This window comes from Vipera berus, assembly GCF_964194415.1.
Source record: "Vipera berus genome assembly, chromosome: 3".
NCBI lineage: Eukaryota > Metazoa > Chordata > Lepidosauria > Squamata > Viperidae > Vipera > Vipera berus.
In genome coordinates, this window is record NC_138204.1 from 44309810 (window position 1) to 44369715 (window position 59906).

At 38.7% G+C, this 59906-nt stretch overlaps 1 protein-coding gene across 1 annotated transcript; it reads left to right on the forward strand.

Annotated features, from left to right (window-relative positions):
• Positions 1 to 13754: 13754 nt before the first annotated feature.
• Positions 13755 to 57788, forward strand: SLC26A9 (solute carrier family 26 member 9; the record flags this gene model as incomplete). Its single annotated transcript, XM_081323667.1, has 20 exons — positions 13755 to 13894; positions 18280 to 18419; positions 19293 to 19403; positions 19822 to 19997; positions 21891 to 22055; positions 24165 to 24317; positions 31813 to 31895; positions 35413 to 35560; positions 37866 to 37979; positions 40243 to 40320; positions 42721 to 42816; positions 45578 to 45684; positions 47431 to 47500; positions 48526 to 48618; positions 49252 to 49371; positions 49542 to 49859; positions 50509 to 50563; positions 53906 to 54051; positions 56725 to 56802; positions 57741 to 57788. Exons 1-20 carry the CDS (start codon positions 13770 to 13772, stop codon positions 57786 to 57788), a joined length of 2424 nt encoding a protein of 807 aa, XP_081179793.1. The 5' UTR covers positions 13755 to 13769.
• Positions 57789 to 59906: the final 2118 nt, after the last annotated feature.

The following is a 59906-nucleotide window of genomic DNA, read 5'->3' on the forward strand; positions in this document are numbered from 1 at the left end:
CAAACAAAACACAACCCCACCCCACCCCCTTCCCACTCCCCAACCCTCCCCAACCCCTCCCTCCCTTCCCCCTCCCCCCTCCCCGACTTCCCAGAGCTAAGTACAGGGTATAAGAATACAATCATAATCTACCTTATGCAAACAATCATAAACTATTAAAACTATCGCACTTTAACTCTTATAAATTAACTCCAAACAGTATAAATATCACATCAATAATTATTCAAATGCTGGATAACACTCTTTAGTCCCATATTTACTCCACAGTATTTCTCTGTTGCAAATAGTCTTTCAAATACGCTAAAATCTTTGCCATATCCTCTAAGTTGGGAACTTTTACAATCCATTCTTCTATAATCGGCAGTTCTTCCTTCTTCCAATATTGCCCTACTAAATGTCTTACTGCCGTAGTCAAATTCAACATCCGGATATCCATGACAGTAGTATCAATAAAAATACCCAATAAGAACAATTACAGACAAAACAAATTTACATCAATCATTAAAAAACCAATTTTCTAATCTTCTTTCCACCTGGTCTGTAATTTTCCATACTAAAACCAAGTTTATACAATCTTTCCTTCTCTTAAGATATTATACAGCTTCAAATACCATACATTCCTTTCCAAACTTAAAATTTTCTTATATGTAATCACATCATTTTTATATTTCTATTACGTGTTTCATTATTGCCCATAAAAGTAGCTTACAAGTTAGCTTGCATCTATACTTTTTCCCAAACTCGCAACAGAGCATGTCTTAAAATATATACCTTAAACACATTATCCACCTTCTTATCACACAATAGATATACATACCAACCAAATAACAAATCATGACCTTCAAAATTCCAGTAAGCACTACTACAATTCTTCCCAATTAAGTTTTCATAATTATTTTAAAATTAAAACAACATAAAATATTACAAAACATAATTATTTTATATAACTCTACATTTGAGGGTGAAAAATATATCCCCAAATATTTAACCCTTTTAACAATTTCAATTCCCGTTTACTCTTCTAAAACCGCCTTTTATGATCCTTATTACATTATTATCTCCTTCAGTTCTACAACTAAATCTTCAAGCTCGTCTCATTCGTCTAGAAGCAGCACGCCTCCTCCAATTTCTGGCCTCCTCCAATGATACTGAAATTTGATCCACTCCTGTAACTTTCTCATCTGTCTGCATTGTTCCTTCAGCACCTTGTAAATTCTCTCTGTGTCGTTGAGACTCTCCCTCACCTTTCTTCTTTGTAGATTCCAAAAGTGGTATGGGGGCTGCTTTTAAAACATTACTATAAAAATCACGTGCCTGAATCACCGTAGTAAGACGATGTCTCATACCTTCATAGGTCACCACCATACCCACTGGTATCTCCCATCTGTACTTGATATCACGTCGTCTTAATTCTTGTGCCAAAAAAGCAAATTTCTTCCTTCTACTTAAAATTCTTGGAGGGATCTCTTTTAAAATCAAGACTTCTTGCTCAGCAATTGCAAATTCAGTATTGTAGGAGGCTTGAATAACCTCATTTCTAATCGCTCTCTTTGTAAAATAAACCACCACATCTCTGGGTAATTTCCTTTGTCTTGCAATCCACGAATTAACACGGAAACTTTTATCTATATCTTCCATTATTTCATCTGCTGATCGCCCCAGCGCCCCTTCCAGAGCCTCAGAAACTATTTTCTTCAGATTTTCTTTAGGATCTTCTTTTAAGCCTCTGATTCTCACGGCAAACTCCATCTGATGATACTGTACCAAGATCAAATCACAATCAATTTTCTCCACCACATTTTTGGTTTCTGTCATTTTTACTTCTAATCTAGTATTATTTTGACTGAGATCTTCCACTCTTTCGTCCAAATGCTCAATACATATAGCCATGCCTTGAAATGCAGATAAGATGTCTGCCCTTATTTCTGTTAATTTCTCTGTGATGTTTTCATCCATAACCTCAGCTAGTTTTTCTGTTAACTTCTCATCCAACTTTTCATCCATTATCTCAGCTAATTGTTGCAATTGCTTTTCCATAATCTCTTGCATCACATTCTGCAAATCTTTAACTGTAAGGGCTGATGCAGGTACAGGTGCAGGGGGCAATAAAGCTTGCAACGAAGACTGCTGCACCGGAGAAACCCCGGCACTTCTAGAAACTTTAAAAGATGTAGCCGCCATTTTCACCCACTATTGTCTGCTACGCACTTTCACTTTCAAGCTCAGCAAAATCCATTGAGTTAAAGATCAAAAGTCCACTTTCACCTGAATCTCCTGCATCGCTCTGCCTGCGTCCAAGTTCTCCAAAGTTCTTTCTTGCTAGCAGGGATGGTTGCAGACGCCCTGTTCTGCTCCAAAAAGCCCGGAGCAGAAGCGCCTCGCAGTCCGGAGCATACCCAGGCTTCGGGGGGGCTCAATCCTTCAGCTGCCAAAACTTTAAGTTCTGGCAGCACTGGAGAGCTCTAGCCCTACCTGGGCGCTCACCTACTCTTCTCCCAAGGAGGGGGCTTCTGAGCCGCCGAAACAGCTGATTGGCGCTGTTTTCGGCGGCTCTACGGAGCCGCGGGGCTGACAGCCTAAGAATGGCTGCCTCCGGCGACGCCTTGCCATCCGGAAGTCCAGCTCCACCCAATTTGTATGTATGTACATATATGAGATGTACACACACATGCACGCATGCACACACATGCACACACACACACTCATGAGATGTACATATAAAGGGAGCAGTGCTTGCATCAAAAAATGCAATGTTGCTTTCATTATTTGCTTTCAAGATGAGCACCTCTGAAAGTAGGACTGATGGTTTAAAATGGATTCTTCTGTTTGCTTCTATATCTTCCTTTCTTATACACTTCTCTGCTACTTATTTCTCTTTCTTTTCATCCCCACCTATCTCTGCCTCATCCTTTGCCCCGGCACATCATTATTCATATCCTGTATTTTGCTTCAGTCCCAACACTTGGGATATTAAAAAGAAAGCTTCATGTCCACAAGGAAGATATAATCTAAAATTGTTTTTGTAACTTGGCAGCTTGGCAAATGTATAGACATCTAATCCCAGAACTTCCCAGCTAGCATGCTGGCTAGGAAATTCTGGGAGTTGTCAACTTTAAGATGTATGGGTTTCAAGTTAGAAAAACACTGATATAAATGGAAATATCAATATCAATATCACTTGGATTTTATCTAGATCAAGACCATGCTGACTAGTGCTGACCCAGATTTCAAATAGCATGAACTGTTTATCTAAAACTGAAGTGAATAGAAGATACAAGAATATAGAAGGAAAAAGAAGAGATGGAGACAAAAATGTGCAAAAATAAAAAACTGAGCCCACGTTTTTAAAGATATTCTTCCTCAGGAAAAAATAGATGCATAATTTCATCTGGTGGAACAAAATCTTGTTTTTTTTCACTTCCTTCCTCTTTTATCTTTTTGTTTTTTTCTGTTATGAAATATCATATACAATTCCAGATATTTGGGGCTACACTAAACTCAGGCATCGTATTCAATACTAAGTAGTTATGGAAGTTGTAGTCCAACATCTGGATGGGATCCGGCTTATTGTATTTTTATTGCCAGGAAGCAAATCTGAGTTTCCCGCCTCTGAGGCCAAAATAATTTGATTGGTCTAAAATTTAATTCATTTTGACTCTGGCAAAACAAGTCCTGGCTTTATGCATTATGCCTTTATCTATTTGCTTAATTTCATTTCCTGGCTTTGGGTGCAAGATGGAAGAAGAAAAATGTGCACATCCATTTTAACTCAATTGCTCCAGCTGTGTCTCTCTCTCTGTGTGTATGTGTGTGTGTGTGTGTTTGTAGTTGCCAGGTGTCTGGAATCCTCATTCTCATTGCCAAGCCCATTGTTAGTTTGATTTGAAACTCATGTGAAGTGGTACATCAAACATTGGCACAGGCTCAGCAAGTGTGAAAGCCCTGAACCTATGAATGACTCTGGCTATTTTATTTTTTTTACACTTTAAAAGACCATCTGCCTGTAAAAATCATCTATAAATGCTCCAAATATTTAATGTAAGCAAAGAAAAACATTGACATTTGGCTTAACTAGTGGAGGCTCAAGAGGGCTGGTGAGAATCAGAGAGCTTTATGCTGACATCCTGCTTTGGGAAAATGAATTTAAGAGCATTTTAAAACGGTGAACAGAAAGGAAAATGAAAAAGGACACCAAAATACATCTGCTTTCAACATCAATTGTACTTGCTGCTGAGTGTGTGTATGCCTATAGTGTGTATAAATAATGATTGCTGCTATTTTAAACCACTATTTTAGATTCTTTTAATGCTGCCTTCTGGCTTCCACCTTTGACCCTGCTCCCTGCCTTTCATTCCTCCACTCAGATGGTCTTTTAAACTGTAACTGTCAGGCTCCCCAAAACATGATATGACTCCATTTTTATAAATTCTGAAAAAGGAGGAAAAAGAGTCTAAAAGAGAAAGCAGCCACTTCAAAATCAGCCATTGAACTTCATGGCTGACTGGAATCAAAACCAAACCCATAATCACCTTCCCACCTGCCCAATAATGGCACTAGTAGGGTCTAGGACATGGGTAGGCAACCTCGGCTCTTTTATGACTCATGGACTTCAACTCCCAGAATTCCTGAGTCAGCTCAGGAATTCTGGGAGTTGAAGTCCATGAGTCATAAAAGAGCCGAGGTTGCCTACCCCTGGTCTAGGACAACTCACCTTGGCCAACTCACCACAGCCAATTCACTGCAGCTAACCTGCCAGAGGACAACTCACGCAGGACAATTCAATGCTGCATTAATCATTTCATTCAGTTGCTTTTAATATTGGTGACCATGTTTTCATAGAAATTATTTTAAACCTTGTATTATTATTATTAGCTATGGTTCCATTAAAATCAATCTAACTTTCGAATTTGTTGAATTGTCCTGTGGCGAGTTGGCCCACAGCCAGCTGGCCATGGCGAGTTGGCCGTGGCCATTTATCCCATTCTGCACTAATATGCCAGTGTCACTGAGCATTCTTTGTGCCAATAAAAGACTGATTATATGAGACAAAGTGCTAAATGAAGGACCTGACTGTTGATGTACTAGTTCTTTAGGGAGGAAAAGACCTCTGCTTTTCATACCAATGGTTCACAAGGGATAGATTTTTCAGATATTGAATTGAATCAGTGATAATTTCACAAAAGTCAAAATATAAACCATGCATGCCAATGGATTTGCATTCTCATTTTCAATAATGACACACTAAAGCAGAGGCAAAGAAAATTTGGCTTTTTAATTTGCTGGCTTTCCTCTTGTTCTTTAACAAGCAACAAATAATTCAGTCATTTAGTTAGTGATTGTGTGTGTGTGTGTGTGTGAGAGAGAGAGAGAGAGAGAGTGAGTGAGAGAGAGAGAGAGAGAGGGAGAGAAAGAGAGAGAAAGAGAAAGAGAAAGAGACATGAAGATGTGATGAAAGGCAATATTCCATTTCTCAATTTCTATATAATATGTTGCACTTGCATATCAGGAAAAGAGCATCCAAAACTTGATTGCCATGTAGCTGATTCAGGTTACCATTTAAAATGGAAAAAATGGATTCAGAATGTTGAACAAGCAATTCTGGTCAAAAGTGAAATGAGGCTTACCGGTTTTTAATGTACTGTACCTACATGATTCCTCAAAGGTTAGACCTACCCTGAAAATAAGCCCTACCTTGATTTTTGGGGGTGATCCTAATATAAGCCCCACCCCCCAAAATAAGCCCTGGTTTTGGGGCGAGGCACACCACCTAAAAACAATCTAGGACGGGTGTGGGGGGTGGAGCACCATTGCAGCCTCCCATGAATTGACACCTGCCTCACCTTGCCAGCCCACTTCTTCTGCAGTGCCCCCCGGCCTGTATTTCACCATCAGAGGCCTTTCTGGAAGGTCTCTGTAGCCAAGAACCAAGCTATGGATTCAATCTGTAGTTTGGTTCTCAGCTACAGAGGCCTTTCCGTAAGGCCTCTGATGGTGAAATGCAGGGGGCACTGCACACATCAATCTGGAGCTCCATTCTCAGCTGCAGAGGCATTTCCTTCACCCACAGAAGAAGTGGGCCAGCTCGGCAGGGCTATTGGTGCCGCTGCCACCATGAGGTAAGACTGTGGAAAAGACATTCCCCGAAAATGAGATCTGGTGCCTCTTTTGGAGGCAAAAAAATATAAGACTGGGTCTTATTTTCGGGGAAACACAGTACCACCATAATGTTGGTCAAGGCCTCCAGATGGCACTATGAAGCAATAGTTTGAAGGTATAGCATGGCTGTTTGCTGCTTTGGGTAGAATTTACACTATTTTTGTATATAAAATCATTTTAAGGTGATTGTATTGCTCTAAATTAATACAAAAATGTTAGGAGTTCTCATCAGCTGAATAACTATCTTTTATTGGGTTCCTTGACCTGAGTGCCACACAACAGGGTGAATTCCTGTTACTTGCCACAGCTCCTGCCTGCATAGAAGTTCAAAAGCATGCAAATGTGAATAGACAAATAGGTACCACTTTGATGGGAAGATAACAGTATTCTGTGCGCCTCAGCGTATAGTCATGCTGGCCATATGATCATGGAAATATCGTCAGACAACACTGGCTCCTTAGACTAAGAAGAGATGAGCACCGCCCTTAGAGTCAGACATGACTAAACAGGGGAAACGTTTACCACAGCATAAGAGGTTTTGTCCTGTAAGCATGAGAACTTCTATAATATACCTTGCCTTCATTACACCTAAAACTGTATTTACCTCTTCCAATGTTAAAGTAGGTTTTCTCTTTTCTCCCAACAAATATTCATGTTTCTGAACACATGGGTTGGTGTCTCTATCTCAGTTTGTGGATTTGAAGCTCAAAGACTGCCAAGGAATAGTTAAAATAATCCATAGTAATTCCATTCTCAAACCTAGACACTTGGATAAAAGCAGGAAGAAGCAGAATATGATCTATTACAGGAAAAACAATCCATACTGCTCCCCCCCCCCGAAATAGATCATATTCTGGGATTATATAATTCTTCATACTACATGCAGCATGTACTGCATACTAGATTTTTTAAAAACTATCATTGGCCACCCTGGCTAGGAATTCTGGATGCCCTAGTCCAGGGGTAGGCAACCTTGGCTCTTTTATGACTTGTGGACTTCAATACCCAGAGTTCCTGAACTAGTCATGAAAGAGCCAAGGTGGCCTATCCCAGCCCTAGTCTGAAAATACAATACTTCACTGGAAGCAGCTACCATACTCAACAATGTTGTGTTGCTGAAGCTTCTTAAAAGGACTAACTTTCCCAAGATATGGCTAATTCACATCACGCGGGAAACTTTCCTGCTTGATGTGAATTAGAGTTATCTCAAAGGGTTCAATAATAACATTAGCAATGGTAAGATGGGGACAAAGAAAAACTTGAGGAAAAATAAAGCAGTTCTATACATGTTTTAAAGGGACGCGGTGGCTCAGTGGGTTAGGACGCTGAGCTTGTCGATCAGAAGGTCGGCAGTTTGGCGGGTCAAATCCCGAGTGCCGCATAACAGAGTGAGCGCCTGTTACTCTTCCCAGCTTCTGCCAACCTAGCAGTTCAAAAGCATGTAAAAAATGCAAGTAGAAAAATATGGACCACTACGGTGGGAAGGTAACAGCATTCTGTGCGCCTTTGGCGTCTAGTCATGCCGGCCACATGACCACGGAGACGTCCTCGGACAAGCGCTGGCTCTTCGGCTTTGAAACTGAGATGAGCACCGGCCCCTAGAGTCGGAAACGACTAGCACGCATGTGCGGGGGAACCTTTACCTTATACATGTTTATCAAGTCCCTCCAAAATGAAGATTTTCCATGGCCAAACTTCCTTCAAGATAGTTTCCATGTACTCTTACAATCTTGTCTTCCACCTTGTCATGAATAACAGGGATCAGCAATGATCTCTCAGATAATAAGTACATGACAGATCATTCCTCTATTTTCAAGGAATCAGATGGCTCAGTTTTCATACCTAAAGCTAAATCTGTGTTATACAAGATATACTATATTTTAGGAAATCAGTTGCATATAGTAACTATGACTTCAGGATCTGCATCATAAAATGCACGAAGATTCATCCAGTCAAGTCACTAGAATCAGGTTCAACATCCACGAGCATTTTCCATGTAGTCTTGTTCTAATAGCAACAAGGAAAACAAAATAAAAACGCCCTGTTCTTGTGAAAACATGTCTTCCTCTAGTGGAATTCGGACAATTATACAGTGCAAAGCAAGGTAAAATAGGAAGCAAATCAGGTCTATACAGATGACTCTTATGAGGAATATATAGGTCAACTACCCAATAATTAGCCCAATGGGAATACAGCCAAGAAATCAAAACAACAATCAAATGCAACTCTGTGATGGAAACTTTAATAATCCATGCAGCTAGGCCACCAAATGTTCATAATCCAATTCATGTACACAATTGGTCTGAAAACTGGGCTGAACATTTTCTGAACATCCTAAATATTAAATTCCAGGAAATAATCACACTTAATAACTACTCACATATTTACATACATACGTACTTACAACTACTACATTCATACCAATAAACTGTGCCAATAACCGGCAATATTCTGCTGGACGTTATATTTTTGTAGTATACTTGAGTACCAAGAGATTCTAATAGAGAGATAATAACATAAACAAGTACAATACAACCATAGAAAACCTGAAGCATTCAAGATGTTTTGAATCAATCATACAATCTGCACCAACAGTCATATAATTTTGGAAGCTGTCTATAACATCTGGAGCAAATCAGCTTGCCAGTTTCTACTTTATGAGATCTAAATTTTATCTTTCTAAATGAAAGGGGATGACTGCTATTCATTAGCCATAGCATCTAGGTTTCATTTAATATGACCAGATTCAGCATAAACAAAATGCAGTAGAGAACTTCACATTCCTTTCAAACAGTATTCTTATTTTGTAATATTTTAATACTTAAATCTGTATTTGCCACAAGTACATTCCTTAGATTCTTTAGTAGCCTGATCATCCATTTAACCATAAACTACTGTTACTGAAATGAATGCAATTTCTTCCCATGTAAGCGTGCATGGTTTTAGCTGTAAATTCCTAGGACACTTTGGAACAAAAGCCTGATAGTATCACCAATCATAAACTATTATGCACTAAAAAGTGATAGAAGAGGTGGGGGAAATTGGAAGATTATAGAAAACAAATTATTTGGAGATTCCATATAATTTTTGAGCAAGAGAGATGTATTAAAATGTATTCCAGAAGTTCCATCACTCCCAAAATACTTCAGTTTCTTACTTCCCAGAAGTGTCAATAAAATACATCCCTAAGCATTTTTATGCATTTTTATGCTTAGATAAAGCTTATAAATTTGGCTGAACCTTGTCTTCATGAGCACAATATAACTCTTTAAAACCATCTATACTTATTTCACGTCCCCCAATAGAGCTTGTGTTATATAAGTTCAAATGTAGAACATTTAAAGACTTTCCTTCCAATCAAAGTGATACCAGATGCTCTTGACAATAAAGAACAAAGCCAAAATAATGGAAGAAAGGCAAGCAACAGAATGATAACAAAGTCCCATGGTTAAAACTCCCGCTAAAACAAACAGGCCAACGATATCAACATCACTAACAGTCAGGATTTGAGTTGATCTTATCAATGGCCTTTCCCTAGATTAAACACAAGTTGAAACTTTACAGATTTCAGAATGAATTAGGAACCATGCGATAGAGGACACTGAAGTTGAAATAGAAAACAAGGCAGGCTCCAGAGAAAATTGAGGATACATTTTTATTTATTCAAGCTGACCATCAGAATCTATTCTGATTCTAGAATCTCTGCAAAATGTTGCTGCCAACCTTTATTCTGCACTCCACTGTTCTACAGATAGTTGCAAACAAAGCAAATCAGGCAGGAAAGGAATGATTGGGAATTAATATTTGGAAATATTAGGAATCCTGAAGAAAATTGGATGCAGTGGTTGCAAGATTTGTCTTCATTTTATGAACAGATTACCATTGTCCCCTATACCAGTCGCAGGCTTTCAGATAGTTGGCAAGTTCATCAAAAGGGAGTATTTAGGTTCTGATGGCAAACAACACAAGGAACCAAACATGAGGATTAACAGGGGTGGGTGTCAATCAAATTCCACTTGCCTATAATTACTGGAATCTTTTGGAATACTGCAACTGTAATAGTAAAAAGGTAAAGAACAAAAATACTAGGGTTGTGTAGTGCTTCAATTCAGTTCCAAAAAGGTGCTGGAAGTGATGGAAGCAAACTTAGTGCCCAACTGTAACTGCTTAGAGCAAATATATCTTTTCCTGGGATTACATGGCAACAGTGGACGGCGGCCATTTGATCCTAGGGCAAGATTGGCTGGTTTTAAAGAACTGAAGACAGGTGTTAAATTTGCACTCCCATTAACTCCAAATGATCTTTCATAATCAAATCCACTCTGCACAGGCCTACGGTGAGAAACAAATGATGCATAAGGCAAAGAACTGTGTCTTGGGATGAGTGATACCAAGAAATGGTGAGAAGAATGTTATCCTTCTCTCAAGCTTGTTCTTCCAGCTTTCTCCAAATCTGAAGAAGAATTTGGCTAGTTTCATGCTGGAAGCAGTTTCGATATATCAGGCTTCAGCCTACCTATCAGCCTAGTTCCTCTAGAGAAATTCTGAAGAGTTGGCTGGGAGGCAGAGGGGAGAGATGAAAAAGTGATCTGAATATATTGTTGTGGCTGAACTTTGACAATGTGATCAGATAAAGAACAGGAAAGAAAGATCCATTTCAAAATATTGTTTTATAAAAAGAAAATGATACAAGCGGAATAATCCTTCCACAAGAATTTTACCAAATTATATTCAACATCCAGGAACTGAAGCAGGTCTGGCAAACTCAAAGAAATTCTATTTTATAATTAAAAATCAGCAGGATTACATTTGATTTATCAGCATGCCCTTCTGCAGTCCATTATCTTACACTACAAGTAGAATAGAATAATAGAATAGAGTAATAATTTTATTTTCACTCTGAATGTACACTAATTGGCATACATTAAAATGAAATTTTGTTGCATACAACTCTCAAAGGGTCACCACCTCCAAAATACACTACATAAAATGCAACTTCTTCTAGATATTTTCATGAATCTAAATGGTTGCATCATTCTCTAAGAGATGGACCCAATCCATGGGCATCTCTTCCCTACCATCTCATGAGAAATCACTCAGTGTGAATTCCAAAATGAGTGACAAAGAGCTAAATTCCTTTAGTGACAGCATGATTAGTTGGCCATTTCAGAAACTTCTAGCAGAAACTTGCCTGTCCCCTGGCAATCTTTTCTGCCCCTTTCTTATCCTCTCCTTCCCCTAGGCAGTCTCAGGGTGGGATGCAGGAGGCCATTTGTTATGAACGCCTAATAGATATTGGAAACTTCAATATACTTGGCAGCTAGTAAAAAATAATAATTTTGAAAGGGGTCACAAGGTGAATTCTTTCATTTGAGTGCTTCCAAAGTTTTGCAAAGACAAATAAGTGTTCTCAGCTGAAGAGAGTCATGCAGCACCACTGAATAATGCTTCTTCAGATTAGTAGGTTCCCCTGTGTCCTATGGAGTCTACTTTTCATTAAGGGTTTAGGATTTCAGTTTGACAAAACAGAAAGCAGCCCAAATTCCCCATTTCAAAAATGATCAAGGCGATCTCTACTCTCAGTTCCAACAACCTTCCATGTTCAGATTATTTATTGCCAGTTAGTCACTGGACAGAATCAAATCCAAGTGTCCAGTTTTGCCAAGCAGATATCCCCCAATTTTTTTCTATCAAGATCTGATATTTGAAAATTATATATCAAGTTGACATTAGTTAATATTTTTATTTTTCCCCAACCTTTTTCAGAAGCTTGACATTTTGTGATGAATTCTATTTCACAGTGATTTTTTTAAAATTGTGTTATGTATTGGCAAATGATTGTTATACAGGGCATTTGTTAAGCAAGTCTACCTGTGCTGAATTATCAGAACCAAGGAATTTTAGCTTGATATCCTAGCAATAAAAAAAATCACCTTTAAAATAAGAGTTTATCTAACTTTGTTGCCATTAAAGGCCATCTTCTTCTGCTTAAAGAATGTATGATGTCAATCTCCATCTACTCCCAGCCTGTTGCAAATTCAAAACTTGTTTTCTGCTTCAAAATTGCCATCTTCCATCTAAGCAATGTTAGACCTTTTCAAGTGAATTCCTTGCACACTGCCTTCTCATCTAATGACAACTCTGATTGGCTACAGAAACCAGCATATCCCTCCCTGGTCACTACTCTGTGCAACCATTTCAATTGGGTGCCAGGTTCCTATGTTATCCACTGCTCAGCAGCTGCCATTTTTAATTATCTTGTGGGATGATCCAACAATGCACTTTCCTTGTCCCATGTTTTCCCAACCTGTTTAAAAGTGTATTTCTCCTTTCAATCCATACATTTGCCTTTTGTGGGCACCAATTTGGTGTCTACTCAGGTTAGATAAACCATGGAGTAAAACCTATGAATTGGTAAAGAAGAAACAATCCCTAAAAGGTAAAGACAGGCAGACACTGATTATTGCCTTCCCTGCTTGGATGGGAAAGACACAAATAAAAAAAAATGTGTGGTAGACCTAACATGGACTGACTGATTCCACTGCCAACCCAATGTCTAATAACTGTGGCCCAGTTGCCAAGCACCCAATGTGTAGTCATGTGACCATGTGTGGGGCAACCATCAGACCAAATCTGGGTGGCAGGTATCTTCTAGGTAGGTCCATCAGAACTTCAAACGGTGGCTAAGTTGAGGACTACCTACAATGCAGAAGTGCTCTCTGAATTTAACTATGTGAACTGTTTCTCCAGTTACTTCATAATTCTTTTCCTAATTGTTTGCCCATTTACAAGACACCTAAATACCTAAGCATAATACTAAAATAATCACCTATATCCTTGTTCTATTTTTGAACATTTTCTCTTCCAACTCCAGCTTATCATTATGCAAAAGTGTTCTTTTCCCCTCCTTTGATCCTTTTGTTTGTATTAAGGCCTATACCTCAAGGAGTTTATTTATTATGTGCCACTGGTAACACCTTGATACTGACACAGGACTGGTTGAGCTGGATTGATTGGCATTATTATCATTTAAATAGGTCAAATTGTTGCACTTCTGTGTTGTCCTTCATTCCAAAGCATATTTACTGAATGGAAGCTCACATACTAAAGTTCTTGGAATGGCTGCTCTGAATATAACCAGAATCATCAAGGCACTGCTTTAGAAACTTTGGAAGTTTCTAGTTTATGTGTGAAACATGAGTACAGCAAACACTAATCCCATTTTCTTCATGATAAAACCATGGTAGAGAAAACTAAGAGACTGACCCAAGACTAGCAATAGAACATCAGTGTCATCACAGCAATATCATCACTGTGATGCTCAGCAATTGGCCATGTGTGTGTTTTTTGAACCTGCTCTTCCTCCCACACCCTTTAAATTCCAGGAGGCCTTCCTTAAGGCAGTGATTTCTCAAGAGAGGCCCAATCCCTGGCTTCTGCAGAAAGGGCAAGGACAAGGGGCGGGACTTGGAAAAGAAAATCTAAAACCCAAGTTAATGGAGATAAGGGTAAGAGAAGAAAGCTACCCATTTTACTAACAGATCTTCTTTTGATGATGCTCACTTCCTTCTACAGTTGACTTCTTTGGGGGTAAAAGTTTTCATGAAGCAAAAATGATTGAAACTCGGCCACGCTACATCATCAACCGTCCAGCTTATTCTAGCAACTACTTTGATGAAGAATTTGACAGGAAAAGTAGAAGTTATCCCCTTGGAGAGAAAATAAAGAATCTTTTCAGGTAAGTGAGATATTATAGATTGTAAAACAAACATGCTCTCCAGATTTTTGGATCTCCTAGCCCTTGATGGTAAATGCATTAGTCCTCTAGAATTTTTTCAACAGATATTGTAAAATTTAGCATCAGATTTTGGTTTGTACAATCCAAAAGCAAAGACATCAACTCTCATCCCAGCAATCTTTTCCAGTAAATTTAATCGCAGATATTTTTCCCCAATCAATTCATTCAGAATTTGCAGTCAAAGGAATAATGCAGACTTACCATCACAGGTACCCAATCTTAAAGGCATTGGAAAGATGTGGGAAATAGTCCCAGTTTTCTTCTTTTTTGATAAGACATTGTTCAGTAAAGGACAAGTAGAGTATGTTTCCATTGCCAAGGCCAAGTAAGATTAGACTAGGCAAACTATGCAAAGAGGAAAATACAAAATTACTTTTCCAACTTTCATCAACAGAACGTCATAAAGGTTGTAGATAAGGGAACTGGCTGTACTAATTCAGTGTCAACATACCTTCCATTTACCTTTATTTGTTATTGAGTAAATGATGCTTCTTATTAGAAAGAACAAAAATATTGTTTAGTAGCTCCTAAGAAATTTTTCATATATATGTATGTATGTATGTATCTTGCATATACAGACATGTACAGACACACCCAATACATTACAGGAATACTTTTAAAAAGTAAGCGATATTGATGAACAAAAAGACATTTGTGCAAACTACAAAGCCCTTTAAAATATTTTTAAAAATCTCCTGCCCTTTATTATTTCAAAGCAAGTTTTAAATTATTTTTCCCCAAAAATGCTTTGTGTTTCAGGGCATGGACATTTTTACATTTAGTTCTTTTCAAAAAATGTGGGTCAAAATACATAAGAAAATTTCCAAGCTGTATTACAGTTTCTTAGTGTGGTATTATTTCTAGTTCACCTGAAGAAATGAGGTGTGGTACACATAACAAAATAAATGACCTCCTGTCTTTGCCCTGAAGCCTACAGTCTAAAAGGCTATAAGGAAAAGAGGAGTCTCAGGCAAAAACAGAGGTCAGAGCAAAAGGTGAGTTTTGATCAGTCCATCACCAAAATTAGCCATGCAGCCTTCTGCTATGTGACATCTATCCCACCATCCATCTTCATTAACCCAGCCTTTCAAATAAGAAAAAAAAATCCTTTCCATTAACCCTAATTCCTGGTAATACAAACTTGGCTTGATCCCTATTTTACAACCAGGCATAGACAAATAAATGTTTACATTTGTCCTTCATACTTAATAAAATATTTTATATTGGGGATATCATATGCATGCCTAGTTATCCTCTGAGTTTTCAGCTTTGTTTTAAAGGGAAGAAAGAAAATACCCATTTTAATGCAGAATAAAAGTACAGAATATCGATAATAGTATAATTCAGGTGCGAGAAATATGAAAGTAACAACCAGATTCTGTAGCAAGAGCATTTTTTATTATTATTTGAATAGTATGCTTCTACTGTTGTGACTTGTGTGCATGTCATTGATGTAAGCTTTTGCTAGATGTCAGTTAAATATAGGCATAACCGAACTAGCTTTACTTAAGTAAACTAGATGCATTACTTTAAACTACACAGCAATTCTCATGTTGACTTTAGATTTGGGTGGCACCCAATGTGATTGAATGGTCTCTTAAGTGGACAGCGATGGAATTATGCCAAATAAATAATTGCTTTCTGAATGATCTCATAGATACATGATCAGAGCTACTTTAGATTCTTAGTCGAAAAGAACCCATTTTGATAGCAAATGTACAACACACCTCTTACGTTTGTTACATTAATGCTTAACCAAAAGAATCAGTAGCTTAATTATTGCCACTTATTACCAATGTTATAGAAAATTAAAAGCCTGACAGCTTTCATGTTTAACCAGGAAACCTAGTTCAGGTTGAAGGACTTCTTTAGCTGTGATTAACTCCTTATGCTTTCAGAATTAACTGTTTTTTGTTCAGCTTTTTTTCTGAGGATATTTATTCATCGCTGGAGTGATTTGTGCATAATGGTTTCTATGCAAGTTTGGCATTTGTTTAGTATAGAAACTGATTTACTTCTCTTAGTTCTCTAACAATAGGATCACATTGGTGGAAATAGACTTATATTGTGTGTATCTTATCTGTGAGTTGTAATACTCTGATCAGCTCTGCTGAAGTGCCATGTTGGACTGCTGAGTCAATAAGAAGCCTATCTTGCATACAGATGAGATTAAAGAGAAGGAGAAAACAATCATCTTGAATTCATCACTGATTTATTAAAGCAGCTGGATTGAGATTAGTATTTTATAGTGTGGAATTTAATCCTGGAGAATAATAGACTTCCTCCACCACTACTCCCTTATTCTAATTTATACCATAACCATTATATTAATGCAGCACTTACACTGAATTAAGAGTTACAACAGCTATCATTAACATTGCTGTTACAATATCACTGTTTCTTTACACCTTAAATTTAAATACTATACAGTAAAGGATTTTGTAATGATCCTATCTGTGTGCAATTAATGTAGTAGAGCAGTAAGCTATTACTGGAATAAGTTATAATCCTATGCATACTAACACTAACTATGTAATGGAGACCTGTACTTATTACTGTTCTGACTCAGTCCAACAAATTCTGGGAAGAAGGCTGTACTAAAGTAACTGAGTTTCCTTTGAAGTAAACATTGACAGAACTAGGCTGTTAAGTGCTGTTATATCCAATTGATTTTGTCTGGTCCATTTCTGAAGAAGGCCATTTAAGACTATTTTGTACTCTTAGCTAATTTGCTGAACATGTTGTACTATGCTTCCTTGAATTGATAATATAGGAGTTTATTAGAACAATTGATCTTTTATTTCCCAGTAATAATATAGGAGCTTATTAGAACAATTGATCTTTTATTTCTCAGTAATATCTTAGATATAACTGTTTTGCTAAATTTTGATTTGGTTTGAAATTTTAGTATGGAAAAACAATTCAAAACTTAGCCCAGATATGATATTCTCTGGAATCTGATGAAACATGGATTCAGGGCAATATATATAATGTAATGATAATTATGAATGAGGTTGAAGGTTCATTCTCCAAGCTTGTGGATCGATTTCAGAATGTTTTGTTATCAGGCTAGGTAACATCTTCAGCGGAGTTTAGGGGATGTCAATGTCAGTGTTCTGTTTATAAGGGCTTCAGATGTGGGTGTATCGAGTGAGGGTCTTGTCATTTGACACACCCAGACCTGAAGCACTTATAAACAGAACACTGACACTGACATCCTCTAAACCAGGGCTTTTCAACCAGTGGTGCGGGTACCACCTATGGTACATTGGCACCTAGCAGGTGGTATGCAACCATCCTAGAAAAGTGGTAGCAGGGGAGGGGAATGAGCTCAACCAGTGGTAGCACCACATAAGCCTTAGCGAGAGACAGCTGGAGCTGCAGGGCTCAGCAGAAGCACCAGGATCAATGCTTCTTTGGGGCTGTCATGACTCAGTGGAAGTGCCAGGATCAGTGCCAGGCTCCAGCTGGAGCTCAGTGCTGATCCTGGCGCTTCTGTTGAGCCCAGAAGAAGCGCTGATCAGCTGGCATGTTGCAACATCTCCAGGGTCTTGTGATTTACATTCAGATGCTTGGCAACTGATTCATATTTATGACGGTCACAGTGTCCCAGGGTCATGTGAAGTGACCAAAACTTGCTGCAACCACCCAGCAGACAGGGGGAATAAAAACCAAACGCCCCCACCCCACCCCCACTGCCAATCCTCAACAGAAATGCTCACAACAATGAAAACTTCGGGCAGGAGGAAGAGCGCCACCAGGCGGGCAGGCAGGTGTCTTGCTCGGCTGTGGCTTGGGGGGCACTTTTTTCAGTGCTATTGTAACTTCGAACAGTCACTAAGTGAACTGTTGTAAATCGAGGACTACCTGTACTTCATCACTTTTTTCCTTTCTTTTTTTTTTTTGGTTAAGTTTTTGATACCTTGCTAAGCAACTGGTGGTACTTGGATGTTGCCATATCCTAAAAGTGGTACAATGGGTGAAAAGGTTGAAAAGCCCTGCTCTAATCTCCATTGAAGATGTTACCTAGCCTGGTAATGAAACATTTGGAAACCAACCTACAAGCTCGGAGAACGAACCTTCACCCTCATCCGACACCCTAGCTACAGATATTCACCACTATTGCATAATTATGAATAATAGGAGAGAGGCAGTTTTTCCATTGTGCCTTCTATGATTTATGCCAGTGCTGTGTGGGTGGTGAAAACAAACCTGAAATGGTAGCTCTTTGTTCTAGCTGCATGTTTTGATAATGAATAAATATCTGCCTTCCCATGTTACAGAACAAACATCATAGTAAATATTTCCTATTAATGTCTTTTCAGATGTTCACCATCTAGACTCAAGCTCATCCTTTACAGTCTATTTCCCATACTTGTATGGCTTCCAAAATACAAAATCAAAGATTACATTGTGCCTGATGTCCTTGGTGGAGTAAGTGCTGGAACTATTCAAGTACCTCAAGGTGAAAAAAACTTGCCTTTCCCATATTATTCAAACATTACTGGGTAGATTCATGTAGGTAATATGGATGGATCTATATGAATTGTTTTGTAATGTCAAATATATTCACTTCTAATTTTTTTGTAATTTCACCCTTATCCTGGTTTTTGTAGAATTCATCCCCAACATCTATCACTGTTCTGTTATTTTGCCTCACCAATAATTAAGGTTGGGCAACATACAGATTTGCAATCACATACCGTCTATACCAGACAAGTCAAACACAAGGCCCGGGGGCCAGATCCGGCCCGCGAAGTGGTTTCATGTGGCCCGTGAAGCCATCCTGGAAACAGTGAGGGAACGGCCCCCACTGCCTTGGCCCTGGCCCAGAGACCCTCCTTCTGCCAGAGACCCTCAGATCTGTCCCACTCCTGCCCAGGCCCCCATAGGCACCCTTGATGCGAACGATGTAGAGCTGGCCACGCCCACCAAGTAGGCCATATGCACTCTAGCCATGCCCACCCAGTAGGCCACACCCACCCAGGCCATATCCACCCAGCCCCCTGAGGGCAACTGCAATGCTGATGTGGCCCTCAATGAAATTGAGTTTGACACCGCTGGTCTATACGCTAATTTTCATTGAAACTCTGTAACAAGCACCAAGTAGATAAACACCAAGCAGACAAATTATCCCAAAAGACTAATAGTGGCACGTAGTATCATGTTATAATTCATTTCTGAATAGATCTATAGCTCCTTCCATAAAATATTCATCACAAGATGAGCCCTGGAAAGCAGATCTTTTCATGCTGAGAGTGTCATATTTTTGCATTATGTGATCTTGAGTGTAATTGTAGGAAGGAAGATTTGATATGTTCTTCATGTTTGTTTTCAGGCATGGCTTTTGCTTTGCTGGCCAACCTACCTCCAGTCAATGGGCTCTATTCTTCTTTCTTCCCTTTGATTACCTATTTTTTGCTAGGAGGTGTTCCTCAGATGGTCCCAGGTAAGGTTTCATTTTCCAGTTTAATATTTATTTATATATATTACATGTATGTAATCCTAGTGAATGAAATTATATTGTCTGGGTGTTTTTTCTCAGTTTGCTATCTCAAATGCTTTCATGAAACAACTGTAAATTATTGGTTTCTTAATTATGATTAAAGCCAGAGTTGAGTCAAAGAACTTCCTTTAGAGTGTAATCAATTACCAATTCACTACTAACTTATAAGCAATCCAGATATATTCAAAGGACATTTGGTTGTTAATTAAGGGTTTTAAATCTAATGTACATTGATGGCATCAGGTTGAAGAAGATTGATCTATACAAACCTGGAATTGCCAGTTATTTACAGACTAGTTATAATATGAGAAGGTACTCAGCTCAAAAATGTAAGATAAGTTTCATATGTGTTTCCAAACAGGTACATTTGCAGTCATCAGTATTATCGTAGGAACCGTCTGCCATGAACTGGCTCCGGATTCTGAATTTCAATATTTTAACCACACAGCCAATGAAATTATGGTTAACAATACAGCCATGGAAGCAGCCAGACTGGAGATCTCTGCCACCTTGGCTTGTCTGACAGCTTTAATACAAGTAAGAGTTCTTTGCATACAAAACTATAGGAAATGTCCGTGTGACCTACAATTCCAGTGACTGAATGTCCAATAGGATTTGCAACCAGAGTGGGATGCATATGGATCTCAAGTTTATGCTAAATTACAATTCCCAATAGCCCTCAAAAACATGGCTAATATTAAATAATACAAGGAATTGTAATTTATCAACAACTGGAAATCTACATGTTCCCCATCACTAGTTTTATTGTCCTTATCTGTATTCCTTCACTGCATACTTTTATGTACTCTATGCAATGTGCTTCGTCTTACGAGAATTAAGGAAGTATTGAAATCTGAATTCTTCCCTATCTTGACTGAAATATAGTTTTAATATTTGTTGCATAGTGGGAGATCTATCTATCTATATGTCATAGATAGATAGGCAGATGATAAAAATAATGAGGAGTAGGAGGAAGAGTAGGAGGAAGAAGAAGAAGAAAGAGAAGGAGGAGATGGAGAAGAAGAATAGAACAGAACAGAACAGAGCAGAACAGAACAGAATAGAGCTGGAAGGACCTTGGAGGACTTCTAGTCCAGCTCCGTGTTCAAGCAGGAGAACCTATACCATCTCAGACAGGTGAATGTCTAGTCTTTTCTTAAAAATCTCCAGTGATGGAGCGCCCACAAATTCTGGGGGTAAGCTGTTCAACTGGTTGATTGTCCTTACTGTCAGGAATTTTCTCCTTAATTCCAGGTTGCTTCTCTCTTTGATCAGTTTCCAACCATTGTTTCTCGTCCTTCGTTCTGTTGCTTTGGTGAACAGCCAGACCCCCTCTGCCTTGTGGCAGTCCCTCTATCACTGCTATCATGTCTCTCCTATTTCTTCTTTTCTTTAGACTAGCCAAACCCAAGTCCTGTAGCCGTTCTTTGTATGTTTTAGTCTCCAGGCCTTTGATCATTTGGTTGCTGTTCTCTGAATTTTTTTCAAACTCTCAACATCTTTTTTGTGATATGGTGACCAAAATTGGCTGCAGTATTCCAGGTGTTGTCTTACTAGGGTTTTATAAAGCGGTACTAATACTTCACGTGATCTTGATTCTATGCCACTGTTTATACCCAGGATTGTATTAACTTTTTGAGTTGCTGCTGCACACTGCTGGCTCGTGGTCAAGTGATTGTCCACTAGGACTCCAAGGTCCCTCTCACAGCTATTCTTTTAAAGCGAGGTCTTGCCCAATCTGTATTTTTACCTTTGGTTTTTCCTGCCTATATGTAAGACTTTGCTTTTCTCCACACTGAAACTCATTTTATTGGATAAGACCCATTGTTCAAGTTTGTCAAGATTTTTTTGGAACCTGAGCTTGTCTTCTGGGGTTTTGGCTACTCCTGTCAGTTTGGTGTCATCTGAAACTTTGATGAGTTCCCCTTCTATTCCCTCATCTAAGTCATTTATGAAGATATTGAAGAGTACTGGGCCTAAGACAGAACCTTATGGTACCCCACTGCTTACTTCTCTCCATGTGGATACAGTGCCATTGAGGACTATTCGTTAAGTATGGTTTGTCATCCAGCTACAGATCCATCTGGTGGTGATGTTCTCTATTCCATTTTTCTCAGCTTACCAAGGAGTAGGTAATAGGTAGTAGGAGTAAGAGAAGAAGACAATACATCAAAGGTTTTTACATTAGAACAGTAGACATGGAACACAAATTAATGGGGATGTTCTTTCCCATGTTTCATAGCACTTAAAGATTGTGTGACCCAGGAATCCTGTCTTCCATATGTTCAAAAAGTCATTCAAGGACTATCTGTAGCATATCTTTCCACATATCAGTGGTTATGCCATTTTTTTATTATCTGCAGTCTCTTTCTCTGAACAATTCTATTTATTATTGTAATCTGACATGCCTGACCATCTGTCTGTCCATAGATATGCCTGGGATTTGTGCAGTTTGGCTTTGTAGCCATCTACCTTTCAGAATCCTTCATTAGGGGTTTCATGACAGCAGCTGGTCTACAGATCCTCGTCTCGGTTCTCAAATATATCTTTGGTCTGAAGATTGAAGCCTACACAGGACCCTTTGCCATTGTCTATGTAAGTGAGGCTGATACTATGATTACTGTTGTATTGGGTGTACAATCACTGGGATCCAGAGTAGCACACAGATAGCTGGCATTTGTCAGGGGCTACATATGATTGAGGTAAGAAAGAAAGAAAGTAAGTAGAACCAGAGCAAGATAGAGATTTATTGAGGAAAAATAAAGGCATTTTCCTTACATTCTATTTATCTTTGATTCTCCACAATTATCTTCTCTAACTTTCACCAGTTTAAAAATATTCAAGTGAAATTTTGACTCAATTACAAAAATTGGGAGTTTCACTTATTTCCATATAAAAGTAAAGGAAAAGGTTTCCCTTGTCCAGTTGTGTTCAGTTCTAGTGGGTGGTGCTCATGTCCATTTCTTAGCCAAGGTTGCTGGCATTGTCCGAAGACACTTCCGTGGTCATGTGGCCAGCATGACTAGAGGCCAAGGTACATGGAATACAAAATGGGGAATTATAGTCAGGGATTATTCCCCAAAGATAAATGCCCACTGGATGGACCCAGAAAGAACCAACTTATCAGTGTCCTCTGTAGGAGCAGCAGGCTAGAGGGCAGGATGGTTTCAGAGTGATTCAGTCTGTATCATGACACAAGCTCCTCCCCTTTTCTATATGTACCCCTATGTTGCACTCATAACCCAAAGGGCAGAGCTTGCTACGTGATATTGTGACACTGCTGCCACCATTCTGATGAAAGCAGCAAGAGCTTATGGAGACTGCTGCAACTCCCTCTACAAAGAGAGGAATTAACGAAAGTATAATACAAAATCATTAATAATGGCGATGAAATAGTTTCTTCTTACTTCAAAACCCAAGTAACTAAACTATATGAGAATCAAATATTTATGAAAGAAAATATTATTGCTTTTAACCAATAGGATGGTTAAGGGGGCTGTAATTAAATTAAATTAAATTGATACATATTCATTTCCAAGGTAGCAAGTTATTTAAATTTCTCGTGTTGACTGAAAGCTACCCAAGAGGTTGGACACAGTGGTCTGTAATAACTAATACTAATGCAGTTTTATTGTCCATTTTCCAAGAAAGTATAATTATTTGTTTATATTTCTTCCTTATGAAAAAGAATTGATTGCTTATTATTAGCTACCATATACTGTATATTATAGCAAAATAATGGAAAAGGAAAGTCCAGTAGCTAATAACGGGTGAAAAAAAGCATTGGTTGAAAAATTAACATAGCAACAAAATCTTGAATAAACATTTAAATGATGTATTAATGGCATCTCGTGTCTACTATTTAGAACACAATAACTATAGGGTACTTCTGTTTTTTAAAAAAATTGAGGGAAATATTGAATATGGTATTATAGTGTATTTACATTAACTTCCAATTATTTTACTTTTTGCTCTTGAACAAAAATTGTTTTCTGAACTTTTTGTTTCTCTGTTCTTTGATTTTTCCCCCCATTATTTTAAATATTTGTTGATAACATTATTTTTAAGTGTTGTTATTGTTGTTTTAAATAAAAGAAAGAATAAAGTTTGAAACCAAGAGAAAAAAATTAGGATTCCATTGTCTGTCAAATCTTATACCAAAATTTCAATTTTATTATATGAATTTTTCCCAAATTACCGCAACAGAACAAATAAGCAACATTTTGCCTGAAACCTGTTCTCTTTCTGGGCAACTCTTGAACCTTAAGACCCCAAATGCCAAGGTTTTTGCAATATTAAGGAATGAGCTTACAAATAACAGACAGTTACAATTAATTCTAGTCCATTTTAATTATAAAGGATTAGGAGAAAGCCCTCATAGAGTTTTGGAGTTTCTCAGTTACCTGTTGTGAGCCTCGAATTTTCTGCTAAAGTCTCAGCAGGATGTTCAGGTTAGATTAAATACATCCTGTCTGTTCAGGCCCTGTTTACTGACCTTTTAATTAACTCAGAATTGGCTACTGTCAGAACTGCACTTTTTTCTGTTGCTTTGAGTGTTGGCTACCACTGCAAAATGCAGATTTATAGGTTAAATAATGGTTCCCCAATCTTTACATGTTGACTAACAAACACTATGGCATACTTTCCATCCTAGCTGACACGTTGAAAAACCTCATGTTCTCTTTTTCTTCTCTAATCCTCCAGACCTTTATTGATATTTGCAAAAACCTGTCGAAAACCAATGTGGCTTCTCTGGTGTTTGCTTTGATCAGCTCTGTGCTTCTCATCATTGTGAAAGAGCTAAATATGAAATATATGAAGAAGATTCGAGTCCCAATTCCCATGGAGATCATTATAGTAAGTAGCAGTTACAGATGTTTTCATTCACCTACTGGTACTATTTTCCTTGGGATTGGTATTGTTCAGAAGCAGAGACAAATTGGAAAAAAGAGAACTTTTAAGACTGAGGTAGCATGCCTTTTTGTTGTTCATTTTAGGAAATGCTGATGTGATTATAAGTAAAGTGCAGTGCATATGGCAATGTAAGAAGACTACTTAGCAACAATATTTTGTACGGTAATTTCAGAACTTTCATAGATAAATAAAAATCACTGGACAATGAGATTCCTCTTGCTCACTTATATTTTATGGAGGCACCTAGATATTGAAAGCAGCCATCCCAAATATATTGCAACCTAGATATGTTGAACTCCGTATTTCCCAGCCTGCATATTTGTTGTAATTGCCGTCTGAAAACTATTGTCAGATATGGGGTGACTTTGGTCATACAAGATAAAGCATTGGCATGCAGAGGGTGATCTTGATTGACTTACATTTCAATGAATCCAGGTTCAACATCCTTGAACTATTCAGTAGAAAATGTACATGCAGGTAATACAGCTTTATTCTAAAGCATTGAAATATGATTTTTAAAAAAGTATAGTAAGATGCTTACATGTCTCTGGTACGTGCTGACATCCAGGGAGTATTGGTGTAATTAGAGCTGTGGGAAATGCACAGATTTTGGCAGACAATGTCTTTGGTTTCAGTTTGCAATCCATCCAGAATTACATTCCTGTGAAATGAGCATTGCTTGCTACTATGGGAACCTCATACCCAAATTTTCCCTGTTCTGTATGAAAGGCAGTAATGGATACAGAATAATACTGTAGCAAAAAGAGTTTATGGTAATTTCAATAATTATAATTAGCAAAACAGTCACTGATAAAATGAGTATTTTGTGGAAACTATTCTTATGGTAGTAAACTCAGAACAAGAGCCCAGCAAGAACTTTTTCTTGTAGATACAGATCAAATGTAAATCTTGAGATCTAAAGGGTCAACTATGTTAGCCCATGCAAACACCCTACCTGTTTAAAACTTAGATCGTCCTCAGATTCTAGCACTATATTCTGATTTTGCATATTGGGAATTTGCCTCTGTAGGCTACTTTGAAATTAGTGTATATATAAATTGCACTATTATTCTTTAATTACTTTGTTAAATATGGAATACCCACTCCTATCATATTAGATATTAAGGAGGCACTATATACCTTTACTGTCCATATACCACTGCTCTGAAATAACCAAGCTGAAGTGAAGAAGGCAAAAACATATAATTTATTTTTATTTTATTTTTTATTTTAATTCCATTTATATCCCGCCCTTCTCCGAAGACTCAGGGCGGCTTTACAAACTTAGCAGTAGCCTTCATTTTATGTATATGCCTGCTTATTAGGGCTTTCACACACACCCCAAGCGGCATTATTACAAAGTCAGCTTAATTGCCCCCAACAATCTGGGTCCTCATTTTACCTACCTCGGAAGGATGGAAGGCTGAGTCAACCTTGAGCCTGGTGGGATGCGAACCTGCACTAATTGCAGGCAGCTGGTGTTACTTAAGGAGGCATTAGCCCACTGCTCCACCAAGGCTCTTGAATGAAGACCAACTGAGGTAGATAGGCAAAAACACAATGGAAACCTGATGTAAATCCTAAGATTGACACACAGTGGTTATACAACACCATCTATACAAAAATAACATAAAAAAATAGAAAAGGAATTGAATTCTAAATTAAAAATATGCACTCATGCCTATAGATCAAGGTGAATGAACTAGGTTAAAAGAAGTGAAGAAAGAATCAAAAGCTGTGCTGCTGTTTGGTTACCACATAACCAAAGAGAATATGGGGATTATGGAAAGTGGCATTAAGTAGATGGGGTACTTAAGGAGTTTGGGAATAAATTCTGCCAAGCTTGGTTTTTCAAGAAATTCCTGACTTGCTAATAAATTTGTCCTTTATAAGGTGAATAAAGGCACCAAATGTTCCTCTATCCCTGAAGTGGTATTAATCAATGGGAAACTGAGAAATTAGATGCTACAAGCAGTGCTTTTTTTGTAAAAGAAAAAGGTGCCGGAACTCACACGTCATACAATCCGCCTTGCCTACCCTACAAGGTTCTATCCAAAAAAGGTGCCAGAACTCCATTCTGAGCGTTCTATGAGAAAAAAAGCCCTGGCTACAAGAATGTTGGGAAGTGGCTATATAAGGCTAGGGTATTATTATTCGTTCAATGCGCAGTCAGCCAGATGTTTAGACTGGATTTGGCATTTTATCGACCTACAGAGTCCTTTCCAATGACTTGGGAAAGGAAGATGTTGTTTTCTAGTCTAAATAGTAGTAGTATATACTATAATGTGGAATCACAGCTACCAGCTCTGTAGCTGGTGTTGGTCTTCATTTGCATCAAATTCTTCCCAAGAACCTAGATCAGGGGTGTCATACTCAATTTCATTGAGGGCCACATCAGCATTGTGGTTGCTCTTGGGGGGCCAGGTGGGTGTGGCTAGGATGGGCATGGCCTACTGGGTGGGCATGGCCAGCTCGACATCACTTGCTTCAGGGGTTCCTGGGTAGGACTGGGGTAGATCTGAGGGTCTCCAGCAGAGGAGGGTGGGACCGGGGCGAATGCCGAGACATGGTCCCTCCCACCCTCCCACCCTCTGTTCCTTCCTTCTTCCCTTCTTTCCTCTGTTCCTTCCTTCTTCCTTCCCACTCTCCATTCCTTCCTCCCTGTTCCTTCCTTCCTCCCTCCCTTCTTCCCACCCTCCCTTCCTTAGCCTTCTCATCTCTTTCCTTCCCCCACAATCAGGAAGGGGTGGTGGGAGGGGATGGGATTGCCAGGACTAATATGCTGCTGCTGGCCATTCCTATACTATGTGGGTGGGTGGGGACGGTCCCATTGAAAGGGATGCCTCATGGCTGCAAGGCTGGAGATGCTGGTGTGGGGGGTTGCTGATCTACAACCTGGTTGCATCCATCAAAGCCAGAACACACTCAGCCTAAGATCCACTGGAATCAGCAAGGAGCTGCCCCACCACCTCTGTCCTGCCCTCTGGGTGTGCGCACAGGAGACGGCCAGTGCCGGCATCATGGTGAAGTCAGCCTGCAGGGCAAGACAGCCAGCAGGGATGCCGGACTCTACTTGTGCGCACACCCAAGGGATGGGGTGGAGCTAACCTGTGGATTTAAGGCTGAGTGTATTCTGGCTTTGATGGATGCAATCAAGTTGTAGATCAGCGCCCAACACCCCCCCCAGCACCTCCACCCTCGCAGCCAGAAGGCATCACTTTCATTGGTACAGACCTCCCTCTCCACACAGGATAGCAAGACCAGCAGCAACATGGCAGCGCTGGCAATCTCTCCCCTTCCTATCTACCCCTTCCTATCAATTTGGGGGGGGGGATCGGCGCTACCTGGGAGGCTTTGCCAGAGCTCTGGGGATTCGGCAGAGTGGTCAGGAGCTCCAGAGGGCTCCGCGGAGGCTGGGGGTGGGGTGGGGCTCTTGGGGAGGGATTTTTAAAGGGGAAGAGGAAATTGACTGGGGGAAGATTTTAGTTTCTCTTTTCCGGAGAGACAAGCCAGGAGGGAGAGCGAGGTAAGAAGTTTATTCTCTGGAGAGAGAATAAAAAACCTTTTTGCCTTCCTACCTCGTTCTCCCTTCTTCTGGCTGAGAAACTAAAATCTTCCCCCAGTCAATCTTCTCTTTCCCTTTAAAAATCCCTCTCCAAGAGCCCCGCCCCACCCCCAGCCTCCACGGAGGCCTCTGGAGCTCCCAACCTCTCTGCCAAAACATCAGAGCTCTGGCAAAGCCTCCCAGCCACTGCCAATCCCCCTACACTACACTACACTACACTTCCTCTCCACTACACTTCCTTCCTTCTCTCCTTCTCATCTCTTTCCTTCCTCCATGCTCAGGAAGGGGTGATGGGAAGGGGAGAGATTGCCAGCACTGCCATGTTGCTGCCGGTCTTGTTATCCCACATGGGGGGGTCTGTCCCAGTGAAAGGAAAGCCTCATGGCTGCAAGGCTGGAAGTGCTGGTGGGGGTGGGAATTGGTGCTGATCTACAACCTGGTTGCGTCCATCAAAGCCAGAACTCACTCCACCTAAGATCCACTGGAATCAGCAAGGAGCTGCCTTGCCACCTCTGCCCCACCCCCCGAGTGTGCGCACAGCAGACGGCCAGCGCCGGCGTCCTGGGTGAAGTCAGCATGCGTGACAAGACAGCCAGCAGGGACACTGGACTCTGCTTGCACGTGCACAGAGGGGCGGGGCGGGGCTGCCCCTTGGATTTAACACTGAGCGCATTCTGGCTTTGATGGATGCAACTAGATTGTAGATCAGTGCCCTGTCGGCCTGGGCCAGGCTGAGGTGCAGCGGGCCAGTCCTTCGCTCTTTTCAGAGCAGGTCCCCAGGCCAGATGGAACCACATGTCAGGCCACATCCGGCCTGCGGGCCTTGTGTTTGACATGTCTGATCTAGATATAGTAATGTATCCTCATAGTATATGCGTGGATTCAAGCAGTATCATCCTTTTGAATTGATACAGGGAAATTTTGTCAATGTGCAAATTGAGAATTGTGGTTGTTATGATTGTTCAGTCTCTTTCATGTATAACTGAAGGTGCTGAAGATACCTAACACTCTTTTCTCCTACTTTCCCCACAACAACAATCCTGTGAGGTGGGTTCGGCTGAGACAGAATGACTGGACCAAAATCACCCAGCCAAATTACATGCCCCATGCTGGCCTAGAACACACAATACCCTGGTTTCTAAGCAAGACCTTAATTGCTTCACAAAACTGGCATTTCTTAAACATATATTTTTGACCTGAAAAAGTAGGTTTTAATAAGCTCAGATGATAAGAAGGATTCTTACAGCAGATAGGATTCATCTCTTAGCAACTTGAAAACAATGCAGTAATTACCAGAAACCAATCTGGATAGATCAAGTCTTACCATGCAACTGTTATCAGAACTTTTGTCTAAGTATTTCTTTATTAAATTGAGGGCATGTGCTAGGTACAATATAACCTGATTTCAGCAAAGCATTTGACCAATTTACATATTAATAAAAAGACCCTGACTGTTAGGCAGTCAAATAAATATAGACTGAGTGCATGTCAAGTATGTAGATAGTGCAAAAATCATAGCTGATGTGTTCATATTTATGTTCATTAAAATTGATAGGTATATTGGCTTGGAGCTACACATTTCCAGCTTTCACCTTTTATTCCTCAATATTTTTAATGATTTGAAGGAAAAGATGAAAGAAATATTCCTCAGATTTACAGGCAATACAAAATAGGGTAGGGTAATTAATATTCTGAAAGACAGAATTCAAAATGATGAGATTTAAAAAAATAATTTAGTAAGCATTATAGTTTAGCAGATAAAATCTAATACAAACTAAAAAGAGAGAATAAAAAATAGAAAATGCAGAAAAACAAAAACTAATAATATAGCAAAGAAAAAAAGAAACATATAAAGAAGTAATTTTCCTTTTCATTACAAGTGATAAAAATACTCAGAATTTATCACCTTCTCTTAAAATACAAAAAAAAATCTCTTCATTCCATATTTCAGTTTGTATCTATAAACAGATCCATATAACTCTTGTCATTCAGTCCTGGTCAGCCATTAAGTCCATTAAGGTTTACCAGAAATAAAATAACTATTTTAAGTTTGATCAAATAAACCCACTTTATGTACCTTTCTTTACTTTTACAATCTTGATCTTCGATCCCATTTAAATAATGTTTTGTAGTTTATTTTCTTTTCATTTTTGTTTGGCCACTTCTCACAAAATTCTTTGAAATTTTAATAGTTCTTTTTTGTGCTTCAATATAAGAAAATTGTACAAGTTTTGATTTATCACTTTTGCATCCTTTTGACACCAACCAGTTTCATTTGTATATCCAACGTAGCATCTTTTCTCATACCACTCTTTCAGTGATAAGGTGATATATTTTCAGATCGACTTTCAAAGTAATCCCAGTCCCATGCAATAAAATTTATTCTTCTCCCACAACATCTCTTAAAAATAATAGCAGTCATTTTTAATGCCTGGATACATTGCTCACAATAATATTGAATATGTCCAGTGTTAAAGTATTTTGCTCCATCGTGTGTTAATAAATCAAATATAAGTGTTCTTCTCCTTTAATTGTAATCTTTAGATATCTCTGGTTCTTTATGATGTCCAATGTTTAAATTGCAATATTATCATTTTTTTCTTTCATATATTCCAAATAATAGCATCTTCCCATGGAAGGATACCACAACCAATTTCAAAAATCATATTTCAGATCTATCTGTCTCCCCAATTTGTTCATCATTTTCCAAAATCAACATTATAATCACCCTTTTGCAGCTTATTCCATCTAGTTGTTTGCTTTTACTCAACTCTTTAAAATTTCTTTTGCTGGGTTTAAAGTGAACTTGCTCAGTGTATGTTATCAAACTTGTTAATCAGAAGGTTCTCTATAGCAGAAAACCAGTTAAAAAGCTATTTTCAAAGGTAATTAAGAAATGAGGTTCAGCAGAGTTTTTTATCTATAAAGCTGCAATGAGGCTGTGAGCTTAGCTGAAAATTGCTCAACTCCCAGCTGCTCCACTCACAAACCAACCATAGAAACTTTAGTTCCTAAACTTTACTCATGAGGAGCAGCTGTCTGTGGGCAATCTCATGATCTCTCCTTTATCCAGAGAGATTTAGCAGCCAAAAAACCCATTCAGCCGCTGATCTCACCACAATACTGTCTTCGGTCCCTCAGTGATGTTTGGGTCACCATGTCCTCACCTTTAAAATGATGATGATAGGTTAGTTGAATGAATTGAAATCATAAAATAAAATTTAGCAGGGAAAAAGAAAGCTATCTTCACTCAGTTAGCAAATATTTGCAACTAATAGTACTTGTGAAAAAGTTCTTGGACTAGTGTTATGTAGGAGCCCATAGTGTGATATGGTTGCAAAAAATGCAGTTTTTAAACTGCATCAGCAAAGCTATAGTTTGCAGATTAATTTTCCTTACTTTCCTATTTAGGTGAATTGACTGAAATGGTGTAATGGTGTAACAAAGCATTAATATATATGCAGAAGTCATTTTTAGTACATGAGAGATTTATGCTACTACAATATATTTTTATTCATTTTTCCTATAGCCCTTTTTAAAAAAATGAAACTAATGAGCAAAGATTGATACTATGGCAGTCTTGACAAGGTAATAAATACTCTTTTCAATAAAGAAGAGGAAGTAAACTTAACTCTTCTTCTTTCATATAAAGTCATCAACTTTTATGAACCTTGGAAGAGAGAGTGCATGAGGTTCTCGATCACACCACAACATTTCATGAACTTTGAGTAACAATTCATAATATAAATTGAATCCCTTTCAAACGTATAAGCTATTACATGCATTATATTCTGAAAGAATGCAGTTTCAATGTTGATTAACATCACTATAAGACCTGACTAAGCTAAAATCTCTCTTATGCTTTGACTTCAGGTCATTGTGGCTACGGCCATTTCTGGAAGTTTTAATATGCCTAAGAAATACGACATGCCAATTGTTGGATTTATTAATATGGGGTAAGTAAATATTATTCTCCTCCAAATAGGAATATGCTAATGAAGCTATCTCTTTAGTGCCATTGTATTTGTTACATTACTAAGTCAGATGTTTCTTGAGTAAGTATTAAAGTATATAACATCACAAGTTAAAATGAAGATGAATTAAAAATACTAGAGTTAGAAGTCCCCAACCTTTTGGGCACCAGGGACCAGTTCCATGGAGAGATGTTTTTCTGTGGACTGGAGGGTGTGTGGTTTTGTGTGCTACCTGCATCCTGCAGACTGTGCAGACTGGTTGTGTTCTGTTCCAGCTTACGACCGGCCCTGTTTGAATGTCAGGGACAACCCCTTTTTTATAGTCAACAGGCTGGAAAAACCCAGCCAAATTTATTTACAAAGAAATCAAAAGTTCAAACAAGAGTTAAACAAACAGTTCAAACAAGAGTTAAACAGGAATAACAGACCAGGACTCTAGCAGAAGATCTTCAAACGGTTGCCTTCAGGAACCAGCACCTCCCACACCTTCCCCTTTTATCAGCAGTCCCAAGGCATGGCTTCTCATTGCCTTCTCCTCCTCTCACCGAGTTGCCTCATTGCCTTCCTCTGTTCTGCTCTGCTGGATTGCCTCCAGCTCCTAGTGTCCCTGAATAGATCCAGCTGTGAATCATCTACATCCAATACCTTGTGCTCACATGGCTGAGTCTGAGGAGGAACATGATGGGAGGGGCCAGGCTGAGAGTCCTGCAGTGCATCAGAGCCTCCCTCTGATACCAAAGGCTCTCCAAACCCCTCCTCCTCCTCCTCCTCCTCTTCAGAATCATCAGACTCAGTTGCCAGTATCACAGGCTGACGCTTAATCACAACAGGTTGCTGGCATGCTACAGACCGGGGGTTGGGGACCCCTGAATTACAGGATAGTTCTAATTAAGAAAACAGTATCAGGAAGGAAATGATGAATCTTTTTGAAAACAAGTCAACTTTAACTTAGAATTTCCAATGGTTCCATTTATCATATCACTTAGGTTTAGGTTTACAAGTAACATAAAATTTTGTAGAAAGTAGGGCAGACTAAACGTGCTAATATCTGCAAGGCTTGAATGATAATTAGTCAATCCACTAATAAATTACAGACTTAGCATAATGACAGTGTGCATAATAATTATTGCTATGTAAATCAGGTGACAACTCATTATAGTGCTCTAATTATAAATTTACACTGCTTGCATTGCTGTGCCGAAGGAAATACTGGGAAACCAATAAACTAGTTTTTCCCAGTTCATTGCTTTTTGAGTAATTTCCAGAAGATTGTGAGAAACATAGATCTTTAGATGTTCTTTGGTTAATTCATGCACTGCTTTTATGCTACATTTTTCATGTCCATACACCATCTCTGCTGGAACCATTAATATTGTTATGGAATTTCTACTTACAGGATCAAAAGCTACTGTATTTATCAGTACACTAAGAAAGTCATAAGGGCTTAGCGTAGTTCAGTAGTTACAGCTATTTTACTTAGGCTGCTGAACACTAAGAGGGGTGAGATGGCTCAGCAGTTAAAGATGCTGAGCTTGTCAACTGGAAAGTTGACAACCTGCGTGCCATGTAACAGGGAATGCTCTCGTTCCTTGCATCAGCTCCTGTCCAGATAGCAGTTTGAAAGCATGGAAATGTGAGTAGATAAATAGGTACCACTTCAGTGGTAAAGTAGCAGCATTCGTGCACCTTTGGCATATAGCCATGCTGGCCACATGACCATTAAAAATGTCTTTGGACAGTGCTGGTTCCCTTGGCCAAGAATTGGTGATGAGCAGATACAACTGGACAGGAACACTTTTACCTTTGCAATTACTGAACACTGAGCCTTAGTAATGCAGATGCCTAGTTATTGTTTGCAAAATATTAAACTTGCAGGGCCCCTCTAGCTATACATCTTTCAGGGAACTCAGAAAAATACCAAATAAAAAAATGATATAATAATAATTTAATAATTAATCAAACATATTGGTAAATGTCACCCAGCTCCTAACGACTCTGGGTAACTTACAAATTGTTAAAAACATTTTAAACAGGAAAACCATAAAAAAATGAGCAAAGATGGCAGAGAGAACAAATTCAGATAGGAAGAAAGTAAAAGCAAAGATGGCAGAGAGATGGATGGGGAGGAACAGGCTTCGGCTCAACCCTGACAAGACTGAGTGGCTGTTCGTGCCGGCATCCCAGGAAATTCAGATTACTCCATCTCTTGCCATGGGGGGTGAGCTATTGCCCCCCGTAGATAGGGCGCGCAACTTGGGGGTCCTCCTAGACTCACAGCTCTCTTTAGAAGATCATATTGGAGCTATGACTAGGGGGGCCTTTGCCCAGGTCCACCTGGTGCGCCAGTTGCGGCCCTATCTGGACCGGGATGCCTTGCGTACAGTCACTCATGCGCTTGTGACCTCTCGTTTGGACTACTGTAATGCTCTCTACATGGGGCTGCCCTTGAAGACCACTCGGAGGCTCCAACTGGTGCAGAATGCAGCCGCGCGAGTTGTGTTGGGAGTCTCCCGATACTCCCATGTTACACCTTTGCTCCGCGAGCTGCATTGGCTGCCAGTTGCCCTCCGGGTGAGATTCAAGGTGTTGGTAATGACCTACAAAGCCCTACATGGCATGGGTCCAGATTACCTACAACAACACCTCCGGCCGGCGTCAACTTCCCTCTGTCCAGTGCGCTCCCACAGAGAGGGCCTCCTCAGGGTGCCTCCGATCAAAGAATGTCGACTGGTGGCCCCCAGGGGGAGGGCGTTCTCTGTGGGCGGGCCAGACCTGTGGAACCGCTTGCCGGTTGAGCTCCGGATGGCCCCCGACCTTCGCTCCTTCCGGCGGGATCTAAAAACTTACTTATTTGAGCAATCCGACCTGGTTTGATGGGGTTGGGGTTGGGGTTTTAACATGGTTTTAATTATTGTATATATCGGGCATAATATTTAATTGTTTTTTAACTTTTGTATTTTGTTTTTTAATATTTATTGCCCTGTACACCGCCCTGAGTCCTTTGGGAGAAGGGCGGTATAAAAATTTAATTAATTAATTAATAAATAAATAAATAAATAAATAAATAAATAAATAAATAAATAAATAGATAGATAGATAGATAGATAGATAGATAGATAAATAAAAGAAGGAAAGGAGGGCTCAGTCATGTTCACCAAAAATCTGAGATAAACGCCAGGGTCCTTTGAAACACCAATAGGATGGTGTGGGGGGGGGACGTTTGAATCTTGGGGGGGAACCTCATGCCAGAGGGATATTTCTACAGTCTTAGTTGTCCTTAAATATATTGCATTTGACAGCCATACTTTTGCTTATAAATGACTGCAGTCTTCCTCAATCGGTGTACTCCAGATGTAATCCATATGGAATTCTGTAATTTTGGTACGGAATTTTGTTCCCATACTAAAAACAAAATGTCCTAGTCTGATTTATTAGTTTCAAACTGATGTGTGGGCTTTTATATCAAGCTTGTCTTTATTCTTTATTCTTTTGATTCTAGGTTTCCATCTGCCACACTTCCATTAGTGGGCAAATGGAAATATATGATTGGCCCAGCTTTTTCACTTGCCATTGTGGGCTATGTGATCAACCTAGCCATGGGCAGAACCCTTGGGAATAAGCATGGCTATGATGTGGACCCAAATCAGGTAATCATGATAACTGGTGTGTGTGTGTGTGTGTGTGTGTACATATACATATACATATACATACATACATACATACATATATATGTGTGTGTGCGTGTGTGCGTGCGTGTGTGTGTGTGTAAATTTTTTGGCTTGCTAACAAAGAATAAAGGGAGACAGATTCTTTGTTAGCAAGCCAAAAAATTTACACAAATATGAGCTGCCACTGCTGTGGCTACAGCCTGTAGATGGCCTTGGGCTAGGCTGAAACAGGAAATAAGATTTGTCCTGTGTCTGGGACTAAGCAAGTGTATTCTGAATGCTTAACAAACATTTAACATACATACATACATACATACATACATACATACATACATACATACATACATACATACATATATATATATATATATATATATATATATATATATATATATATATATATATATATATATATATATATGTTTTCTGAGGTTTTCGCAGGTGTTTGTATGTAGATACAAACTGATATCTCCAATTCTACGTGGGGAAAAACCCGAATGACCAAAGATCTACATACACACACACACACACACACATATGGAGAGAGAGAGAGAGAGAGAGAGAGAGAGAGAGAGAGAGAGAGAGAGAGAGAATATGACTGCAGGGCTTACTGCTGCCATTTTCAAGGCTGGAAATTTAAATATAGATAGTCCTGCATTTACTACCATAATTGAGCCTAAGAATCAATCATAAGTCGTGATGGTTATAAAGCAGGTCATCACATGAATGACCTGATTTTATGACCTTTTTTGCAGGGGTCATAAAGAGAATGCCACAGTCATAACCAAACCCATTGTTCACTATGGGTCACTTTTTTCTGGAAACTGGAAGGAAACACCAGTTCCTGCCAAAACATTGTAAATTATGGTCATGGGAGCCCAGGACATTGCAAATGGCTGTAAATGCAGGCCACTTGCTGAGCACTCAAAATGCAATCACATGGCCTTGAAAGGTGTAGCTATCTGAACTTCAGAACTGGGATGTAAGTTGTTTCTGGGGGAAGGGGGATATCCATTGTAACTTTGAACAGTTGCTAAGCAACCAGTTGAAAGTCAAGGACTACTGATTATTATCTTCCTCAGAGAGACACAACTAGATTTATGGAAGGACAGGTAGGCGAGACTTATTGGATAGTGTCACCCTCCTGTAGCATCTCAGATTATGTAATCTATAAACAATACAGTTTGGTTATGTCAGTAAATAAAATTCTTTAAATAATTTGAAAACTGCAAAGTACGCCGATAGTAAATGATTTGAAGTTATTAACAAAAATGGTCACTGTAACTTAGCCTTTTCCAAGGCAATCTCTTTCTGATAGTAAGTTAGCAAACCAACTGGACAATTTTCTCAATACTGTATTCCCTCCAAAAGGGAATGGCATGTATTACTCTGAGACAGTAGATTGCTTCACAGAAAACACAACCTCATAAAGACAGCTGTTGGGTGGAGCAGCTTAACTGTCTCTACCTTTTGGCTTCAGGTAAGTTGATTGGGAAGTTACATGTAGAAGAACAGGATGTAAGTTACATTGAATAAATAACAACTGGAGGAGGAGGAGGAAGCTAGGAAGAAATATCATTTCTCCATTTCCCTGTGTCATAGTTTTAGGTGACCCCTGTACATAGAAGTTGTGGTGTCAGGCAGCCAAAAAGAACCTGATAATTATTACTCTTTATTCAATTGCTTCATAATTGCTGACTTGCCTCAGAGAAGAATCTGGAGCAAATCGTTCAAGGGATTTCAGTTGGTAAATATTTTTAGTCTAATTAATCAAACTTCTTTGAAGAGTAACTCAGAATGGTGTCATCTGAGAATGCCATTGAGGTGTCATATTCACTAACTTGCACAACGTTGGCCTTTTAAGCAATCACTACAGTCAGCTGTACCATTTCTGCATGACATGCTATCTCTTACCCCAGTGACTGAAAAGATGATTCACTTGGGTGGCAGACTTAAATTGGCAGATAGTACTGCCTTGGCTTGAAAGTTTCCAAACATGTGACTGATGTGACCCAGAGAATCCTGGGATAATTTTGGAATGAGTGGAAAGAATCCTCGTGGAGTGTTGTGGTGAATGATTCTCCTGCAATGGGATAGCAGATTCTGAAGACTTAATTGGGGTAGTCTTTGTATAAATAATGTCACCCACAAATGAGGGACCAGATTTAGGTTAATGACTGACCTATTTCTATTTCCAGTGAAGTGTTACCAAAAGAAACTTACCATAAGAACAATGACTTGATGTTTTCTACAACCTTAACTGACTAATCCATTGTCTCCACAGGAAATGTTGGCCCTGGGCTGCAGTAACTTTTTTGGATCCTTTTTTAAAATCCATGTGATCTGCTGTGCACTTTCAGTCACCTTAGCTGTGGATGGAGCTGGTGGAAAATCTCAGGTTGTTTATCATTTGTTTGCCATGTCATCTCCATAATGGGAAGATTTATTTGTGAAAAGAATTCTAGACATTTTTTCACTCTTTAAGATAATTCTGGGAATACAGAATTAAAGTTCTCAGCATCCTCCCTAAACCCATTATTCTTGAGTCATGTTGAGATTAATATAGAATATTTGTAAGAAATAGCTGGGAAATTCTGGCCCTCCATATTGCAATTGACCATGGTGGTTGAGGCTGCTGAGTGTTGAATTTGAGCAAGATCTAGAGATACTGTTTCTCTACTTAATTTGTACTGCCATTCTTAAAGAATTGGTCAGAAGGATGAGGAACTCCCAGAAAATTAGATTCTGCTAGTGATATATGGCAGAGCTATGCAATTCTTTACAGATTTTATTTTCCTGAGCTCCAAGATCACCGCAGGTGGGGATTGCAGCCAAGAAATTAAAAGATGCTTGCTCCTGGGGAGGAAAGCCATGGCAAATCTAGATAGCACACTAAAAAGCAGAGATATCACCCTGCCAACAAAAGTGCTTATAGTGAAGCTATGGTCTTCCCAGTTGCAATGTATGGCTGTGAAAGTTGGACCATAAGAAAGGCTGAGCGCCAAAGAATTGAGGCCTTTGCACTATGGTGCTGGAGAAGACTCCTGCGAGTCCCTTGGACTGCAAGGCGATCAAACCGGTCAGTCCTAGAGATCAACCCTGACTGCTCTTTAGAAGGCCAGATCCTGAAGTTGAAACTCAAATACTTTGGCCACCTAATGAGAAGGAAGGACTCACTGGAGAAGAGCCTAATGCTGGGAAAGATTGAGGGCAATAGAAGAAGGGGATGACAGAGAATGAGATGGCTGGCTGGAGTCACTGAAGCAGTAGGCGTGAGCCTAAATGGACTCCAGAAGATGGTAGAGGACAGGAAGGCCTGGAGGAACGTTGTCCATGGGGTTGCGATGGGTCGGACACAACTTCGCAGCTAACAACAACACGCAATTCTTTAGATTCAATTCTGGAAAGGTGCTATGTGAACGCAGAAAAAGATGTGGCTGCTTGAAGGAGTTCCAGGCACATGCTACCTTTGCAACCTCATGCCTTCCAAAGCACCTTTTTGGAACCAAATCCAAAGTATTGGACAGCTCTAATAATTAATATTTAAAACTTTATATGTTTATCACTGCTTTAATTAATCATACTGGGTAGATCGGTATTACCGTTCCCATACTATAGGATGGAGATGAAGTGGTACAGCTAAGACCACCTTACTGATTTGGAATCACATCTCTTTATTATTCTGCTCCATTACACTACACCAGTTTGCCAGCTAGCACTTGCTATTTCTTTAGCACTCTCAGTTTTAAATTCAAGCAAGATTCAAAATATTATATAATGTTGCATTTTTCATCAGTAATAGTTCCAGGAGATTCATTCAACTTCATTGGCTTATATAACATTTCTTTCTTTTGGGGAATAATATAGTTAAAAATAATTGTGCTGCAAAAGAAGGTTCTATTTTCAGTCTAATTCCCAGAGTTTTTTAGAATCTATTTAGTATTTTTAAACTGATTATTTGTTGTTGCTGCAAGGTGATGGAGAACGTTGGTATTCCATATTTCCCCCAAAACCCCAGAAATCCCAATGGTTGTCCATCCCTTCTAATCTGAAAAAGATCTTGGAGGTTCTTTTTTGTCTTGTCTTCTCTTGAGGTTTAATTGAGGCGTGAGATAAACCAGTTAATTTCTGGTTTAAAATTCACTGCTTAGGAGCTGTGGTGACACAGTGGTTAGAATGCAGTATTGCAGGCTCACTCTGCCCACAGCCAAGAGTTCAATTCTGACCAGCTCAAGGTTGACTCAGCTTTCCATCCTTTCAAGGTCGTAAAATGAGGAGCCAGGTTGTCTGCGGACAATATGTTGATATTGTAAACTGCTCAGAGAATGCCATAAAGCATTATGGAGCGGTATATAATTTTAAGTGCTATGGTTATTCTAATATCATTACATGTTTTCATTCTCTGGGAGCTGCTTTAACATTCAGTTAAATGGGATTTTTCTTTAATGCAGAAGAAATGTTCAGTGCAGTAGCAGAAGCTATTATTTCAATGATTTCACAGGAGAAGTTAAAATGTGCATTGTTATAAATTAGGACAGGAAACTATCATTGTTTCATGACACTTCCTTTCATCAGTTATTCTGGTTTTTATTCCTAAACTGGAATATATTATGACATAATTCCAAATAGTTTTTTGTAATAAGCTATTTTTCTCTTCTCAGGTGGCAAGTTTTTGTGTAGCAATGGTGGTAATGATAACCATGTTGTCTTTGGGAAGCTATCTTAGCCCTCTTCCAAAGGTAAATCTTCAAATCACTAGATCAGTTTTAGATGATGTTTATCAAAATTATTGCCTCATTTTTAAAAACATTTTCATCACAGATTTAAACAGGGGAACTGCACTTTTGTGAATACATTGTGTGATTGCCAAATTACAAATGTTAGAGGCAAATTCAAGACCATTGAATTGATATACTAATAACTTAAATAACTGAACGGAAGATGCAACAACACACTTGACCAAACTTCTAGAAACTTAGGGAGTAAAACAAGTAGTTTAACTACTACATGATGCAGTAATAATTTGCCCATAAATGATCTGCCTCCTTAGAAGCTCCAATTCTGCCTCGGGATGAAATTATTCCCCCCGAAAACCCCCAAATCCATGATCAGGGGGTTCTCTTAGATTCATGGCTCCTGCTGAAATAGAAGGTGGGAGATGCTACCAGGAGAATATTCACCTGGCTTTAGTTGAGGCACCACAATTGACTGTTCTTAGAGTTACATGCTCTGGCTAGTGTGACTCATATCCTTAATACCTCATGGTTGTACAACTGTAGGGTGGTCTACTTGAGGCTGCCTTTGAAGTCATTTCAAAGAATGGTAGAAAATGTGGTGGCCCATGTGCTGATAGCTAAAAGATGATTCAACAGACACCTTTCCTTCAGTCAATGCTCTGGTTATTAACAGGTTTCCCATACAATTCAAGGCGCTAGTTATTATGTATAAAGGCCTTCATGGCTTGAGTTCATCCAGGTTGTCTGCTTCAAACACAATCTGCCCATTCCTACACATTTGAACTTTAATGCATGCTGCCTATTCCATTTCCCAAGAAACTAGGACATTTCCATTTTCTCCTTGGCCTTACGGCTGCTTTCAACTGCTAAACTACTCAATCTCATGTTTGGGTGGCACTGAAATATTGTAAAACAAATATATTTATATAAATAAATAAATATGATTTTCAGACATTGTAAACTGGAATGAAGATCAAGGTGGTCAACAACTTGTAACTTTCCTTGCAGTCAAGGGCAAATTATATGAGAAAATATCCTAAGTTGTTTGACTTTTAAACAAGTTGCCTTTCAGATTTTAGGTAGAATATAATTTCCTTTGAAGTAGGACAATTTCAAGCAAAAGGATTTCTAAACTGCTCTATTTTAAAGTAGGAAGCCCCCCCCAAAAAAATCAATGACAAAAGCCGTAAACTAGATTTAGTAGAAATACTACAAAACATCCCCCCTTAAAGGTAAAGGTAAAGGTTCCCCCGCACATGTGTGCTAGTCGTTTCCAACTCTAGGGGCCGGTGTTCATCTCCGTTTCAAAGCCAAAGAGCCAGCGCTTGTCCGAGGACATCTCCGTGGTCATGTGGCCGGCATGACTAGACGCCAAAGGCGCACAGAATGCTGTTACCTTCCCACCGTAGTGGTCCCTATTTTTCTACTTGCATTTTTACGTGCTTTTGAACTGCTAGGTTGGCAGAAGCTGGGACGAGTAACAGGCGCTCACTCTGTTATGCGGCACTCATGATTTGACCCGCCAAACTGCCGATCTTCTGATCGACGAGCTCAGCATCCTAACCCACTGAGCCACCGAGTCCCCTTGCTCATGTATTATTTGCACCAAAATTCCACCCTCCTTTCTATAGTAGTTTTTTATAGATTTTGGAAGCTGAAATACATATATCAACCAGCAAAAAGTTCACACCGACACACATCAAATATTTTGCGTCACTGTTTTTTCATCATCCCAAAACAATAAGACTAAGGGTCATGGGGACTGGAAAGATCAGAAACCTTTGTTAAGTGGCTTTCCATATAATCATAAGAAAGCAACTAAGTGACTAATTTCAAGAAAGGATTTGCTTAAGGGAAAGAGGAACTGGAAATAACAAACTAACATGAACTAGAGTATAAGCTTTTTTTAAAAAAAATATAGATATTAGGACAGCAATTTTACATACACTTCTTGGGATTAAGTCTTATTTATTGAGACTTAATTTCAAGAATATTTGTGTATGATTGTGCAGCTACTTTTCTTTATTCTGTTATCTGAGTCCAGTAGTACTGTTCTATATGATAACATGGACTATGATAATGATAACACAGTACTTTGATCAAGTGCTGTGGAAGGACACACATTTCATATTTAGAGCTGCCAAATTTGGGCTTAAAACGTTGGGCTTATAACATTATATAAGAGAAGTGTTTTCTGCCATCTTGTGGTTACCCAGATGGTTGCAGCCCATATCTGAAAGACCTAAGTCACATTCCATTTCATGTTATTTGACAAATATACTTCTTTTGGGTTGCTTCTATAAACTTCTCCTAGCTGTTTACAAATAAACAGGCAATACACTGGGCTGCCTACATATTTGTGCAGATTTTGTCATTCATTTTATCATGTAATCTCCATTACAGGCAGTTCTAGGAGCTTTGATAGCTGTAAATTTGAAGAATTCTCTCAAGCAACTGACTGATCCATATTACCTGTGGAAAAAAAGCAAGTTGGATTGTGTGAGTATCAGAATATTTTGAGAAAGGAGAATATACCTTTTAGTGTAAGTTAAGTCACTGTTTTATAAAACATTAGCAAAAACCTACAGAAATATTTTATTTATATTGAAGGTGTTTATTTTTTGCATTCTGTACATCAGAATTTCCTCTTGGAATCTTATCATAAAAAAATTCAGGAGCTTTGTTAAAACAATCTAATCCACTTGTCACAGAGAAGTATTTCAATCATGTTTTTTTATTTTAAAGACACCGTATATCACAAAAGGCATATTGTATAAGTTGCATGACACATTTAGCCAGATACCAATTTTTTACTAATAAAATAATTTTTTGTGATTTCATAACTAGCTATGCATGGATATAAGTAAGTATATCTGAGCTGATATTACAAAAATTAAACTTGAACTAATCTAGGGTATATGTAATACCAGACCTGAATTACTACTGCACATGTTGAGTTTAAACATCAACATATCTTAAAAAGGATTAACATGGGAAAATTTTTAGCTGAGAACATGGATAGCAGACATGAGACTAGAAGCAAATTACCCAAATTTCCATAAGGTAACTGATTTACTAGAACAGTGGTTCTCAAACATTTCAGCTTAGGGACCCTCTATATTCTTATAAATGATTGAAGACCACAAAGAGCTTAGGCTTCAGGAGGTTATATCAATCAATATTTATTGTATTAGAAATTAAAATGGAGACATTTTAAAATATTTATTTATTTAATGTCACATACCCCATGATGTGGCAGAAAGTGAAGAGGAACTAAAGAGCCTCTTGTTGCGAGTGAAGAAGGAGAGTGAAAAACTTGGGTTGAAACTAAACATTAAGAAAACCAAGATCATGGCCTCCGGCCCTCTCAATTCCTGGCAAATAGATGGGGAAGAAATGGAGGTAGTGACAGATTTTATTTTCCTGGGCTCCAAGATCACTGCAGATGGGGACTGTAGCCAAGAAATTAAAAGACGCTTGCTCCTCGGGAGGAAAGCCATGGCAAATCTAGACAACACACTAAAAAGCAGAGACATCACCCTGTCAACAAAAGTGCGTATAGTCAAGGCTATGGTCTTCCCAGTTGCAATGTATGTCAGTGAAAGTTGGACCATAAAAAAGGCTGAGTGCCAAAGAATTGAGGCCTTTGAACTCTGGTGCTGGAGAAGACTCCTGCGAGAAGAGCCTAATGCTGGGAAAGATTGAGGGCAAGAGAAGAACGGGACGACAGAGAATGAGGTGGCTGGATGGAGTCACTGAAGCAGTAGGCGTGAGCTTAAATGGACTCCAGAAGATGGTAGAGGACAGGAAGGCCTGGAGGAACATTGTCCATAGGGTCGCAATGGGTCTGACACAACTTCGCAACTAACAACAACAACAACCCCCTGAAAGGGTCTCAGGGATTTCCAGGGGTGCCTAGAACACACTCTGAAGCTGCTGTACTAGAACAGAGATGACCTTCCACTGACTGAAGGAAAGGCCTTAACAAGAAAACGATAAAAGTACTAGGCACTGATTGAAATAAATTCTATTGACAAAAGTAGAAAATGTTCCAAATTTTTTATCATGAAAAAAGCAAATCTCTCAATGTTTGCTGTTGGATATTTTGTATAACACTAGATTACATATGCATATATACATTCAGAAATTGCTTCATTATTAAAGAAAGAGAGAGAGAGATCCTGCCTTTTTATTTCATAAATTTATACTCAGCATTGCAGAGGGTGGTTCACATCGGCCTGCAAATTCAGAGGCATTGATTCTGTAACTCTTGGAATTCCGCTCCAACTAAATTCTCTTTTTATCTAAAGCAAACTAGGCAAGCAGGCTAGTCGAAGGTCCCTGCAACCTCCCCTGGCCCATTTTTGCAGTCCACAGAGCACCACCAAATCTTGCCTTTGATCAGCACACATTTCTGTGGTGTTAGCAAACAAATGTGTAAAATAAATTTGATTAATGTCCTGCACAGCCTGTTTTATACCTTAACCACCCAATTCTCCCCCAAAATTACAAAAGTTTCCCCCTGCCTGAATAATACCCTCATAATCTTTGGTGGTCAAATTTAAAAATAGAAGAGAGGGCTGTGATTTAAAGCACTGATACTTAACTTTTCTGCTGGAAAGATTCCAAGAGCAATGAAAGAGTTTAATCCATCACTGTTGTTATTTAAAGAATCAGGAAGAAAAGAGGGTAAAGAAGGAAAAAGGAAAATTCACACACAAATTTCTTCTGTTACACATTTCTGCTAGCCATTCCTCTTGGGAAATAGAAACTATTACAGAGGTTATCCTTGGCCAGCATAATGGAAAATTGGGAAAAATCACATTAGTGCTTTCTGATGGTGTCTGGGCATTTTTCAAGAACGGGAAAGTTTATTCTACAATAATATACAGAGAGATGCTACTGCTCATTGCTGCAGAGCAAATATGTGAAAAGAATGGTCATTGCATGTAGTCTTAGAATTTGACTTGGTGTTTATGAACACTTCACAGAAATTGTCCCGCGCTTCGGCTCTTCTCATGCAGGGCAAGGTTGATCTTTACAAGAAAAACAGAATCTTGACTTCAGCATTTCTAGTTTTCAGATATATATTAGTGATGCATCTAAAGTACCTGATCTTGAATTATCTAGAGGCAATAGTGTAGTCTCCATAAGCCATAGCCATGCAGGTATGTTTCAAATACATGTTCTGCCTTATCCATTTCAGCAAGCTTGAGCTTGGTGCAAGGAAATAACCTGCTGTGTTTCTGTCTTTCCACAGATGGTTTGGGTGGTGAGCTTCCTATCAGCTTTCTTCCTAGGCTTGCCTTTTGGACTCGCTGTGGGAGTGGGTTTTTCCATCCTGGTGGTAGTTTTCCACACCCAGTTGTGAGTATTAATGCATCAGTAGAGACATTTTCCATAATTTATGTCAAAATGTCAATGAAACATGGAGGAACTGCCCACTGTTAATAAACTGCTAATCTGTCTTTCCTGTGAACATATTCCAAGGATGGAATAGGAAAGTACTTCTGCCATTTTACACAAGGGAAATTCCTTTTATTGCTTATCAAAGGCTCAGTGTAAGAAGTTAAGGGTTTATTGACCTAAACTAACCTTTTCCACATCATGACTTCACTTCTGAAAAGCAGTCTTGAGTGCTGTACTAGCCTCTCTGTGAGCCCCAGATAAAACATGATTGGTCAGTGGAGTATCCATACGTGCTTATGCAGTAATATTGCTATTCTGGTAAATTAACATTTAGGAAGCATTCACAATCTTTTAGGTTCTGGACAGATTATGGTAAAATGGAATAATTCCTATCCATTATTTAACAGACATGATACAAAAGGAGAAAAAAGAGTAGGGAAAGAAGAGGAAAACAGATATTGGATGGATCTGTACTTTAACATTGCTCTTCCTTCCCAGGGAAGTAATTTTTTAGGAGGCAAATGATGCTGGTTTCTAACAGCACAGAAATCCTATAGTTTAGTTTATGGTACAGGACAAGACATATTTTTTCTCATGTCTACAGTCCAAAGCATCAGAAGATGGAAAAATTATAAAGTACTTGCATTCATGAAATTAAGCTGGCAAAATCCACTTTGTGAGAATTTCACTACCTAGTAAATAAACAAACCAATAGAGAGAATATTTTCTATAGTAGGAATTTACAACAGTGAACAGTGTACATGCGATGCTGACAGTGCTGATCCTGGCTTCCCTATCTGCATTAGGCATGCTATCTGGGGAATTCTGGGTGTTGAAGGCTACAATCTTGAAATTGGCAGGTTTGAAAAACACTGATTTAAGAAGATAATTATTTGTCATTAGTCTGCCCTCAACTGGTGATATTTGCTATTTACTAGTGATTGAGTACTGTGATTATTTACTTGTGAGGTATATATTTGTGATTACCTACAAATGCAGGAGTATTGTAATAAATATCCAGCTCCACATATAATAAATATCCACCTCCATGAAATTTCATCCCATTCTATTTCCACAATAGCTATTTCATTTTCAGTTCTTATTTCAGTGTATTTGAGTATTCTGAAATATATCTATAAAACTTTATCATGAGATCAGAAGGGGGAAAATAAACTGATTTTTTTTAAATGGATGCTTCAGACAATGTATTGATTCACACATATTTTCCACTTCTTCCGGAGGAATTCACAGGGTATTGAGAGAAATAATCAAGATGGTGGCTACAGTGGTGTGACTGAAGTTCAACCTGCTTTTCATTTGCATTGCAAGTGCATATAAAATAAATGGTAATGGAGCTTCAGTCATATTGTGGCTGCAATCTTCTCCTTTTTTTTAATCAAATTTACTGAAAACCATTGACATTTTCTTTTCTTTGAAAATCCAATTCTGTTATCCCCAATCTAACAGTCTTTGGATGTGCTGGTTGGTACATCCAAAATTCTAGGCCTCTGAGTTCATTACCAGTAGGGAGAAGAATAGAACTGCAGATACAACCACACTTTTATATTGTAAAACTACTGTGCCTAATTCGTTTAAATCCTCCTCCTCTTTTGCATTTACTACTGGGTGCATCATATTTCTTGTAAACTGCATCTGTTAGCAACCTGTTATTTAACATTCACGTTTCATTATTTTCTTTCCCAGTCGTAATGGTTCTGTCCTTGGCCCTGTAGCTTCTACTGATATATACAAGAACCCCAAAGTCTACAGCAAGGTAATGGAAATAATGAAAGAGCCTCATTCCATATTGATGAGATTTGACTTTGTTGAGTGATTATGGTTTCTACATAATACTAAACTATAAAACCTTTTTCTTTGGATATGATGTGCAGCCTTTCCCAATGAAGCCATACTTTAAAAACTGAGAGGCAAAATGCTTAAACAATATTATGGCTTCATGATCTGTGAATCAGCATTATTGTTACTGGTGCTTATTTCAAAATTATTGAAAAAGTCACTCTTTTATCCTTAGATTTCCTATGTTCCTCATGTGAATAGTTTGGGATTATTAAAAAATCAAGGCACAATTTGGAGGAACCATTTATGATCTGATGTTAGGCTTCATGAGACCATATCACATATTTGGTGGCAAATGGTTTAAATGTAATAACATAATTTAACACCAAAGGTCCACCCCAACCTCTTTTTTCTTTCCGACTTTACCCCATCCAAAGCACTGTTGACTACAACAACCAAAGATTTTCGTGCAATTATGCGATTGGAAAATAAGAGGTTTTGGAAATAACTATAAAACCCTTCTGCTCTTTTGTTCGCCTTTTACTTTCATTGCTCCAGCCTGAACCAGAAAGTGGAAGATAATAACCATATTTAAAATTAAATCAAATTCTGTAACACAATTGATATTATTTTTCATGCATTAAACAACTTCCCTTTTTCAGCACATTAAAAAAATAGAGTGCAGTAATTATTTTGGAAAAACCCAAGTTTCATTCTATGTCACAAATTTACCAGAATCTGAAAAAGACTTTGTAATACTCCTGAAATTGCAACACTTTGATCTATGGAGGTTATATATCTGTACTATATACATACTCATCAAACATATAGCCCTTATTTTGCTGCACTAATTAACCTGTGATTGAAAAGTAATAACCATTATTATTGTTGATATTATTATTTTAAAAAGACAAAGTATAATTTAACTTCTTTTTCTTCCTACTCATTTTGCTGGTCCCAAGAAATATTCTGTTACTGAAATTTGTCACCCTTGTTTTGTAGGTTCAAGAAATAGAAGGCATTAAAATTGTCACCTACTGCTCCCCACTATACTTTGCCAATTCAGAAATATTCAGGGAGAAAGTTATCGCAAAGGTAAGAAATTTTGATCCAAATGAAACATATCCAAACTGGAAACAAAAGGCTGAATCATTTCTCTACACATACACATGCACACATCTATGCATGTGCACTCACACATGCGCGTGCACACACGCACGGACGCACACACACACACACAGAGGAGACAAATTGACATACTTCTGGTATCTTTTTCATAAGAAGTAAATATATTGTTATTTGCCTTAAGTCTTTTTATTACTACAATGTGCTTATTTATACACTGCTTCACATTTTGGTTTAAATTCTTTTATTAGTGCTTTATTTTAGAGGAAGTGGTACTTTTATCATTAGTCCACCCTAAAATATTTTTACTGAAGGTCTGCATCAAACTTCTTAAATATAATGTCTGCTTGCTGAAGTTTATTGAAAGGAAAAGCAGTCCGTGGACAAACATTTATAATGCAAATTCTGTCTTAATTTTCCTAAGTGTTTCCCAGAGAGATATTGGTATGGTTATATAATTAATTATGTAGAGGCCATCTGGTTTATTTTCTATGTCTTTGCATAAAAAATAGTACTTCTTTATTTATATGCCAGGTTGCCATTCAAATATCTCAAAAATCCAGGTAGAAAGATAATGCAGCTATTTCTTTTTCCCCTAAACAGACTGGCGTGGATCCCATCAAAGTCTACTTGGCCAGAAAAAAATTTGTGAAAAATCAAGAAAAGGTGACAGCAGCAGTACAGAAAACGAGCAAATTAAAATCTATCTTCAGAAAAGACAAGGTAACCAAGCAATTATCCAGGTTATAAGTGAGGTTTCCTACGGCTAGGCAAAAATGGAATTTTTTTCATCCTAGAGGAAAAAAAAAGAATTTACACATATATTTATCATGCATAAAATATTCTGAGCACCTGGCTCACATTTGTAAAATAACTACTTTTCTTTGTTACAGACTGTGTCTCTGCAAGAACTCCAGAAGGATTTTGAAAGTACTTCTCCAACAGATACCAATAACAACCAGACAGCTGCCAATGGCAACAGCATCTCCTATATTGTCTTCAACCCATCTGTGAACTCTTTAAGTCCAAATAATACTTCATGTGAACAAAGAAGCACAGCTGATCATAGGAACAGCAACTGCAGCATTATTCCAGCCTCCAGTATTGATCCTATGAGCATAGCACCCCCTTTTGTTAATTTCCACACCATTATTCTTGACATGAGTGGAGTTTGCTTTGTGGATCTGATGGGTACAAAAGCTTTGGGAAAGGTGTGTTGTTCTCTTGGAACCTGCCTTGTTCACTGAAGCTACAGTCTTTAAAATGTCCTGTTTAAATAGGGTTAATCGGGACTAAAGTTTGATACAAGTAACATTGTTCTCCTGGCTGCAAATTGGAAAAGTTGACAACTAAGTATAATCAGATATTGTCTCTGTAGAACACATATGAGAAGCCAGGAGATTATTTATGAAACCAAAGTAACAATTAACATTCTGTTGATAAAACAAAAAAACAAATACTGCACCTTCAGTAAATAAAATATGAGTTTTTATATTGTTATTTTAACTTTCTGGCTAAGTATATAGCAAGCCACAGAATAAGGAGATGCAGATTGTGGCTTCAATTCTATATACCAAATACAATGTTATTTTCATTTTCAAAGATATACCTTATAAATAAAAGTGAGCCTTATCATTTCCATTCCCATTCTAAGTATTTGGGTTTAGACTATATATTGCATCACTAGTAACTGGGCACTTTGGAAAATTCAGTGCTGTGTTGTCTTTGGCTTTTTAGGGAAAAAATGAGCTTAATATATGATATATAATACCTGCATATTAAATGAATGCTTGTAAATGCTAAGGCCAAACCTATGTAAATCAATCCATCACAACTCTCTCATTTTGTCTTCTTGTGTAGCTATGTACCAACTATCAAAGGATTGGGATTAAAGTCTTTCTTGCAAATATACCTGGTAAGAATTTCATTCTTAATTAGTTATTTATTTATGTGATACTGTTCGAGCTGAAAAATGCCCAGGCTGATTTACAGATTAATAAAGAATCCATGCTTTCAGAGTTTAATATAGAAAGACAGGTAAAACAACTGAAAGGATGGGGAATAAGGCAAATATGGATACTTAATATTTTAAGAACTTTAATGACATAGCTGATAGAACAAACTGCTTGGTATTTGTTGGTCAAGAGATAAACCCATATATCTAACTTCATTTGACTTCCATTTAACAAGAGGCAGAACTATTTTTAGTGGTAAATATCAAAAGTTGAATGTTCACATACTATATCAGGTCACATGTGGGTTTACATATGCAATGTAGTATAGTCCAGGGACTGGAAAATCACAGTTCCAGCAATAGGTTCATTTTGCTATCTCCTGTTTTGTTTTTTTGTTTAGTATTTAAAAATAAATTCAAAACTGATAAAATTACATTGACTCAAAGGTTCTTTTTAAGACAAAAACACTTTAAGCGCATGAGTGGATGCGGATGCCTTAGTGGAAGCCTGGGAAAGGGCAGCCACGGAGGCACTTGACCGAGTTGTACACTTGCGGCCCCTGACCCGGTGCAGATCCCAGCGAGCTCCATGGTTCTCCGCGGAGCTTCGGGAGATGAAGCGTCAGAGACGAGGCCTAGAGAGCTGTTGGAGGTCCAGCCGATCCGAATCCGACCGATTGCGACTAAGAACCCACATTAGGTCTTATCTCGCAGCGATAAGGGCGGCGAGGTCTAATTACTTCTCCGCCCTTATCGCATCCGCAGATAACCGCCCGGCCGCCCTGTTTAGGGTGACCTGCTCCCTTCTTAATCAGGAGGTGAGGGAGGAACCCTTGCAGGGTCGTGCCGAGGAGTTTAGTCAACATCTGTTGGATAAAATCGCTTGGATTCGGATCGGTCTGGACTCCAACTGGGCAGAGTCTGACGATCAGGACACGGGCGGTCTTGTCGATGTTATCTGGGAGGAGTTTGATTCTGTGACCCCTGAGGAAGTGGACAGGATTATGGGGAGGTTGAGCTCCACCACATGTTTATTGGACCCGTGCCCTTCCTGGCTGGTTTATACAGCTCGGGAGGGGACACGAGGCTGGTTCCAGGCGGTTATATCTGCCTCTTTGAGTGAGGGTAGTTTCCCCGCCGTCTTGAAGGAGGCGGTGGTGAGACCTCTCCTCAAGAAGCCTGCCTTGGACCCAGCTGTGTTAAATAACTTTTGTCCGGTCTCCAACCTTCGCTTTCTTGCGAAGGTTGTTGAGAGTGTGGTGGCGCATCAGCTCCCTCTGGTCGTGGATGAAGCGGATTATCTAGACCCGTGCCAATCGGGTTTCAGGCCCGGGTACAGCACGGAGACGGCATTGGTCGCTCTGGTGAATGATCTCTGGAGGGCCCGGGAGAGGGGATATTCCTCTGTCCTAGTCCTATTAGACCTCTCAGCGGCTTTCGATACCATCGACCATGGTATTCTGCTGCGGCGTCTCAGGGGATTGGGAGTGGGAGGCACAGTTCTTCAGTGGTTCTCCTCCTATCTCCTGGGACGTTCACAGTCGGTGTTGGCAGGGGGGCAGAGGTCGACCCCGAGGTCTCTCATTTGTGGAGTTCCTCAGGGGTCGGTCCTCTCGCCTCTCCTGTTCAACATCTACATGAAACCGCTGGGTGAGATCATTCATGGTTTTGGAGTTGGGTATCATCAGCTTTTCATTTCGACCCCAAACCACCCCAGTGATGCCCTCGACGTGATGTCCCGTTGCCTGGAGGCGGTTTGGGTCTGGATGGGGAGGAACAGACTTCAACTCAACCCCGACAAGACTGAGTGGCTGTGCATACCGGCATCCTGGGATATTCAGAATATTCCACCTCTTTCCATGAGGGGTGAGCTTTTACCCCCCGTAGATAGGGCGCGCAACTTGGGAGTCATCCTAGATTCGCGGCTTACTTTGGAAGATCATATAGTGGCTGTGACTAGGGGGGCTTTCGCCCAGGTTCGCCTGGTGCGCCAGTTGCGGCCCTATCTAGACTGGGATGCCCTGTGTACGGTCACTCATGCGCTCGTGACCTCTCGTCTGGACTACTGCAATGCTCTCTACATGGGGCTTCCCTCGAAGACCACTCGGAGGCTCCAGCTGGTACAGAATGCGGCCGCGAGAGTTGTCTTGGGAGTTTCCTGATACTCCCATGTTACACCTTTGCTCCGCGAGCTGCATTGGCTACCAGTTGTCTTCCGGGTGAGATCCAAGGATTTGGTAATGGTTTTCAAGGCCCTACATGGCATGGGTCCGGAGTACCTCGGGGATCACCTGCTGCCGGCGTCAACTTCCCTCCGCCCTGTGCGTTCCCACAGAGAGGGCCTCCTCAGGGTGCCACCGGTCAGAGAATGTCGGCTGGTGGCCCCCAGGGGGAGGGCCTTCTCTGTGGGCGCCCCGGCCTTATGGAATCAGCTGCCGGTTGAGCTCCGGACGGCGCCTGACCTTCGCTCCTTCCGACGCGGTCTGAAGACCTATCTATTTGAGCAATCCGGCCTGGCCTGATGGGGGATGTGTTGGGGTTTTTATTGCGGATTTTTTATACTATTATCTATTGTTTTAGTTCGGGCTCCTATTTAATTCTCTTTTAATTTTTGTACTCTGTATTTTTATATGTGCCCTGTTCACTGCCTTGAGTCCTTCAGGAGAAGGGCGGTATACAAATATAATAAACTTAAACTTAAACTTAAACTTAAATAGACTTTTACTTATCTACGACAAGGACAAAGTTTACTCCTGAAAAGAGCAGAAATGAAATCAAACTACTTGAGATAACCTTCTGGTAATATGCACGCAGAAACATATGGGTTGTATGGGTTATTTTTAAAATGCAAGATAGCTTAAGAATTTAAATTCAACCATAGGTGAAAGATCAGGCCAAAAGGCAGTTTATACGGCACAAGGCTTCCAAAAGTGACATATATGGAGATGGACAGTTTTAAATTCTCCAAAATGCTCAGTTGGCTGACTTGTCATGCCAGAGCTAAAATTTATCTTCTTTCAAAGAGAAGTTATGTAGCCAGTCCTGAGTGGTACAGGTTTTTCCTGTTCCCTGAAAAATGTTCTGCTATGTAAAATCAACTGTGTTTGAGTACCGTATATTGCTCAATAAGTTCATTAACCATGTAGGGGCAGTGTAGTTCTTTCAGGCTTCCTGTTCAATCTATCTTTGAGCTTCAGATTGATGCAACAATAGAGTTGTATTCAAACACCATTTACTTAAAAGATTTTGGAAATCCTTGTCCAATAACAATTAGTAATTTTTAACTTTGTCTCTTTTCATTAGCTCAAGTGTATGATGACATTCGCACAGGTGGAGTCTTTGAAGAAGGAGGTCTTGAGCCTTGTCACCTCTTTGTGACCATCCATGATGCTGTTTTATTTGCAACAATGAACAGCAGCAGACCTACTTGTCATTCTGTCCTAGAACAGGTATAAATAATTCACTATCTTTTAACCACTTATTCTTAGCTATGTAGGCAGATACATATTTCCATAGTTCTGCCAGACCTTGTCAGAGTATGAATCAGCAATTAACCTGGCTAACATACTAATGAAGAATAAGCATGCTGTTGTGTAGCCGGTTCTTTGCAGGCATTGAGTGAGACAGAAGGTTCAAAACAGCAATTTACTTTATTGAAGGTCAAACAGAACAGAAGCAACAAGGGAGCTGCTGCGCAGCTATTTGTATGGTTCAGGAATTCTGGGAGTTGAAATCCATGAGTCATAAAAGAGCCAAGGTTGCCTACCCCTGGTCTAACCTAAGCATAATGAACAAAACATATAAAAATGGATCTATATGTGTAAATCAAATGTAATATATAATGAAAACGGTTGCTTGTTATTTATTTAATCACATTGACAAATTACGCTTTATATCTTAGCTTTTGCATCTATGGAAACATAAATTCTTATTTTAAATTCAGTGAAAACCAAATTAGAGACAACATCCATTGAAGAAGTTCTCCTCCTCCTCCTCTTCCTTCCCTTTATTGTGAAAAGCTAAACCAAGGCCAGTTCTGTTTATTCTTACAAATAAACTTAGGCCAAAATTTGGTCTATTAGCAGTATCTTCATTTTATATAGGTCAAACTAGTTTATTAGCATTTGTTTAATCCTTCACTGATTTGAGCATATTTTACCATCCCACCTAAATTTGACTGGAATGAGAAATGGACTTGCTACCATCAGCACATAAATATGGCCTTACTACTTACAGTTTGAATATATGAAATGGCAGGGTGAATCATTTGCGAAGTAAACCATCTATTTGTTGATATAGTAGTTAAAGGCAAAGCCAGCTGGGTGACTTTGGGCCAGTGAGAAGAAGGCAATAGCAAACCAAAAAAAAATTCTGTTCAGAAACCTGCAGAGTTTTCTATATAGTCTTCAAGAATCAAAACTGACTTGAAAGGTCACATACACATAAAAATCTGCTTGTTTGGTCTCTAATGGCACATTAAAATTTAGAAACACCACCTGATACTTCAATGTTCAAATGAATCTGTCTTCAAAGTAAATCTACTATGTTGTACACAACGCACAAATAGAAAAGAGATATTTTAAAAAAGAATCACCACATTTAATTCATGGGCCACTGCAGTGTTTCTCAACTCAGTAACTTTAAGATGTATAGACTTCAGTTTCCAGAATTCCCCAGCCAGCAAGATGATCTTGGAATATTGCATCCAGCTTTGGTCACCACAATATAAAAAAGAATTTGAAACTCTAGAAAGACTGCAAAGAGCAACAAAGATTATTAAGGGACTAGAAACTAAAACATACAAAGAAAGGTTGCAGGAATTGAGTATGTCTAGTTTAATGAAAAGAAGGACTAGGGGTGATATGATAGCAGTATTATGATATCTAAGGGGCTGCCACAAATAAGAGTGGGTCAGCCTATTTTCCAAAGTACCTGAAGGCAGAACAAGAAGCAATAGATGGAAACTAATCAAGACGAGAAGTCGCCTAGAACTAAGGAAAAATTTCCTGACAGTGAGAACAATTAATCAGTAGCACAACATGCCTCCAAGTGGGCACTCCAACATTAGATGTTTTTAAGAAGACATTGGACAACCATTTGTCTGAAATAATATAGGATCTCCTGCTTGAACAGGGGGTTGGAGTAGAGGTTTTTTCCAACTCTGTTATTCTGTTATATGCTTTTATCTTTCCTGTATATCAAATATATTTACACCATAGAGATGTACAAATTTCAATCAATCTTGTTATCATTTGGATGCTGGCTAAGTATTAAGCTCATGTTTCATAGACAGCTGAATTTAGATTTTGTGTCTTAGACAGAATTATAGGACTTCAATAATGTTTTAGGAAAATCAGCCTACATAATATGAAAGAATTTCTAAATGGTATATATGAATATTTGCATCTAAACACAGTTGTATATATTCATATTTTAAATCAATAATTATTTCCACTCTCTGTTTCTTCTTTAATAAATTATTAGAGAATTAGGGAAATAATCATTTTACCCCAAACTTTGAAAAACAGAAGACTTGTATTCTAGGACTTGTCTTTCATGGGATATCTAATAATTTGGAGTGAGTACATTAATAGAAGATGATTGCCAGCTATGAATTCCATTTACATCTTTCCAGCTCTATTCCTTAAGCATTTAAAATACCTCCTGTCAACTGTTTCTTATACAATCCAGAAAATTTTACTCGTATTTGAAGCACAAAGATAATGACAGAGCTGATTAAAATATCAACCACTCTAAAGTATTATTTCTATACTATGCTATTAAGATATGAAATGCTGGTTCACACCAAGTATATTTAGTGCAACTCAGAGCTATGACACACATATCATAATTACAGTTTGTAACTTGTAATTTGCTAATTGTATGTCTTACAAGGCTGAAACATTATCAATGGCTCCTGAAAAAGCCCATAAAATAGTTAATCATTAACCCAGGTTAATCATCTTACATAAATGTGTATTGATTCATGAACTTATTGAAATGTATGTTACATGAAATGAATCCTCTAAAATCCTGTGCTGATATTTGACTAAAAAATAAATTCCGAAGCTTTATCATACATTATTCTTGTAAACAATAACCAGCTATTTCTTCCTACTCAGAGGTCAAATCAGATTGAAGTCTCTGTCTCGGATGAATCTCTGGAAGATAGTAGTGCTGAATTCCAAAATTTGGAAGAGGTCAGTTAAAAGAACAAAATGATATTAAATGAAGAATTTGACTCATTCCTCTGTCCGATGTACTGTCTATTGTCTCTCATGGTCTAGTCACCTCATGTTTGAATTGTTGCGATTTGTTGTACGTGGTCTGCTACTGAACAACATTCATAAAGTTCAGTTAGTACAGTTAGCCTGTTGCAGGAATTACATTATTAATTTGCTTCCAATTGCAATTCAAGGTGGTCGGTGATTATCTCTCTGGCTTGCATGGCTTGAGAAAGGGATATCTCTGAGACCTCTGTTCTGATTCAGATCTGCCCACCCCAGTGGTGCTCACTGTAAGGGAAATAAATGGAGTTGGACTTAAACCCCTGCTATCTTTTCCTTCATCTGGACCAGCTTGCTTCCCTAAATTCAAGATGGCCCTATTAATATTTAGGACAGCAGTTAAAACACTGGTCTTCCCAAAGGCCTTCCAATAATAAATGTTATCATGCTGTGGTTGAATTTAGTGGTGGTTATATTGAAATGTTAAGTATTGTACTACTTTGTTCGGGATTATACTACTTTATAATGAATTGCTTTTGTATTGCACTGTAGTGTAAATTGCCTAATATTTGTAAATTGAGGCAGCAGACAATTCTGAGTAAACAGATAATAAAATCTAAGCATAAGTAATACGGAATTCATAGTGGTTAAAGTCAAACAGAATTAATCAACATTAGTTTCTCTAAAATCAAAAGGAAAAATTAGTTACAATTAAATTCCATAACTTAATTATAACTAAAGTTTATCTGAATTTAATTAGTCATGGTTAAATTAAATTCTATAACTTAATTGTAACTAAAGTTTATCTGATATAAGCTATAGTCTAAACACACATCTAATGTAATTTCGTGCCACATTATTAATAATGTTGGCATCAGTTTGTAAGACAAATCTCCATTTTTCTTTCCTAGGAAATGTTTGGAAGCATTTTTCATTCGGAAACACAAACAGCGCTGTGAGCAACTCAGGAACACTCCTGTGATGGCAAATTATTTGTTCATGATGTTTCTTTGTGAAGGTTCCTGTGCCTGAATGGCAAGGAAATTGGCCTTTCTGGCAAGGGGCCATGGGTGCTTGCATAGCGTTGAGGACAGAATGTCTCGTGGACCTGGTATTCTCTTCTGTAATTCCTCTTGAATTATGAACCTCCGAGCACCTGACTCTTGAAACAGTTGGCATGGAAGGAAGAAACTCAGGGAATATATTTCATCCATCTTGAAGAAGCTGAAGGATAGCTTGAATATCTTTTGCATCATATTTTCCTCCTCTTAAACCCTCTATTTATGGAGCCATAAGTATGCATGTAGCACACGTGCTTGTCTATGAATTCTCCAGCATTGTTCGCATGAGGGAAATCAAAGGAAAATATGGAAAATATTTGATTGCCAGATAAAGTGCTCACAATTGCAGCAGTTTCAGTTCACGGGAGGGGGGGGGTTGTTTCTAACATTTGCATTCATTGTATAGAATCTACACCAAAGTTAAACACAACTATGATGATGTCTAGTTTTCCTCTAATTTTGTTCATTGCAACTTATTGCTATATTCCTTCTTTTTGTGGCCTAAATGCACCAACTCATTTTTCAAATCAAGGGCTCTATTTATTGTAGTGCTGGACATCATCCAACATGTATTACTGTATTGCCTAGAAGCAATACTGCCTTTTTCATTATAAGCCACAGCTATCTCCGATCTTTTTTCTCTCTTCTGATGAATGTGTTTATGTTTAGAGAATGAAAGTATTTTTCATGGGATCTATGTACATAGAGCATTTCTACAGTTCTGTGAATATTTTTTCAAAATTAAGCTTATTTGACATGGATTTAATTAAGCAAAACCAAAGAAGATACTATAATTTATTCTTATACAGGTAGTCCTCGACTTATCACAATTGAGCCCAAAATTTTTGTTAAGTGAGAGATTTGTTAAGTGAGGTTTCCCCCATTTTAGGACCTTTTTTGCCACACTTGTTAAGTGAAACACTGCAGTTGTTAATAACACGGTTGTTCAGTGAATCTGGCTTCCCTTTTGACTTTGTCAGAAGGTCGCAAAAGGTGATCACATGAGCCTAGTACACTGCAACAGTCATAAATTTGAGTCAATTGCCAAGGTCTGAATTTTGATCACATGACCATGGGGATGCTGCAATGGTCATAAATGTGAAAAACGGTCATAAGTCACTTTTTCAATGCCATTGTAACTTCGAACAGTCACTAAATGAACTGTTGTAAGTCGAGGGTTACCTGTAACATTTTTACTATACTTGTGTTTAGAAATCTCAAGGTAATTCCACATTATTTTTGGTATTGTAGCCTTTTGTTCTTAATAACTAAACAAATTTACCTTAGCTTCCTTTTTAAAAATAAAATTTCTGTAAGAAACCATTATTTTTCAGCCTGATTACCAGTCCTGTGTATTCTGTTCAGAAAAAGATACAGAAGTGTAAAGCTGTCCAACCATTTGAAGAGGCATTTCCCAAAGCACAAAACTTGTGTAGAATGCTTTGTTCCTGGGGCATTCAGAAAAGGTTCAAAAAAGTCAAAATGCTGGCCACAATGACACAATCAGAACCCAGCCTTTTTACATAGATTGCATGGATAATGCATATTTAAAAGGGGCAGAGTTTCAATTGCATAGTCATTGCTGCCATCTTGATATTTTTGACTCCCACAAATGCCCCTGCTTTGCACAACTTTAGTAAATCATACCACCTAAGTTTAACATTAATAATAATTTAGATTAAAACCTTCTTAGTGCTCAAGTTTTGCCTTGCATATAGTTTTGATTAAAGGATTCTTAAATGAGTCATAAGACTCAATTCAAGAGCAGCAGTTTATCATCTGATTCCTCTCAAGTAGTTTAAAATTATTCAAACATTGTTAAGGGTTTTTTTAATTTATGCCACAGTGAAGAGAATCTACCTCTCAGGCAGATTTGCCTAGCTAGTTAATCTAAGCAAAGATACTTTATAAAATTGTATTTTGTAAATGCAAAGTAATTTTATATAAAAATGTGAATGATGTAAATGACTATTGATGTTGGATAGTTTTTTTGTTGTGACTTTCTTCCACTAGGGT